Genomic DNA, 72,089 nt, shown 5'->3' on the forward strand with positions numbered 1-72,089 from the left:
CACGGAAAAGGGAGGCCGGCTGCTTAAGCGGTCGTAACGGGAGCATTGAATGGACATTTACGGGGACACCGTAAAAAAAAACGTAGGAGCGCGGCCATACGAAGGGATATATCTAAATACCCGTTTAAATTGCGGCGAAGTTTCCGCGGCGCGGCGGCGGAACTGCTCTGTACGCGGCGAAGATGAATGCGGTCCGCGTGCAAGCGGAGACACGGAGAAAAATAAGTAAAAGTGTCCGTGCGTGTCCCAGGGAACTAGCGAAGAACTGTTTCTTTCGGCGAGCATCCGGCGTTGCGGCATATACAGTGTTGCCGTCTCACCGACATCCCCCTTCCCCTCTTTCACTCTGTCCGCCTTTGTATCCAGCTTGCGTGAAGACGTAAATAAAACTGCGCACGCAATTTATTCGTCGAACCTCGATCTTCCTTCCTCTCCCTCTTTCCCTCTCTCTCTCTCTCTCTCTCTCTGTCTATCGTTCTCTCGCTCTCTTTCTCTCTATTCCACCGCTCTCTTTACACGATACACAACCCGTGAGAATGCGCGGGTATATACGCCGGCTGCTTTCCCCCGGAAACACGTGCGGTTTTCTTTCTGCTCGGCGTCGCCCTTTACACGGCACTGAATACGAATCTCGCGGCGAGTTGACGTTCTTTTGTTAGTTCGATATGGAATTTCAGTTTGTCGAGCGCGCCCCGCCGTAGTATTGAAACGCTATCCGGTATCTCTACGCCCGCTGCCGCCCGCCCACCTTCACCGCACCGCCACGGAAATAGTAAGACGGTTTGCGACTCTCTCCCATTGTACTTGTAAATTGCCTCGCCAACGGTGCACCCCCTCTTCTAACCCCTGCACCCCTTTGGGGGGTATCGATGTTCCTCGACCGAATTGCGGATACGGTGCTGAGGATAAATAAACGCGACGGCTGTTTCGCTATAATTTCTGGAAGTCCGAGGTGCTTAGCGTAAACGCTACCCTAATTCCGAGGGGTTGTTTTACACAGCCCTCGATTTTAGCTAGCTATTAAATTTTTCTTGTTGTTTCCTTGTTGCGAGGATTATTTAGGGTACTTTGTTGCTTCGAGGTACTTTGTTATTTCATGGTTTTGTTGTATAGGGAGGATTTTAGGGTTAGGGTGGTGACATAGCCCCTTTTAATAAATAATAACTTTTTAATAACGAGGATATTTAAAATATTTATTATTCAAAACAAATAACAAGTAGAAAGCACTGGTGCGTCATTTTTTATTTTAGAATTGTTGATAAAAATTTTACAGCGAGAAACTATTACATAATATTATTAATTGAAGTATTTGTGATAATATAAAAATGGTATGAGGCTTGAATGAACCTAAGGTCGTCGATTTTATATAAAAATAAACACAAGTGATTCTTAAGGTTAGGTAGACGTAGTGTCAAGAATAATACTAGATTGAGATTATTAACTAAATAATTAATTACTCAGCTGCTGCTTATGTTAATCACAGCAGACAATTTTTATTTAATGTAAAAATCTATAATCTAGTCATCAGTATTTAATAATCGCTAAATTATTTCAGCCAGGTGGCACCAGTGAGCAAGATAGGTCCATCTACCGGCGTTCACCATAAACTCCCCCTATCTCTTCTCAAACAACAACATAAAATCCTTACAAATTCTTCCGAATGTCTAACGCACTAATTTCAACTTTGACAAATCACTCTGCCCTGTCAATAATCTCACAAAGCAGTGACTAAATAATTCCCTCGAAGTCTGTCGCGTCTTCTCGCGTCTGTCTCACATTTGGTCCCCATGAATTTCTCATTGGCATCAATGTACTTCTACGAAAGCGATTCTTCCGGCAGCGAAGCGATCACGTGGTAATCGACTGGCGAATTGAAAGTCTCGATTATTTAGGATTTATCCATGTAATTCCTGCGCGGAGTTCACCGAAGCGATCTGAAGAATTGATTCGACGGTACGGCGTGACAGATGTATCGCTGACAAGGTGAAAGGGCATTGGTCGGTTTAAACAGCCCGGGCCCCCTGATTATCGTACCGGGGAAACCGTGCGCGCGCGTTGTTTGCATTTATCATGCGACCGATCGATATTTTAGCGGACGATCGCGACGTGCGAATGTATTCCTGTTTGTGTATATGTGTGTGTATGGTCGACCGACGTTTCCTGATAGACATCCAGGCGCGATGGACTCCGATATAGAGCACACGTTAATCCTAAATACTTCATCGGCGTTACGTGTCTGACACAGACGAGACAATTGTTCGAGTAATGCATTTTCCAGGTGCCGCGGGCAAAACTTGTCGATGGATTCCAATATTAACGACTTATCTGGCCGTGTCAGGACCGTGGTCGAGATCCGCTGCGATCGGTTAAACAGAGGAGTCAAGAATAGCGGCAATCGATCATAGGTCGGCCGAGATCGTTCGTGTTTTTCTGATTTAGCACTCGGCGCACTGTAGCTCGATTTCGAGAACTCGGTGACAAGTTGTTATGCGTTTTGATTTGTTGGAAATATTGCCGTGAAGCTTTTATTGAAAGCGATGAGAAAGTAGTGGCTTTTAGATGAGGGTAGTTAAGAGTTTTTTACACTTATTGTAGAATAAATTTTTAATAATATTTATTGTTGATTTCAAAGTAAAAGGGAGGTTGTTTAAATGGGGTTGTATGAAATATTTTTAAATTTAAATATGTGCATTTTGTATTTATATTTATTACGAGGTGGATATTAAATATTCAATATTGAATCTTCAATATTAAATATTGGACTATGGATGTTTTTTTGTATTTGTTTAATGTGTATTTTTTAAGTATATTATTAATTTCAGGTTATTGTTTTATGACAAGGAGATTTTGAATGATGAATATTGAATATTGGATATTGATTCTTCGATATTGAATACTGAATCTTCAATATTGAATATTATATATTGAATGTTGAGTCTCCAATATTGAATATTGAGTCTTGAGTCTTCAATATTGAATTTTAAATATTGAATCATAAATCTTCAGTATTAAATACTGAATCTTGAATTTTCAATATTAAATATTGAATCTTGAGTCCTCAATATTTACTATTGTATAATGATTCTCGAGTTTTTAATATCGAATATTGAATATTATATATTGAATCTTGAGTCTCCAACATTGAATATTGAGTCTCGAATATTAAATATTGTATATTCACTCTTGACTCTTTACACTGTTGACATAACCTTTACTCTTGACTCAATTGACTCTTGAGTCTCTTGACTCTTCTTCGTTAAATGTCACCGAATTCTTCGAACCACAATGCTTCCCGCGAATGAATCTAGGCATTGAAATCCCGTTACCAGGAATCAGCTATCATTCCAAGAACGCGCGCTCGTTCCTCGCTCCCTGCTCCTTAGAAGCATCGGAAACACCATCTGTTACGACCGCGGCATAATGAAGTGTCGAACCGCAACTGCTCCAAATTGCTTCAACACTCCTCCCGCGCGGGGGATATTATACTGTTTCGCAACGGAAAAAGGATAAATCGGCGAGGACGACGTCTACCGTCGCTGTCACGCGAACTCTAAACAAAGTCACCGTACAGAAGGAAGATCTTTAGGGCAACAGCTGCGTGTCTCTGGACCACTCCGGACACGAAACCCCTCTGTCCGACTTTCAACAGGCCGAAATTATGCTCCCAAAAGGACCACGGGAGATTACACACTGTCCTTCGACTCTTTTCAGGAGCCCCAAGTCGTTGGCCATTCAGATAAAAAAATATCTCCACAGTTTATTTTACAAATATTATATAAAAATTATATAGGGTGTCTTGAGATTGTTAATGATTTAGCAGATACTTTATTTAAAAGGAGAAAAATGGTACAGGATAAATAGTACACTTTTAGCAATTTTTACTATTTTATTAGAGACTCTCGTTTTATGTACAACAACAATAAATATCTTATTAATTAAATAATAATAAATCTTTCTATTTCTTTATTTATTTTATCCTCCAACAAAACAATGGTGATAAATACAAAGTTAATTACCCCTGCGATCGATTCAAAGCCACAGTAATTGGTCACCGCCGCACAGTAATCGGCTCCGGCGTCCATCCAACACGGCTGCCAGTTCTTTTTTCAGCCGGTCTCGAATTACGGTAATCCTTTCGTATTATTTTGCCGGCGGGAATCTGGAAGCGGCGCTGGATCCAATCCGTGGGCGTTGTTTACCTAATGATTATTTCAGAGTCGGAAGGGTACGGCTTACGGGTGGCGGAGAGAGGGAGGGAGAGAGAGAGAGAGAGAGGGAGTCCGGCTCGCGCGGAACTTCGTTACATTGAATTAGACAGCGACGCTCAGATTCGCGATTAGTGCAGATGGCAGTGGTAACTGTACAGCGGCGAAACTTTCGGAACTCGGAATCTCTGTTTCGGCGAGTGTTATTCGGAATTCTAGACAGAACACGGCCGCGATGGCTGGCTGCTGCTCGGAGCTTCCGCTTCCGACCGGCTTAGAACGAATTCCGATTTTTCGACGCGTCAGTTCGCGTCAGTGCCGAAAGTTCCGCGACGAATTTCGAGCAGCAAACTGTGCGCCAAAAGCAAGAGAGAGAGAGAGAGAAGCAACCCTGTCGACGGAGGAGCTTTCGCGGCAACACGATTGATCTACGCGCGCCTGTAATTGACGAGATAATCAACGATACGGTTTTCGTCGGTTGTTTACGGCATCGTCTAACTTCTCCGATTACGATCGCGCCCCCGCCAGTTATTTAAGCGCGGCCACGGACTGACTTGCGATGCCAATCGATCCGCCACGTACGCTTGCAGAGCGTTCGAAATACCTGAGGCTCGAATTACGTAAATGTCCTGATCGCTTGGACTTGGTTGAGTTCATTAAATAGTGATTCCATTTAGTTTGGGTTCATTTATATATTTTTGTATTGAGTATTGGATATTGAGTCTTCGATATTGCATACTGAATATTGAATCTTGAGTCTTCAATATTGAATATTAAGCCCCGTGTCTTCTATATTGAATATTGAGTCCTGAGTCTACAATACTGAATACTGAATATTGAATCTTGAGTCTTTAATATGGAATATTGAATATTAAATCTTGAGTCTACAATATTGAATATTAAGCCCTAAGTCTTCAATATTGAAAACTGAATATTGAACCTTGAGTCTTCAATATTGAATATTAAGGCCTGAGTCTTAAGTCTGCAATATTGAATATTGAGTTCTGAGTCTACAATATTGAATATTGGATATTAAATCTTGAGTCTTCAATATCGAATATTGAATAATGAATAAAATATGGAATATATAGAATACAGAATATGAAACATAGATTAACACGAAGAGCTGCTTACTCTCTAAGTATATTATTAATTTCGATTTTATAATTTCAAAGCAATCATATTTATCAATTCTTTAAAGAAGCATTTAAAGGAAAATCTCCACATATCGAATATTCTTTAATAATTAACATGTTTATCATACAGTACACCAACGGAGTAAATTCAATCCTTTTCGCTCGATCTTTTATTTAATTTGCCAGTATATATGTCCAGCATATAAATAATTAATTCTCACGGTTCCAGTGAAATTCTAATTGCATTATAATTCTTAATTCCACTCGTATTCCATTATTCACCTTGCTATAAATCCTTAACAATGTCCTGCATATATCTGGATACAAAATTACATTAATTGTTCTTATCGCGTTTCAGCAATGCTTAAAGAATAATTAGATTATTTAATCACGAAACCAATTTCAAAATCTGCGCTTGAAACTCTGTATCTTAAAGTTTATATTATTGTTACTATATTTAGGATTCCTAGGTTTCAAATAATTTTTATTTAAAGTGAGATACAGATAGAGAAAGAGAGAGAGAAATAGAGAAAAATTTAAATTCCAAAAATTGAATTTTGTCCACGAATCGCGGCGTCTCAGACCGTGGTGATTCGCTGTCTATTAATCGTTCGCGAAACGATTATTTGTATCCCGGCCGCTGTCGGATCGCGGATGAAAGCCGAAGTTCGAATAGCGACGGAACTTTTGTGAAAATTGTGGAAAGCTTTTAACGCAAATACGCGGGAAATAAGAGAGCGGGACCGCGTTTCAAAGGGGAGGGCTTTCAGACGCTTACTTAGAATGATAAGTTAAAAAACTGAGCTACTGTTCGGGCAACGGGGTTGAATAGAAATCTGGCCGGGGGGAGGGGGGATCGGGCGCCGGGGGGGCTCCGCGAACAATTAAAGTCTGCGCCGGACTTTAAATCCAATCTATTATCCGCGGCCGCTGGCCTGCAAAAATTCGCCGCGATATCGACGCGATTTAATCGCCCCGGTGATCGTAGACGTTATACCAGCTGCTCGACGTCTGGTCTATGGAACATTGTACCAATTGCGTTTCATTGTTCCACACCGTTTCTCTCGTCTACGTCAATTTTGATTTTTCAACGATTTTAATGTCTTCACGTTGAGAGAGGAGGAAAGTCGTATTTGTAGCACTGTATTGAAAACATCTGTTCTATCTTAGTTGTGGAATTCTTATAGGTTAGAAATAGTATATCGATTTTGTCGTAGTTGTTGCATTTGTTTAATATTTTTAATTAGAATTAATTTATTTTATATTATTGGTTTGGAAAGAAAAGAATGGCGGACATTGAATATTCAACATTGAGTACTGAACATTCAACAATCAACATTGAATACTGCACATTCACCATTCAACATTCAATATTCAATATTCAACAATCAATAATGAACATTCAATATTGAATACAAAACATTCAACATTCAATACAGAACATTCAACATTCAATATTCAACATTCAACATTCAGCATTCACTACTAGCCAATTAATATTTAATTTAGAATACTGGAGATTGAATATTCCACATTGGACATTCAACATTCAACATTGAATGCAGAATATTTAATATTGAATATTGGATAATGGATATTGAATATTCCACATTGCATAATGCTTTTGGGACATTCAACATTCAACATTGAATGCAGAATATTTAACATTGAATATTGGATACTAGATATTGAATATTCCACATTGAATAATGCTTTTGGGACATTCAACATTCAAACATTGAATACTGGATATTGAATATAAAACTTGGAACATTCAATATTCAACATTGAATACTGGATATTGAATATAAAACTTGGAACATTCAATATTCAACATTGAATTCTGGATATTGAATATAAAACTTGGAACATTCAACATTGAATACGAAACATTTAATATTGAATATTGTCTATTATATATCGGATATTGAATATTGAGCATTCCGCATACAACATTGAATACTGTGTCTTCGTATATTGAACATTCAACATACAACATTGAATATTGTGTCTTCGAATGCTGAACATTCGACATTGAATATTGAACACTCCACATTCCACATTCAACATTGAATATTGAACATTCCACATTCCACATTCCACATTCCACATTCCACATTCAACATTGAATATTGAACATTCCACATTCCACATTCAACATTGAATATTGAACATTCCACATTGAATATTGAACATTCCACATTGAATATTGAACATTCCACATTCCACATTGAATACTAAATATTGAATATTGCGCATTCAATATTGAATACTAAATATTGAATAACGAACATTCCACAGTGAATATGAAATATCGAATAAAGAAGCACAAATAAAATTCGCCGACGAAAAATATCAATTTGCAGTCACCTCGCAAACAACCCCCATCAAACTCAGAAACAGCAGCCTCGAGAAATCCCGTTTCGACTGCCACACGGTTAGCACCTGCGAGATCTAAATAGAGTGGCGCGAATAGTTGTACAACGAACGCTTCGGCAAATATCATCGCTGCACGGTGATAGAGAAAGGCTAGAGTAAGAGGGTTGGGGTGGTGTCTCTCGTAATCGGGAACGCATCGGCACAGTTCCGTTAGCCGATTATCGGTGCGGATGGTTCTCGATGCGGCCATTGATTAACCGCGATCCCGAACGGTTGTCGTCCGGTGTCGGAAGTTCGGTCGCAGCGCCGTTGTGTCTGAGTCGCCCGGTTGTAACGCCGGTGATCGCGCGGCTCCTTAATTGGATCGGAGCCCCCCCCCCCCCCCCCCCCACCGGAGTTTACACCAGAGAAATGCGTTATTATCGTCGCCGTGGTGTAAGCTGGAAATGTCGGCGCATGGCGGTTGTTATCTGGATACAAGCAACAAGCCACACGTTTGAGCCCCCGAGTAATCACACTAACATGAGATGCGGAGTCCGCCGCTAACTAAACTCTAAAGTCTGCCGCAAGTTGGCCGGATGTGGTGTCAGCCAGGGGGGGGGGGGCGCAGAAGGAATTCCCGGCGTAAGCACTGTGTATCCCGGGTCCCGGTGTATACCTGTCAATTGCAAGTGTGTGGGTGGCTCACGGAATACCTTTGGATCCCCGGGAGGTTAACCGCGACGCTAAGATAGCATTCAACGCAAACTCGGCAGCTCTTATTTTAATTACCCCGGTCCTTCTGTGTTAGAACGGGCCGCGTCGCCGACGAGAACGGGAGAAGGTGGCGCCCTCTAGGTCCGCGAGAGAGACGGTGGCGCCATCTAGACACCGCGAGAGAGACGCTGGCGCCATCTAGGTTCCGCGAAGGACTGCGTTGAAAGCGCGAGGGAATGAGAGACACTCCCGTCCTCCCCTAATATGTTTTCTTCGCGGATTAATGCAGTTACTCCCTGCCCTTCGTTCCCGGCACCGTTTTCCTTGTTACAGGAAATCAAAGTTGCCACCGTGGAGACGATTCTTGTTATCTAGATTCCGCCGGGAGAACGTGACTATCTTAGGCTGCGCGGCGCGCTCTCTGACGACACCTTGTTCAACAACTGCGGCTCGTTCAATCTCGAGTGTCCCGGCATCAAACTTCCGGATTTCTTCGCGGACGAGTCCGCTGGGAGCTCGAGTGCAGTTACCTTGCGCTGCTTGGCGCGGTGCGAGTCCTGGCTCTGCTTGTACGAATTAAACAACATTGGACATTGTGTATTGAACGTTCAACATTCAATATCGAATACTGAATATTGAAAATTCAATATTCAAGATTCAGCATTGAATATTGAGTATTTAATATTCAAGATTCAACATTGAATATTGACTATTCAATATTGAGTATTCAATATTCAAGAGTCGACATTGAATATTGACAATTCAATATGCTAGAGTCAACATTAAGTATTGACTATTCAAAATTGAGTATTCAACATTCAATATCGAGAATTTAATATTCAAGTTTCAACATTAAATATTGGGTGCTAAATATTTAAAATTTGAAATTGCATATTGCGCATTTGATATTCAAGATTCTACACTCAATATTGAACATTCCACATTGAACATTGAATATTGAATATGAGTTCTACTGATTCAAATATCCTTATGTTAAATATATGAATTTTTACCAAATTGAGCATTCATTTATGTCTAATTATATATTATTGATTGACGCACTCGACATTCAAAATGTTGCAATTAATTAAGTAATTTAATTGGACTAGTTTCGTAGGATTATATTACGTATACCATAATCTGCCAAAGGAATTAGAATGCCCCGCTAGATGAACACACACATTGTTAAACGATTACGGAACAACTTTCTACCTCCGCTCCCTCTATTTGCAATTAACCTCGTGCTCCGGATTTTTTAGTATGCATAACAGCGCCGGTAGAACGAGATCGCTGGGTGTAATTACGTTCTTAATACCTTCTGCTTACTCCCCTATTCACTTATCTTGCGCTTTAAACAACGTCTCTGCTATGTACCCTGGCAGCAATAAAATAGCACCAATTTTATATTGTTAAAGATTTTTGTTTTATATTGTCATAGATTTTTGTTTTATTTTATCATAGATTCTTGTTTCATATTATCGTAGATTTTTGTTTTCAATTACTGAGATTGTTTTAGTAGAAATATTTTTTAGCAGCCTGTATTGTTTTTTGAGCTTTTAGGTTAGAATTAGTTTCATGTTAGTTCTGTTTTAGATTTGGTTTAAGTTGGAGTTAAGTCTGAGTTAATTTTTAGTTCTATAGACATTTTTTTAGTATTTCTTTTAGTTCTGTCAGTTTTTAGGTTAGAAGAAGTGTTAGGTCAATTCTGTCAGTTTTTAGGTTACAAATATTGTTAGGTTAGTTCTGTCTTAGATCTGCTTTAAGTATAGGTTAGATCTAACTTAATTCTGACATCATTAAACTCTCCTCGGCATTTCTGTTATTTTTTCCAGTTTTTAGGTTAGTCACAGCTTAAGTCTAAATTAGCTCTGCATTAATCTTTACCTCAATAATCCAAGGTAATTAATCGGTAATACCGTGTTCCAAAATTGGTCCTTTGAACCATTCTCCAGAGTCCCTTCAATTTCGTAGAATTTTATAAGCTGTCAAATCAGAATAGTCAAAGTACCAAAAGGGAGCAATAAAAGCTTAAAAAATATCAGTAAAACGGATCGAAACGATCAGGAAAGTCCTCGGGAACGGCAAAGTAAAACTGGCATCGTTTAAGCTCTCTTACCCCCTTCTCTCAGCCTCTCCCTCTCTCTCTCTCTCTCTCTCTCTCTCTCTCTCTCTCTCTCTGGTCGCATTTCGCGAATTCGCGAGCGCCGTAAACTCATAAAGGTCTGCGGTCTAGCAATGACGTTTAATACCTCAGATACTGGCGCCAGAGTTTCCCCGGCACAATGCAAAACTTCGCAGCGGCGCGGCCGGTTTCTCTTGGCTCCGGGGATTCGTAGGTGAAAAAGTCCTTGGCCTGAATGCCGTCCGAACTAGGCCAGAAAATTTCAAGATTCCTATTCACCGTTGAGAGAGAGAGAGAGAGAGAGAGAGAGAGAGAGAGAGAGAGAGAGCAAATTGGCGCATGACTACCTGCTTACGCAGCACGTAGTCCGTATTCCATTGACCCCCACTCCGCCTCCCCCCCCCCCCCCCCCCCCCCCGGGTAACGAACCATCGGACTTCGTCCGGCGATCCTGCGACCTGAAAGTAACGACGGCGACCAGCACCGGTGTTGACGGAAACCGGCGCTTCAGGGTACGTCGACGCGATCGTTGCAGCGTTGCCGTTTCGATAACCGAACCGGTCGCCCCTAAAATTCACACGGGAAGGCAAATTTATTGGAGACTCGACATCGTTGGACTTTTCGCAGGAAAAACTATTGGGAAATTATGTTATAGCTTTATATTTGGGGTTGTAGTTTTATTTTTTTTAATTTTCTTTTAAAAAAGCTTTGAATACGATATCCAAAAATTGAAGTATATGTCCAAGACTAGCATAGGATATCCAAGAGACTTGAACATGATAGCCACGAATTGAATATGATATCCACAGATTGAATATGATATCCAAATATTGAATATGATATTCAAAGATCGGATATGATATCCAAAACTCAGATACTATATCCAAAAATTGAATGGCATCACCAAAAATAAAACATCAACTGCAAAATCGACTCCGATTCTCAAGAAACTTAATGCCCGCGATAATTGTCCGAAACGTCGACCCATCCAAACCGCGGCTAGATTTCCGTGGGTAAATGTTCCCCGGTAGCTGTTGCATTTCAACTTTCTGTCATTTTGCGAAACAATTCCGAAAGCCGGGGACGCGTCCATCGAACGTGTTAACGGGGAAGTTATGAAGCCATACGTTACGAGGCTGTCCCGGCGTTGTCAATTTCGATCCCGTGGCCCTGCGCCGCCACCGCCGCCAGAGACCATCCATTAAGTTCGGTCACGGGAACTTTGTCTAAGATTAATTTATCAGGTAACAGGCCGAACTAAGGAATCCCTGGTTACCAATGAATCGATAATCACCGGAAGATTTATGGACACCGTCTTTCTGTTCCCGGACGGCGACCACCCTTCCACCCTTCGTCCCTCCCTTCATCCCTCCCTTCATCCCTCCCCCTTTGTGCATACATTTCCATTAACGCGTTTAATGACTCGGCGAACGTTAATGTCCCTTTGTGCGTCCAGCGCGCGATCGAGACAATGAATACGGGACGAGGCACTGTGACAAGTGGCGCAACCGATGGAAACCCCTTTCTCTCTCTCACTCTCTCCCTCTCTCCTTCCCTCTCTCCCTCCCACTCTCTCTCTCTCTCTCTCTCTCTCTCTCTTTGAGTCGCGATAATTGCGGTCAAGCTTTTCCAAGGGACACGGAGCTCGCGATTTCCCTGGCGATGCTTCGCCCGCAGAATCAATAGAGCCAATTTGTCTTTTCGACGGGCGTCTATCCAATTAGAGGCCAACCGTCGTTATGGAATCTCATCTGGCCCCAACGTGGGGAGTGGGGGACAAGAGAGGACACACCGCGGTGAACAGCGCCACGGGCACACACAGCGGGTGCCTGTTTGCACCATTTTCCCTGGACAAAAGCCGATTTTCTCGAACTTCACCGTAATTTCATTTATACGGCCATCACCAGCTCAAATAATGACACAACGGGACCATGAAATTGCTCCGAGTACTTCTCAAGTGTTTCCAGCTTCTTCGAACCCTACCGCGGCGTTCCCAATGTTTGCTAATATTTTTTTCGCACGGTTTTTTTAGAGCTTGCAAACTTTGTAATTGGTTTTAAATGGTTTCTGTGCTTTCGGGCGGGTTTAAATTATTTTTTAATATTTTTCAAAACGTTGCAATTGTTTTTTCACATTTTTGAAAGTTTGTAATACTTTCTAATATTTTTAAAAAGTTTCTAACATCTTGTAATATTCAAAAATAATTTTATTATACTTTATAATACTTCCTAAGGGTTGTAATATTTTTTAGAAAATTTTCTAACACTTTTTAATATTTTTAAAGATTTTTTAAAGCTTTATAGAATTTTGTAACAATTTCCAACAACGTATAATATTTCTAAACAATTGTATCATATATTCTAATACTTCGTAATGATTTTAAAAAATGATCCCCACCGCCTAATATTTAAAAAAAATTTTTAACACTTAGCTATATTATCCAAAAATTTGCAAAACTGCCTAACAATTTCTAACACTTTCCATTAATGTAAAATATTTTCAAAAATTTATATACCATTTTCTAAAGCTTCTAATAATTATTAAAAATAAAACTAATATCGCCGACGCTATTCCAACAATATTTTCCTGAACAGCAATCATCTCCCCAGCGTTAAAATACCACGTCGGTAGCAACACTGTATGCGCGCCAGACTAAAAAAAACAATTTCTACCGGCGCGCGATAGCGCGTAGGATATACCGCGAGGGCCCGTACGTTCATCGTTTATGCATTCCGCAACGACGTGCAAATTTGTTTCAGGAGGATCGTCCAAGTTCCTTTTTGTATACCTGTCCCCCCTGTTCGCCGGCCAAGCGACACGCGCCCGTTAAAAGCTACTCAATATTTGACGGCCTGCGAAAGTGACTTAGCTCTTCCCCCCACCCCTCTCGTCTTCCACCTCCACGACGGCTGGATCGATGGAGGGGGGACGGGGGAGGGAGTTGACTATCGGTCGAGCCGAAAAAGAGTTTGCATACGCGATTAATTGTTTTCCGGCCTCGTCCAGCGCTATGATTTTATCTCGTAAACTCCGCCGCGTCGTCGTCGAGAGAGAGTAGAAGAGCGCATCAACGGGCGAAAACTGACCGACTACATAGTGGCCCCGCGTACCTCTGTAATTACACCTCTCAGAACGTTCTTTCTCATCGTCGATTCCTCCATTCCACCGTTCGATGCTCTCTATACCACCGTGGATAACGCTGCGTGTCGACTTGAGCGTTTCAAATATCTCGCGAAATGTAGCAGAAAAAAACGTGTCACCTTTGGTGACCTTGGTATTGTCAATTATAATGTTAATATTATTTTAAAACGTCACGTAGTAATATTCAATGCTAAGGGTTTTAATATTTAATTTTAACTTCGATTGTTTCTGTTGTAATTTGTTTATTTAAATATATTAATTAAAACTAGTTGAAATGGTAGATCTTGTGTTTTTAAACAACTTTGTCCTTTGCGAAAATGTTCTACGAGGTTCCGTTAATGAGTTATTAACGAAGAACGTGGACCAATGGACAGCGAGCACAGCGGACGCCCCGCCCACGCAGCCATTGTCGCGCCGCCTACTTAGCTGCTGCTCGCTCTCGGATAAGAAATTTTCTGTGCAAATCTTCTACGAGGATTATACATACATATGTCTCTATTTTCATCATTTCTTTATTATTCTATTTTTTATTATTATTTATATTATGTAATAGTGGATTCCTCAGGACATTTGCAATAGCTTTCACCTTACCAAAAATCTTCTGCGAGGCATCGTTACTAAGTTATTCGCTAAAAACATTGACCAATGAGAGACGCGCTCGACTAGCCCTTATCGGGTGAGTCAACGGAGCCTGGCCCCTCACCGCTAGTAGGCTCTGTCGTCACGCGTCAGCCGAGCGCGTCTCTGATTGGTCATCCTGTTTCGCTAATATCTCACAAACGAAGCATCGTAGAAAAATATCGTGAAGGAAAAAGTTGCTCAAAATCGTTCAAAGAATCGTTCTGTCTAACTCAGAACACGTCTAGAAGAATTTTCATTACGACAGGTTAAGAAATCAAAGAGGAAAAAAATTGCTACCGAGAATATCCTACGACTCCTTTGATCCGCCGACATAGGTAGCTATCAACCTCTCAACGGGCCTCCGCGTCACTGTTAACAAGCTCAGATAAAATCAAGGCCTGAAAGAGGCGGCATCATCCCGGCTCTTTCATCCGCGAGGATGTTTGCACTCCCGTGCTTTACCGCGCCGCGTGGATACCGAGAAATCCATTAGCGTCCGACGGTTATGCGATCACACGAGATCTTGAAGTGGGGGGCGCATCGCCTACATAGGACATCGCCGGAAAACTTTCGATACATCGTCGGCTCGCGTCACGTCGACCAGTTAGCCTCTTCGCTCTGCCCGTGTACACCGGCCGAGTTCCGCTGGTCGAGGAGCGGAACTCTCGACGCTTCGACACGTGACATAAAACCAATCGAGACCCGGCTCGAAGTGGACACCGTCCTCGAGGCTATCTCGAGTGGACACGCAGCGTAAGCCGTCCCTCGGTTGGACGACACTCGCCGCGGCTGCCGGATCGACGCCCGGCCAGCACTGTTCTTCGCGATCTTCTCTGCGGACTCGTTCGGGATGTTCGACTCGGTGAGTTCTCGGCGAAATGAACGGGCAAAGGAGTCACAGGGAAATTTCGATGCCGGAATTCGTTTACCTTTGCCGGTGGACGGTCATGCTCTCGCCGATTCCGCTGCAGATTTGGCAACGTCGCGCGGTCCTCGACGCTGCCAGAGACACCGGGGCGGAGCTAACGATTGGTGAACTAATTCGTTTACCATCTGGGAACGCTAATAACCTCTTAAATAACATGCACAATTTTTAAAAAAATATTTCGTTTGATAAAACACAGTCTACATAATTTTTATTAGAACTGTTGAGGTTATGTCAAGGTGATTTAACAGAAATAATAATTTTACTGTAATGCGAACATTCTAATTTTAATAAGAAAAGTAATCAACCTTATACAACTAAATAGTAAAAATTATTTTTATATAAAAATTGTAAAGACTGTGTTTTATGAAATGAAAATTTTTTAAAAAAATCGTACATGCTGTTTAAGAGGTTATTAGAGTTCCCAGATGGTAAAAGAATTATTTCAAAAGTAACATTAATAACAATCAACCTTATTAATTATAACCAGGCTCTAAAAATTATTATTAATGTTTAGGTATAGCTGGAGTGTGTTTCTCTAAAGTGGAATTTTCATTGAAACAATTTCCGTCTGGACGGGTCGCGGTTTAAGAGATTTATTCGAAGGAAGCACGCTGATTGGTCCACTCTTAGATCTCGTTTACGGTTATGCGAACGCATTCGACCGTCGGCCGGAACTGCTTTGTTGGCACTGGCGTATCAGGGCTGTAACGAGCCGTCTGTATTGACGTTCTATTCTCCCGTTCCCTCTGACCGTGAATCTCCTGTTTTCAACAACCACTATTACCATATACCTTTGTGCTACCCCCGCAGCCCCCCTCCCTCTAGGCTTTACATGCGCATCGAGAAAGTTTTCCTGATTCCTGGCGGCAAGTTTATGGATAACAGAGTTAGCTCCGACATCGGCGCCCGGGTTTTGGACACGTGAGCCCCGAGAAACGGTTTCTCCCTCGTAGAAAGCCCCACCTTCCCCCTCCCTCGCGAATTTAAGCCTCATTTAGCCGAATATCCAACACGCCGGCTTTCGTTACAGCTGCGCCACTGCCACGGCTCGATCCAAGAAATATTCCTGCCAAATTGATTTATTCGAATTGGACGACGGCCACGCGCCCATAGCCGCGTCGAATTGTCCCGGCGTTTACCGTTCACGAGATTCCCAAGTTGCTCGACGTGGATTCAACCCTTTGCTAATTTTGGGTGCGACGGTTTCCGTTTGGCTGCGAAATTCGTGCACGTTTTCAAATTTCTGTTTCTACGTCTTTGCGTATCTTTAAAAGCGCGATTTTTAATTTGTCTGGTTTCCTAACCTGTATTTGTTTTATGTGGGCATTTAGCGACATTGGTGCTCGATATTCCTGTGTGGTACTGGTGAAAGTATAGTAGTATTGTTGATAGTAAAGCAGTCTTGCCGATAATAAAAACAGAGTTGCCAGTAGTCAAGCTATGTTGCCGATACTAAATGCAGTGCTACCAATTGTCGAGCAATGTCCCAAATAGCGATGCAGTGTTGCCAATATTAAAAGTAGCGTTGCTAATAGTCAAGCAGTGTTGCCGATAGTAAAGCAGTGCTACCAATAGCAAAGCAATGTTGTGGATACTAAAGCAACTTTACTAATAGCTAGGCACTGCTGCCAACTACTAAGCACTATGGTCAATAGCAAAGCAATGTTGCTGATAGCAAAGTAGTGTTACCAACAGCAAAGCCGTGTTACCAATAACAAAACAGTGTAGCTAATAGTGACGTAGTGTTGCTAATACCAAACCATTGCTACCAATAGCCAAATAATGTTGCCCATATTGAAGCACTATTGCCAATTATTAAGCACTGTTGCCAATAGCAAAGCAGAATTGCTGATAGCAAAGCAAAATTGCTGATAGCAAAGCAGCGTTGTCTATACTAAAATTAGTGTTTCCAACAGCCAAGCAATGTTATCGATAGAAAAGAAGTGTTGCCAATAGCTGTGTACTGTTACTAATAGTGAATCATTACTGCTGATAGTAAAATCATTGTTGCCAATGACCAAGCAGTGTTACCAATAACCAAAAGCAGTCTTACCAATGACCAAGCAGTATTGCCAATAACCAAGCAGGGTTACCAATAACCAAAAGCACTCTTGTCAATGACCACGCAGTATTGCCAACAACCAAGCAGGGTTACCAATAGTTAAAAACAGTGGTGCCAACGACCAAACAATATTGCCAATAGCCGAGCAGGGTTACCAATAGCTAAACAGCCTTGCCAATAGCTAAACAGCGTTACCAATAGCTAAACACCGTTACCAATAGCTAAACAGTGTTGCCATCTACCAAACAGTATTGCCAATAACCAAGCAGGGTTACCAATAGCTAAACAGCGCTGCCACTAGCTAAACAGCGTTACCAATAGCTAAACAGTGTTGCCAATAGCAATACAATATTACCAACCAACCAACCACTAATTTTAGAAAATATTTTTCTTTCCATCTTCTTTCACTGATAAAAAAATTTATTTATTAAATAAATTCACGCGTCTATTTTCCACTGTGTACCCACATCATTTTTTAATATATCTTAGGTTAGTTCGAGATACTACCCCGAATATTCTCTCCGAGTTGGTGAGGACGATGGCCGACCAATGGGCCGAGGTCAATCGGCCAGGAACCACGCGCGCCACGTCAGACATCCGGCGGAAGGAGTGCCGAAAAATCGCTCGCATTCCGATCGATTCGACGATTCCCGGATTCCGTAGGGTCCGGGCACTCTGAGTCCTCCAGGAATCCAGCAGACCGTGCACCGAGGACCGTTGTTCGGCTCGAGAGAGACGAACCAGGGTCCCACGGACGCATTACCATGCGACTCGTAGAGCCGCAACGATCCCCGCAGAACGCTATCCGTCTTCCCTCCGCGGAATCAGATTTATTGTGTTCTCTCGCGCTCGCTCTCGATCGCCGCGCGTATGGATGCAAATTTGCTTCATTAGGGTATCGGGGATCGACGCGGGCCGAATACGATCTCCGCGGACCCGCGCCACCGAAACGCGCTAATTAACTCTCCGTTGGCTGTCGCCTGCTCACGAACGTCGACCAATCGGCTTCGCGTTTTAATGTAAGAACTTATTTTTAGGTTAGGCGCAACGTGACGAGGTGCTCGGTGGACTTGGTCAGCCGTGGGGAATTTTTTTATAGGTTATGTAGCGTCAGGGATGGGAGCGAGAAATATGAAATCGTTTTGATTTCGTTTCTCGAGTTAAAAAAATATTTAAGGTTGTAAAAATTAATTTTTATATTGTGTAGAGGATTAAGATTGTTTGGAACAAATTTTAGAAAATTATTATTCCATTGAAAAATTTGAAAATTGTTCTTTTTATTCTTTTTAATTTCTTGAATTGTGTCAGAGAATTAAAATTGCCTGACATAATTTTTAAAAATTGATTCCCTTTTCAAAAATTATGCTTTCTCTTGTTTTTTATTATTTTTCTAGGGGAACAGAGTGTATAATGTATTAAATATACAATATCATAAATCAACTTTGTACGAATATGATATATATCTTAAAAAATTATTAAATAAATTATCCTTCCTTACTACAAATAATATTACATATATTATATGTTATTATTATTGTCCGTCATTACTACCCCCATCGCGCATCATTATCATGCGTCGACCAGACCTCACTGTAGCGATTTCTGTGGCTGATCAATTCAGAGAGAGGGTGCCACGTTGATAATCATTCTCCCGGGATCTCGTTCGCAATTCCCGAGATCATGCGAACACGCCGGTACCCGGCTTTTCCTTTCCGCATCGCTCGCGTGTGTGTTTTTTCCCCGTATTGAAGCAAAAGGGTAATTCAAACGAATGAAAAGTTTTACAAGCGGCACGCGGCGTCCGGCATCTCCGCCTTCTGTTTGCGCTAGAATCTTTCAATAATGGCGATGCGCTGGTGATTCCACTCCGGCGGATGAAAAAAAGCGGCCCAGACACAGAGATCGGCCGCAACACGTTTTTTCATCCCCTCTCTCTCTCTCTCTCTCTCTCTCTCTCTCTCTCTCTCTCTCTCCCTCCGACTGCGGCCGCCGGCACGCAGGCGGTTTCATTTCCGCGTCAGCGAAGCATCCGATGCTTCAATGGTAATGCTCCTTGCCAAAAGGCTGACGCCCGCTCCGCTCGCTCACTCGCTCGCAACAGTCCGCTCTTATCTCAATGGGAATGCCTTCAACGATTATTACCTTTGCAAATTTAAACATCCCGTTGCAATTTCCACCGATGCGAAACCACCCCTTCGGACAGACATCGGAAAGAGGGTCGAGATTTTTGGATTTTTCGTAATTACTGGGAAAGTATTTTTGGTGATGAGGTACCCCAGTTTAATGTAGATGGTTTTAGCTTTAATTTAAGCTAAGTTGCATTAGAAAAGTACTACTGGTATCAAAATTGCAATTAAATATATCTATCCCTATTATGACGAGCCATCTTTCGCCATGCCCTAGATCGAGATATTTGGATTTTTAAAAATGACTACGAAATTATTTTTGATGATGACGTACATTATTATAAAGTAGACGTTCTCAGCTTTATTTGGAGCTAAGTTGCATTAAAAAAGTACCACTGGTATAGAAATGAAAATTGAATTGAGCTACCCCTATTATCACGAGGCATTTTTCTCGCACCATAGGTTGAGATATCTGGATTTTTGAAAATGACGTCGAAACTATTTTCGAAGCTAAGTTACCCCATTTTAAAATCCACATTTCGTCCTTTAACTTAAGCTATTCGACATTGAAAAAACACCTTAGAATTTATACTCATCCTCCCCATTTCTCCAAGCCATCTCTACTTTAATTCCTCATCCCCCATACAATTCCACAAATACTTTATTAACCAAGACTCTCGCCATCAAAATCACTTCACCGATCTCGCAAAGCATGTACCATGAACCTCGTTCAGAAATAATTGAAACTAATTAAAGAACTGTGTCGCGTAACGCGAGGCGTACGCGACCGTAGGACGGTGTTTCCGTGTCATCCATCGGGTCTCGGAACAGCGGGCGTTGAAAGTTACAGGAGTATCGATCAAAATCAGGAACATCGGCCAGCATCCGCGGCTCCCCACCCCTCTACCCCACACCACCCCCGAGCATCCTAGCCGTAATGAATTGATGTCGAATTGATGGCAGCGAAGTATACAGGACTGGCAGCGCTTGTTACACAGGTCGGGTCCGACGTCTAACTGGAATTATGCAATCAAATGACACAATGGTTCAACTATTATGTATCAGCCGTGGCGGTACCAACTTCCCCCGCAATGAATGCAACTGTGACAATACCAGACCTCGTCGTCTCTTCTCTCCTGTCTAGCGCACCAGCGCGCGCGAGCGCGCGTCCCGGCACGTACGGTATCGTCCAATTCTCATGGATAATAATTGTCAGTCACCCCCCCCCCCTCCCCACCGGAGGGCAAACGCGGCCGTGTAACGGCCGCCTATTAAAAATCAATTTTACCGGTGACGGCTTGTTCGATGCCAGATGCGAAACGAGGATTAATTCAATCGACAATAATCACGGATGGATTTGATTATGACTTATCGGCGCGCGGTCGCGGCACCGCGACGCCTAGCGCCGCGAAGAGGACCGCGGAAAAATCGCGCTGACCCATTCTCTCTATAAGAATTTTGCTATAATTTTTCAACCACTATAACACGAATTTTATTTTTTTTTTTAATTTTTTAAAATTTGTCTTATTTTTAACAATAGCATGGAGTTTTTATTAATCAATATTCTTGGGAAGTCTTCAAGTGACAGGGTATTTGTTATAATTTTTTTGTAGAAAGTGGTGCGAGATATTTTAATGATAATTTTTTTAATAATAGTTCATTGGGTAGCAGTTGTTGTTCTAATATTTTTTGGAGTTGGGATACGAGGGGTTGTTTAAAAAAATTATTTTTGGGGAGCAGGTTTCTTTGGATTGAATTAAATTGGAAGTGGAAGATAGGAATCTATTTTATCGACGTCGTTTGTTTCTGACAATGTCCGCTAGATGCTCTAGTGAATATAATAAGTAGTGCAAGCATAAGGACTCATGTGTCAGTGGCGCCTCTAGCGGCAATTCTTGGAAGTAAACTTTTAGCTACCCTTTTAATGCAATAATTCCACTACATTAATTCTAATTTTTATTTTCCAAACTTCAGACGATACTTCAGCAACAATTATTATAAAGAATACTTCACTGATTCAGTATAAATATTAATTTAAGTTTCAAGATTTAGCAGAGGGCGTTGCTGTCGAAAAATATTTCCAAAAATCAACCTTCTAAAATCCTAAAAAAAATTCTGATCTTCAAACGATTTAAATAACCAAATGAAAAATTCAAGCTTGCCACCCGGTACAGCGGCGGCAAGATAAAAACATTTCCAGATGAAACGGGGCGCGAGTGCCCGGCATTCCGAATTCACGAAAACATTTCGCGAAATAATCTGCCGGTTATTTGGAAAATCCGTTCGGCCGCGGTTCGATTGAATCGAACGTCCCCGGTTTTAATATCCTCGCCCGCGGCGGCCGATTTCAGTTGTAAACGCCCCCCCCCCCCCCCTCGGAGTAATTAAAATTTCTCGCGTACGAATAATCATTTTTAATGCCGCCGGAAAATTTTCGCCGAACCACCGCCCGACGGTCGTCGAGCTATGAATTTCGATGGGCCGGCTAGCCGCGAAAAAAAAGACCGGCGTCACCGCGCTCTGCGAAACCGTTTTACAATTTTCCCGCGGGGTCGTTTCACGCGAGGTTGGACCTTTTCGTTGCGTACCCTTTCAGAGTTTTCGGTGATTTCGATGCGGCGACGGCTTTGCCGCTTTTCGAGCGCGTTTTCGAGCTGCTTGTCGAAATTAACAATTTTTTTTTACAGTAGAACCGCATCGAAAATTTTGGAAAAATTTGAGGGCATAGCCTAGAATATCCTCTTTCAGAGCATATTTTTTAAAATAACATTATCTTGAAATTGTCGCAATTAAAATTGTTCAAAGTGGACGCTGCATTGTTACACGGCACCGCGTGCTACGCCAAATTTGCATATTTTTAATTTCATTAATTTTTAACTTTTTCGATTTAAAAAAATACTTTCTGAAAGAGGAAAGTCGGTAGTATAACCTCAAATTTTCTCAAAATTTTCGATGATGTTCTAGTATGGTAAAAAAAATTCCGTTTTTGACTATAGGAACGAAACTTCTCTTCGAGGCAACTACAGTGTTCGCGCGGCCGGAAAATCTGTAACGTTGCCCGGTAAAAAGCGTCCGATTCGTCGTGTAACGGCCCCGTCGGCAACGCCGCCGTCTTCTCCCCCGTGTATTTTCGTATTAAAATGCAGATCGGCGGGTTTGCCTTCGGCCGCGCTCGCGACGCCGCCGCATTTTTCCGTTCCGAAATTTCCTCGAAAATGGTTTGGTAATTCGAGCGAAGACCAAAGTACGGCCACTTCCAAATTTTCCCATTACAATGCAGATCAATGGGGGGGGGGGGGGAGGCCGACGCTCGGCCCTCGCTCCGGTCATCCCTGCAAAACCGATTTTTACAGAACCGACGGAATTTCAATGGTCATCCCCCCTCCTCACCCCTGCAACCAGTTTCCTGGCGGCCGCCCGGTAATTTTCTTCGATTTATCACGAGAAAAATCGTCGCCCATTGGCGCAAACAGTCGGTCGATCTAGCGGACCGTAGAGGGCCTCCCCTCCCCCCAATGGGGTAACGAGAAAATCGTGTTCCTTTGTAACCGTATAATTCCGCCGGAAAATTGCCGGACACCGGGCGACGCGGCCCAGTCCGATTTCCAAACGACGGGAATATACAATTTTTTCGCTCAGCAGGATAACGCCTCGTGTTGCTTTTATTGTTTATAGATTGAATCAAATGTTCCGTAACCGCGTGCGCGCTTGGAAAAATCCTGCGGAACGATTTTCAAATTCCTTCCCCCCCTCCCTCTTTTTGTCCGAAACGCTTTTCAATCCGAATTTTTTTAATGGCATTCCGAGTGGAATAACAGTTTCACGGTTATTTTCGTTTCACCGATTCACCGGGATCGAAGTACTGTTCGCGTCCTTAAAGTATGCGTTGACAGTGCCCTTGTCGCTTCTAGGGACACGTGACGTGTTTCGAGGACGAAATGTTCCGATTTTTCTGAGGCGAAATAATATTGTAGGGAGGCAGAATCGGAACAGAATGCGCTTTGTTCGAGGTTGGTGGCGCTAGTGGTTCAAAAGTTATGAGGAAAAGGAGATTGTTAGATCTGGGTTAGGTCTGAGTTAGGTCTGAGTTAGGTCTGGGTTAGGTCTGAGTTAGGTCTGGGTTAGGTCTAGGTCCTCCGATTTCACAGAATCGAAGATATATTGCACAACAATTTTCCCTGAATAAAATACACTTTGTTTCATCCAAAAAGCAAACATATTTCAAAAGTTATGAGGGATTATTGTATCGTACTTATATATTATTAATGTCGTATTAATATAATTATATATTATATATTATCGTATCTATTTTTTTAGGCAAGCAAACCTCGGCCTAATAATTTCCCAAATTCCAGCATCCGCTAGAATACTCTATTTCATGCAGTCTGTCGAATAAGGTCTTGTCAATAGAGTCTGCTGGATAGAGTGTTCTAGAGCAATAATCGTCTTTTAGAGCAATGATCGTCTTCTAGAGCAATGATCGACTTCTAGAGCAATAATCGACTTCTAGAGCAATAATCGACCTCTGGAACAATGTTCGTTTTCTAGAGAAATAATCGACTTCTAGAGCAATAATCGTCTCCTAGAGCATTAATCGACTTCTAGAGCAATAATCGAATTTTGCGAACAAATTGTTCGCAGAATTTACACACGCATGCAAAGAATATCGATAATCGCGAGCTCGCTCTGGCCGCGGCGTCACCTCGAAAACGTATCGATCCTCGCGGCGGGCTCCGCGAAATTCGCGGTTCCGTGTCGAACAGATATATCATCGGCTGCTGAAAAAGGTCGGAATTTAGTGTAGCCGCCGTGTCTTCGTAATTAATCGGGGACAGAGACGCATCGTCGAGTCCGGCTAATCGAACCTCTGTTTGGATCCCGGCTCACGGACCGGCCGACGCAAGAACTATGGAGTCTCCTTCGATTATTCCGAGCCCTCGATAAGATTCCATGGTGTAACGAGGCTGGGGGATGGAGTGGAAGTGGGACACCAAAGATGCATCGTCGTTGGCCACGACGCGGGGATAAGAAGCGAAAGCTGCGAGAACAGGGACGTATTAGAGATGCAGTGGATGTCTCTAGTCGCCTACCGCGCGCACGAACTCACATACAGACACACAGAGACGCATACATGAGTAGCGAACAGGGGCACGCGACACGCGCGCAAACACACGAGTTTGGTTGCTCTCATTTCCATAACGGGATAGGTACATATTACCTTACGTACCTTCATTTCCGTGCGCTCCCTTCTGCGACCGTCCTCCCTTAGTCTCCCACCATCTCTCCTCCTCGTCCTGTCCTTTTCCGCGACTTCATTCGCCCCGAAGTTTCATCCCTCTTCTTCTCTATTCTTCCCGTGACCCTCTCGCCCGCTCTATCGTTACTCCCTGAGATCTCAGAATGCCTCATTCCCCGCTGTTCACGGCTCAGTTCTCTCCGGTTGTCGCCTTTAGCGGAGCCTGGAGTTTGCAGGCGAATACCATGACCTACGCCATGGGACGATGAGCCACCATGTATCTGCATTGTTCGTTGGTATCTGGGAAGCTTGTTGTATGGAAGCTATAGCGTTTATATAGTGCTATAGTAATCTTGAGGAGGAGTGGAAGAGTAAAGAGAATCGTGGAAACTAGAGTGAAACTGGAGTTTTTCTTTCTACGCATGCGCTAAAAGGGGTGATGTTTTTTATTTTGACGAATGATGGATATATTATAGAGCAGAGAATCATTGATAATATGCGCTTTGTCCGAGGTCCGTAACTATAATGATTCCAAAGTTATGAGAGAAAGAAAATTGTTAGGTCTAAGTAAGGTCTGGGTTAGGTCTAAGTTAGGTCTATTTCAATTTCTCCGCTAGAAACACGGTGACAGACCGAATAATTATCATAACCTGACATAACCTGACAGACCGAACCAAAATTCCCATAAAATTAAGGTTGACTTAAACTTCCACTAAAAAATTAAATTAATTTTTAACAATAATTTCTTTGCTACAATTATTTTTTTAACGGCTCCAGCAAGTGAAAGGCTATTACGCTGGATTTGTCTGAGGTCTGTAACTATAATGGTTCAAAAGTTATGAGAGAAAGAAAATTGTTAGGTCTACGTTAGGTCTGGGTTAGGTCTAAGTTAGGTCTAAGTTAGGTCTATTTCAATTTCCCCGCTAGAAACGCTTTTACAGACTGAACCAAAATTCCCATTAAATTAAGGTAGACTTAAACTTCCACTAAAAAATTAAATTAATTTTCAACAATGATCCCTTTGTTACAACTATTTTTTTAACGGCTCCAGCAAGCGAAAGGCTGTCGCGCTGGGTTTGTTCAGGTATCGCAGAATAATCGGAGGGAAAATGGAATCGTGGGCGCGAGGTTAATGGAACGGGAGCATGGCGGAAAAAATAGGGGGCAGGGGAGAGGAAGCGGAAAAGAAAATAAACGAATTTATTAGGACGCGAGAGAAAAAAAATATTGAACGAAAGGGCCGAGGGATGGGACGGTGTTCAAATCTGCGATAGGGCGCGTCATGCAGGGAACGCGCGCCCGCTGTCGAATTGTCATTTCGCCAAACGGATAAATTGCGAGCCGGATATCTCATCGAATGGACAAATTGCTGAATATGTTGCGTCGGCAATAAGCGACAGGCGCTGGCGTTCTCCCTTCTCTCCCTCTCACCCTATTAAACGCGCTAAATGGATTTATTAAACTTTTGTGTCCTTTGGGCGCGCGTTGGGCACGAGCCCGAAATTTGCGACGTGCTCAAAGCGACACTGGCTGCTGATCACGAATTCGACGGACAGAAAAAAATATGTTCAACCACGCGGACACGGACGCGCGCACGCGCGCGCGAGCTGACCGCAGGGAATTTGTTGCAAAAACCGGCCGGTCGATCCGGTTTTCCGAATGTTTATCTGTTTCTGCGACTCTCGCTGTCCGGGCCACGGACGCGTTTCCGTGACGTATCAACTCTTTGCTGACGAGGCTGCGCCTCGATGTCGAAAACGAGACACGTTTCGTCGGCTATAGTATTTTTTCGGGGATTTTATATTTATGGCGATTTATTGCGACGTAATGTCTGGAATTTTAATATTTTTGTTTGGTCGATGGACGCGTGTGTGGGTGGTTAATATTATTTTGGGACGTGTTAGAGGGTCTTTGGACTTCATTTTTTAGGATGTAGAAAAGTGGAGTTCAGACTTTAGGACTTTGGTCTTGTAGATGGTAATCCGGGGAGTTTAGTTTTCTGGACTTCAGTTTTAGGATTTCAGTGTGTAAGAGGTGAGTCTTTGGATACACAGAGTATTATTACTTCAATTTTTAGGACGTAACGTCTTTGGATATTAGCCTTTAGGGCATAAAGTCTCCAGACATCAGCCTTTAGGGCATACAGTCTTCAGACATCAGTCTTTGGGACACAAAGCCCTCAGACATCAGTCTTTGGGACACAAATTCTTTAGATATCAGCCTTTAGGACCCAAAACCTGCAGACATCAACTTTTAGGACACAAATCATCTAGACATTAAGCTTTAGGACACAAATCTTCCAGACATCAGTCTTCAAGTCACCAAGTCTTCAATATCAATCCTACAACATGACACCTTCAAGCATCCCTTCTTAGACACACCATAGGTCTCCCAAACCTCAAACTTTGTCTCCTAATGCTCCAAATCAGCCCTCTCCTCAACATATCTCTAGACACCATCCTCTCACCTAAAAACCTCTAAAACTCCACCCTTCAGCCTCCAACCCATCCCCCAATAATCCTGCCATCCCGGAACTTCGTACCCATACCATCTCCTCTACTTTTTCGACTACTTCTCCCACTCCACCACTACAGCTAATCCCCCAGAACACAGCCCATCCTCTAAAACTCTAAACTCCTCTCGTTCACCACTACAACACCACCATCGTCCAACGAGAGTACCGAGAAGCTACCTAGTACTTCAACGTAATTAAAAGAACACACCGCGATCAATACCTCGAAGGAGCACCAAGGCAGGTCAGTAACGTTAACCCTTTTGCCCTCGAAGCCATTTCAACTGGAAATCTAAAATAATTTTTCTGGCCTCAACAATTTTTTAAATCCAATTTTTCGCTAATCTGTAACAATAATTTTGGAAAGTGCTAACAACAATTTTAACAGCGCCGTTGAGACGCTGTTGGAGCTTAACGGGTTAACGACAGGTCGTTCGTCCATCGTTGCGGATCATCGGAATTCCATCCCGCGGCGACTCAAAAGGTATCGATGTTTGCCGTCAGGTAGTTCCGCCGTGTGTACACGTGTAAATCCGACGGGGGGCAACCCCCATAGGCGAGCGACGCCGATCTGATATTTGCCGAGGGGTGTGTGTGGGAAGGGAGGGCGGTGGCGCGGCGCGCTGGCGGGCCAGGTGTTTAACCCTGGACACCTCTTGATTGGCAAACATGCATATTTTATACCGGGGCTCTCTCTCTCTCTCTCCCCCTCTCCCTACCCGGAATCGGATAACGTGTTGTTCGTATCAATTATTCTCCAAAACTCGACGCTTCCGCCTAATGGGAACGGAGTTTTAATTGAAACGTAATCCCAATTAAAATGAGCTCCCGCGATACTGCGCGCGAACCGCTCGGTATAATCGTGTTAGCGAAATGAAATGCCCGCTCGGGCACAAGATATCGGGAGGGGTGGAGCGCCGTGGAAATATAGGGGGTGCATCCGATTTTTTTACGGCGGGGATCGATTGAACTCGCGTTCGCTATATATCCTGCGATTCGAACGGCGATATTTAAAATAATTAAATTTAAAATAATTTTATTTGAACAGTATTTTTATTTAGAGATTTATTTTTTTTCGTAATTGGGACAGTGATATTTAAAATAATAGTATTTTTATTTGGAGATTTACTGATATCGTTTAATAAATGGAGAATAATAATCTAGGTATTGTTAAAAGCTGCACGATTTATGCGATACCTTTTTAATTATTATCTTAATTACCGTCCTCCTGTTAGTGGTTATTTTGTGCTAAAAAAATTGTTGCTGTTCTTGTTTTACACAAATTTTTGCAGCACCATGTTTTACAGTTTATTAAATATATTATTGTTACAGTAAATATTATTTTACTGCAGCCAATAATTCAGTGAATTTTTGAAGATTTTGATTGGATTTTATTTTTACTTATTTTATATTTATTTATATTTATTTCTACTCGTTTCTTTATTTTAAATTTATTTTTAGTCATTCATATTCGTGTCTTTATTTTAAATTTATATCTGTTTATCTACACTCACCTCGTTGCTTTATTTCCATTTATTTATACCAGACAGAAATGAATATATTTCATGCTGTATGGGGGTGAGATTTAGTGACAGTGGTTGCTCTCTCAATATATTTATTCAGTTTATTTATTCATAACGACTTATAGCTCTATATTCTTCAAATATACAGTCTTATATCTGGCATGACTCGCACCGACAGGTATTTACAACACGACTCTCACAGAACGCCCACGTAACAACTTTTCGCCACATCCACACCCATTTTTTTGTAAATATAACGTTTCTTTATAAACGACTTCTCTCTCTCTCTCTCTCTCTCTCTCTCTCTCTCTCTCTTTCTCGTAGGATTCATGAAACGTCCGCGACGATCGTCGACGACGCGACGGTCTAATATATCCTTCGAAACTGGAACAGAATTCATGAAGGAAAGAAACGATTTCATAAATCGAATTGTGAGCAAAATCGTTCCACGCGTTGGTAAATCGTTTAATAATTCAAAGCTGTGTTTCGCGTGACCGCGGTCGTGTCTCAAACAACGTCGACGACGATCCAGCAGGCACGTTTAATTCGATTAGTTGCCAATGAAGCGCGATCTCGAGTGATTCTCGTCCCAGTTCCGGCGAGGGATCGACCGCCGCGACGACGCGCACTCAACGCCGTCTCAATTATGCTAATTCCCCCTTCGATTATCTCCGTAGAAAAAAGAACGCGCCTAACTTCTTCCGTTCCGTCGAGAAATCGGTACCGGGAGTCACGGGAGAACGAAAACGACTCCGACGAAGGACTCCGTTCACGAAAACCCTTCGGATCACTTCGTCGAAAAAATCAAACGCTACTATCTCGATCTCTTATCAACTACCTACGCCTAGATAGTTTCGCCTTTTGCTTAGCTTAACGTGCCAATGCCTCGTTAGAGCACCTTTACGAATACTTTCTATTCCTCACAGGCTTCGGCTCCGTCCAGGAGTACACCGGGTGTTCGAAAATCGAAATAGTTTGCATAAATAGGTTCCTTGTTTCATTTACAACTTTTTCCTTTGCGAAAATCTTCTACGAGGCTCCGATCACGAGTTATTAAAGAAAAACGCGGGCCAATTAGAGTGACCCTGACGCCACGCTCTCCGGCGCGCGGCCAATGCCGCGGCGCGCTCGCTGACGCGCCGCCTACTCAATTTCTTTCGCCGATAACTCGATAACGAAGGCTCGTAGACAAATTTTGAAAAGGGAAAAGTTGTTCGGAATGAACTATAGAATTTTTCTGTCGCCTTGAAATATTTTTTCGACACCCGGTGCATTTTAGTTTCTTCGCTCGAATAACAGGGTGCTAACAGATTCATCGTTTTACAATTCAGTGCCGGAGCAAACTGATTCCCGCCCCTTGCTGCGAACCGATTCGCGTCTCTGGCGTTCACTGTCTTTTGTAATACTCTTCCACCGAGACACCCGTTACACGGTTCGTCGCAACAGCTTAGTAATCACAATTGTCGGAGAATGAAGGATTTGATATGCTCAGATTTTGGAGACAATATTATTATCTCGACGATTTATGAATTCGAGTGTTGATATCGATACTTTGTCGATTTTTATGGAAAATAAAAATCGTTTTTATTTATTATTAAAATCGGCAACAAATTAGAAGTATTTATACTTCTTCGAAAATTTTAATAGAATTATGAAAATAAAATTATGAAAAATCCAAGAAATTAGAAAAATGCATTACGGTGTACAATGAATTTATACTTTTGGTTCATAGAAAATTGACGCTGTTTTTAACAATATTTTCGACGCGATTGATGGACGTACGATAGCTCACTATGGGGAAACTAGAATGAATTTGCTCCGCCAGTTGCTGTTTTATAAAATTCTACAGCGCTAGCGAATTTATTGCAGAAGCTTCGTGTGCTGTGCGATCTATATCTGTTAATCCATGGGAACTGCGCTCTTATGTGGTCGCCATGCAGCGGAGTCAGCAGATTTGAGCAAATGATTAACCCTTTGCACTCGAGACTATCTCTACCCCAAAATCAAAACATTTGTGACAGCCTATAATACATTGAATTGACATAATTATTTTAAATAAATAAAATAATAATATGGAAATAAAAATAATGTGAAATAATTGTTTTGGGAGTAAGGCAGCAATTTTTATTTTACCTCGGTGTGCAAAGGGTTAATTTGATCCGCGACAAACAGCACACAGTTTTGGAGCGTTCGACGGTGTCTAGAGGCACATCAACGTTCTGTACGTTGCTCAAAAGATGGCACAGAGATAGTACATACCATGGTAAACGCGTTTTTCTTATTTAGAGAAATTCGGCCCCCTTTCAGTCCCTGGTTTTCAGGAAACTGGGAACTGGAGACTGGACGAATTTAAAAAACAAAGCCTTTTGACTCCCAATCACCCCTAGCCCCTTCCTAGCCTCTTATTTTTCACTTTCAATGCTTTTGATTATTATTATCTTTTATAATAATCTTGACAAAAATTATGCCATCCTTTCAGCAACGGTAAATTTTGTCTTCTGGCACGCCTCGTATTCGGAACAGTGCGCGTACAAAATCGTTCGCGAATTGACGAGTCTGCCTCGGGTACTATTGGACGTAAATGGTTGCCAGCTACGCAAGCCGATCAAATTAAACAGCGGACTTCATCGGGGTTCGAATTCTCGCGGAATATCGGAAGCTGTGTGGCAACAAACCGAGGTGCTTGTCTCGCGGGTCCTGCGCGTGCTCGGAGCCGTCGATGCTCGTCACGGAAATAATTGCCGGCCGTATCGGTGCGCCGGTATTTAAGGTCGAGTCGCGAATAACTTCCGACGCGGCTAGCCGGTGTCTATTGTTCTTAACCGTCCAGTATAAGTCACCGGAATAAACGAGGTTTTGCTGGACAGAGTTCGAAGTAAAATAAAGCGAAAAGATAGAAGAGCTAAAAATAGAGAAATAAAAATTAGAACCAAAAATGACAGAAAGATGGAAGTTATTTATGACTCGACTTGTGTGTGTATGGCGTATCAGAAAGCAATCTGTTCTACAGGGTGCTCCATAGAGGAAGTACACCCTGCATGATCTATCATATTGTAATATTAATATTATATTATTTATATATAATATCTGTATATAACATTTATATATAATAATTATATACAATATTATTTATACATAATACTCGTATATAATATTACGTGTATATAACATTTATATATAATATTTATATACAATATTATTTGTATATAACGTTTATATATAATGCTTATATACAATATTATTTATACATAATACACTCGTGTACGATATCATCTATACGCAACACTTATATATATATAATATTATTTATACATAATATTCGCGTACAATATTATCTATACATAATATTCATATATAACATTGAACCCGTGATTGTTTATGCAAAATAAAAAGCGCGTGCATCAACCGCGAGAACATCGTACAGATTTATCGTTTCCCCCTCCGCTAACTTTAACAACTGGCAAATTATATAACAATATATTCTCTATATAAATCCGTCTACTGTCTCGACTAAATTCCCTCGTCGATTCTAAATGCACAAACATTTTCCATTTGCATAAAAATCAAGCACAACCAGCTCGACGATTTTTAATGATTTTTATGAGCCACGCGCAGGACCACCGTCGACGGAATTCATAAATTCGCGGGACGAACTTACGTTAATGGCGGTGCTCGGCCGCGCTCGCAGCGCCGCGCGACCAACAGCGGCGTCCAGCCGGGACTTTTGCCGTCTCTTATTAGAAACATCTAAAAATACTACGTTCTCTTTGGTTTTTCTCTCGTGTGATATAAAAAGATCTCGAGCTTGAAGTTCCTTCTGCTTAATTATACAGTCGACGACTCTCTATATAGTTATATACAATTCGATTGTTTTATCATCGCTGCTGCTAATCTCGTGTCCGACGTTGCCGTAAGCGGCGCAGAGATGGCGCTGCGTTCGCGCGAACGGCGCTGCCATCCAAGATGGCGTCGCGCGGCCGAACCCCGCGCGAACCGGCAAATGAAACGCTAACGCGGCTCCCGTTTCGCTGTAACAATGTCTACAATTTTATACAATCTCTCGCGGTTAGAATATTGTATGTTTACGGAGGAAATTTCACGTTACTACCATCCCGTGATTTACGGTCGCATGCGGGACCGATGAAGCGGGCCCTCTCGGGGCGAATGGAAGGCATTTTTTAACGTCCCCTCTTTCTCTCTCATTTTCACTCTCTCTCTCTCTCTCTCTCTCTCTCATTTTCACTCTCTCTCTCTCTCTCTCTCTCTCTCTCTCTTATTCTCTCTCTCGCAGTTCGATTCAGGCAAACAATTTTTCTCGACACCCGGCCAGCCCTATCTCTCCATCTCGCCGCGGTTCGAGCTCCCGTGCTCGTTTCCCGGCCCACTTATCGCACCGTACTGAATAATCGAGACGTGATAACGAGGTTTCTTTTGTTTTTTGCGAGATTGGAGGGAGATCGAAGGCATCGCATTAGAAATTGCAAGTGTGTACGTTCCGCATGGATCTTTTTGGTGCTGTTCAGCAAGCGTTTGTTTCTCTCTTTCTCTCTCCTCCCCCCTTCGTCTCTCTCACACACTTTCTCATTCTCTCTCTCTCTCTCTCTCTCTCTCTCCTGCAATCAATAAATCCGTCGTCATACCAAAAGAGACGAAGAGCAAACGAGAGCGGTTCTCGTGAAGCCGTATTCAAGCAGAGCTCGTAAAAAACGTTCGTTTAATTAGTCAACGTTCATAGACTATAAACATTCGGAGAAAACGTAGTTAATGATTATCGCTAAAGAGGAGAGGGGGCAAGTTATGCGACAGTACGTGAAAATACAACGTTCGATCGGTTGAGCGATATTTCGGTCTATACCTCTCGCGACGATATACAGCCTCGTGCCGCTTTCCTTCACCGCCTTGTGGGTCCACCCACCATGTACGGCCCCCACCACATGTAGCCTCCACCGAAACGCGGCCCCCACCGTCGGGAGGAGGGGACAATCGACGGCCTGCACGTGTGAGCGAGGCGGGCATTGCCACCATTCGGTACGGTTCGTTCGCAACACTGTAACGCTGTGGTATCGCGTAGAGTCCTGGTAGCCACTTAGGCCCACTGTCTCGTCGATCACTGAACCACCGGTCACCCTGATCAGCAACCGAGCAGACCCCGACGTGTTCACCGGATCTCGCACTATGACCTCTTCAATTGTCCCACGTCGGGGCTCTTCTGCGGGTAGAGGCCCAGCTTCAGGGTGAGCTCGTTCGGCTTCCTGGGTGCGTTCCTCACCGGGAAGGGGCTGAACTGGGTCTTCGGGCTGGTCAGGGTGTTGTAGTTGTTCTCGACGCCCTTGGCCGGGTGGCCGATGTTGCCCAGGCTCAGCGAGGACTTCTGGTAGCTGCTCGCCACGCCTCTGTCGGGCAGCTCGGCGTACTTGGTGACGGCAACCTTGCCAGGGAACTCCGGATGGGAGACGGGTCTCTTGGTCTCGTCGGCCATACCTGGGGACAGTTTAGAAGCGTAGTGGTTCGCCGAGGTTTGAAAGCGTTGCTCGATGAAATGGCGGTTGGGCGACAGAGGCTGGTAGTCCATGTGTTTCGCCGGCAGGTATGAGCCCAGGTCGGACGCTGCCTCTATGGAAGGCAGCAGATGTCTGTCGTAGTCCAAGCTCTTGAGGGAGTACTCCTTCGGAGACAGGGGGTCGTACTTCCGGTGCAGGTCAGAGGAATCGGCCGGGTACTCCAGGAAAGAGGACCCTATCAGGCACCTGTCCTCCTTGGACGCGTACTTGGTGGGCGTCAACGGCTCGGTGTTCCCGTTGCTGAAGTATGGCGACTTGCTAGCGGTCAGAGCAAGATCAGAAGGTAATGACATGTAGTCCCCGCCGATGTCCCTGGATGGCTCTTCGTCGTACCTCACCCGGAATTCCAAGGCTTCCTTCGTCAGTAGTGGACTCTTCAGGTGCTTGTCGTAGGCGTTGATGGACAGGTCTGGTTTGTTGTTGATGTATTCGAAAGCCGTGTCTAGGATAGGCTGGTCGTAGGGAGGGGAGGCAAATGGGTTGGAGGTCGCGTGTTTAGGGGATAACTTGGGTTTGAAGTCGAACGTCTTGTATGGGTCGTAGGAGCTTTCCAGGGGCGACGTGTCGTACTGGACTGGTTTCGTTGTGTACCTGATTGGTGGGACGTCGCTGAAGGGAGAAGTGTTCGGGATGTAGGGGATGGAGGAAAGCTCCTGTTGGGGGAGCTCTAGGATCGGGTGAGGTAGCACCTGGGCTGAAGAAATCTGGTCCAGCTTCTCCAGCTCTCTGTATATGTCGATGTCGCTTTTCGGTGACGAATCGTCGTCTCTGTACTTCGACACGCTGTAGGGTAGCACCTTCTCGGTGTACTGGGAGAACTTCTCCACCGGAAGCGATGGCTCCTGGGCGGTCGTCAGGTCACTTCTGATGTCTATGGAGTCGTTGGAGGACTTGTAGGAGAAGACGTTGGTGGACGCGCTGGACAGGTCCAGGCCGTCGATGTCACTGACGTTCTGACTCGACCCCTTGTCCAGGTTGACTATGCTCGCCGGAGACCGGTCCTCGTAGTTCAGTAGCAACTTGGACAGCTCCTCGTTGATCTTCCTGTCTATCAGCTCCTCCCTGGTGTCCGAGTACTGATGCGCGATCACCTCGTCCACGTCAAAGTGGTCTATCTGCTCGTTATCGTCGATCAGCGACAGCCTGGACAGCTCCTCGTTGATCTTCGCGTCGAATTCGGACACACTAGTGGCTGTCATGTTGTCGAAGTCCTTGAAGTTGATCCTCGCCAGCTCCTCGTTGATCTCGTGCTCGTTGAGCCCCATTTTCTCCAGGATCGGGCTGAAGATCTTCGAGATCTCCTCGTTAATGGGACTGATGCTGATCTCCTTGGAGATCTCCTCCAGGTCCGGCAGCCTCTTCTTCGCCTGGCAGGCGAGGATCTTCTGGAGGATGACGGAGTTCTCCTGGATGATCTTCAGTGCCCTGTCGCTGTTCCTACGGCCGTTGTCTCCTCTCTTGCGAGGCTTCACTTTCGTCCATACACCCAACTTCGACTCTCTGCCATCGTCGGCGACACCGTTGTTCTGATTACGGCATACCGTGTTCAATATGCTATCGGTGTTCTCGTCGATGCTCATCTTCGGGTGGACGATGTAGGACTTCCTGCCGTCCCCAGTCACGCTGATGTCAGGTATCTCCAAGCGTCGTTTGGAGAAGGTGCTAGCCGAGTCTGTGAAGGTGTCCTGCCTCCTAGCCTCCAGGTTCTTTAAGTCCTCCCACATGTAGCTCTTCTTTGCCAGGATCCCAGAGTCCGACGAGCCCTCGCTCGCCTTCGCCTCCAAGTGCTTGATGTCCTCCAAGATGTCGCTGGATCTCTTCTTCACCATGGAGGCGTTGAACTCGTCCGTGGACAACGAGGACTTCATGTCCACAAACCTCCTGCTGTCCAGGCTGCTGGAACTCCGCTCGAGTACCTTAGACTTGTCTCGCTGCTTAGAATTGTAGCTCAAGTAGTGCATGTCCAGTTTCTCCAATGGCAGCGACGGCACCACGTCCTTCTCAGATAGGGGATCATCTCCACCATCGTCACGGTCAATGTCTTTCATACAGTAGGCGCTGGACTGATACAAGTGGACATCGTTGTCCCCATTTCTCCTGTCACTGGAGGCCTCTTTGTAGTCTCTTCCAAAGTCTTCTTTCTTTGATATCCTAGAGTCCATATCCTGAATGCCAGGCTTCAAGGTCGAGTCGAACTTGGACTGGTAGCCCAGGTACTTGTTCGACTCCTTCGAGCTGCTGGACTTCTGCTCCGGCGACGTCTCCGTGCTGTCCAGGCTGGATCTCCGCCTGGAGACGCTGTAAGGTGACGGCGGGGTCTTTTGGTTCGGATTGGAGATGGGGTAGAACGGCGAGGTAGCCGCGCTGAGGTCCATAGGAGAGCCTGACATGTCGTCCGGCCCGTGTCTGTTGTAGTTCGAGGTATACTTGATCGAGTTGGCACTTATTGGCGATTGCAGGTCCGAACTGAACGACCTCTCGGAAGACTTCATCTTGCCGGGGCTGCAGGACTCGCTGGAGCTGCTGATCACCAGCTTCGGGCTTGTCTCCGACTTGATGCGCAGCGAGTCCGTGCTGATCGGCGTCAGCGAGCTGGACTTGTCGAAGCTTTTCTTCCCGTCCGTCTTGTCGCTGTCCTTGGTCACGTCGGAGTCCACCGAGCGGAAGACCAGGGTCTTCGAGTCCGAGCTCACGGAGGAAGACACCGACTTGTCCATCAGATAATCACGCGAGTCGGACCTCACCGGAGTCCTCGGGCTGATAGGCATGCTGGAGGGCTTCGAGTCCGGCCCCATGGTCTCGCCAGACCCGAACGACTTGTTGCTCTCCGGTGTCTGGGGACTTTTCTTCAGCTCCGGATAGGTCTTCGGCTGGCTCGGCTGGATCCTGTCCATGAGGTACGTCTTCTCCAACACTTGAGAGTCAGAGGACTCTGTCGTGAGGGTTATAATACTGTTTGCGCCGTGCACGGACGTCAGCTGACCCAGCTTCTGGTCCACGGTTACTGGTGAGATTGGCAGGTGTCCTACATAGGTCTTGCAGTACAGGTTCCTTTCTATGGTGACTGTACTTGGTGTCTCAGACACTGGAGTTTTACTTGCCGGCTCGTACTTCTTCATATCTAGGGACAGTCGGCTAGAGAAGTTGAAGGTAGACCTGTACCGCTCCCCGTTCTCACATTTGACCTCCAGGACTGGCTTCCCTGGGATCTTGTCGAATTTCAGGTCCAATGGCGTCGTTCTCTCTATGATCTGGTCGTACTTAGTCTCCAGTGACACTTTTTCATACTTCTTCTCGAACGATTCGACTCCATCGTACTTTCCGTCCACTGAATTAGTCTTGTACTTCGGATCCAGCGAACTGACCTTATATAAGGCCAATTGAGAAGCTTCGTCTGTTATTTTATCGTACTTGGAGTCCAATGATTTACTTGATAAGCTGTCATATTTTCTGTTCGAGGTGTCGTCTTTTGTGGTGTCTAGCAATCTAGTCCCCGTCACAGTGTCGAATCCCGTGTCCAACGGCGAGGCTCTGCTCATGATCGCGTCGACTTTAGCGTTCAACGTGGTCTGAGCGTATCTTGTGTCCAATTGCTTGACGATGTCGTCTCGCTTCGACTCTCCGTCGTATCTCCTGTCTAAGAAACTGTCAAACGTCTTGTCTAGATCCGTCTGGGTCAGGCAAGGTCTCTCTACGATTCTGTCGTACTTTTTTACATCTACAGTCTCGTCAGCGACGTGATCGTGCAACCTTGTTGTCTCTCCCGTTTCCCTGTACTTTGTCTCTAACGAGGAAGCCTTGTCCGCGATATCATCGTACTTTCTATCTAACAAAATAGATTTCTCTGTCATTTCATCGTACTTTCGGTCTAATAGACTAGGTGTATCTGCGAGTTTATCATACCTTTTGTCTGTCGTGGCAGTCGCCCCCGTCACTGTACCGTATTTACCGTCTTCGCTCTGCTTCGCGGTCACTGTGACTTTCTCGTATGACGTCGCGTCGTCGAATAGCTGATCGTACTTAGCTCGCAGTGACTTAGAAAAGGTGCTCGAGTCCTGAGGCTGAACGCTCGTGGACGTTGCCACTTGGGTTGGGTCCTTCGAGTCTTTCGGATCCTTCAGGTCCTTTAGCTCTTTCAGGTCTTTGGGATCCTTCAGACCCTTTAGCTCTTTCAGATCTTTGGGATCTTTCAGGTCCTTTAGTTCTTTCCGGTCTTTAGGGTCCTTCAGGTCCTTTAGCTCTTTCAGATCCTTTGGATCCCTCAGATTTGCCAGGTCCTTTAGATCTTTTAGGTCTGTTAGCTCTTTTAGCTCTTTTAGCTCTGTTAGCTCCTTCAGATCCTTTGGATCCCTCAGATCCTTCAGGTCTTTTAGCTCCTTCAGCTCTGTTACCTCTTTTAGCTCCTTCAGATCCATTGGATCCCTCTGAATCTTTAGGTCTTTCATCTTCTTCAGGTCTTCTAGCTCTTTTAGGTCTTTTATCTCCTTCAGGTCTTTCAGGTCCTTTAGCCCCTTGAGCTCTGTTAGCTCCTTCAGATCCTCTGGACCCTTTAGCTCTTTTATCTCCTTTAACTCTTTTATCTCCTTCAGCTCTTTGATCTCCTTTAGCTCCTTGAGAGCCTCCAGACCATCCGCAAAGCCCTCAGCCTCCTTCGCAGCACCTTTCAGCTTACGGCTCTCGTGCACCAGCACCTCCTCCTCCTTCACGCTGACGGCGGTGCCAGGCACCCCTAAATAAAACTCGTCCAAGACCAATGACTTTCCGACGCTGCCGCCCACTCCTAGACCAGCACTGGACTGATCCCTCTGCAGAGATGACTCCGCCGTCGACGAATCGTCCGGAGAGTGTTTGCTCCGGCCACTGAACGATTGAGGAACCATCGAATTATTGTCATCCTCTGCGGACAGCCGTCGGATCTGATCTGTGATCTTGGCGATCGACATGTCGCCTAAATTGTCTTCGCCAGCGTCTTGTTTGTCGTCGGTAGAGGTTAGGTCGCTCTTCTCTTCGGGCGACGAACGATCCAGCGACTTCTCCGGCATCGGGGAACCACCCCCGCGCGATCCTCGCTCTTCGTCCGTCGCCATTACGTAGGACTCGGACGCCGACGTCAGATCTTCGCTGTCGACGTCGCTCATACGATCCGGCTCGTCGCATAATTCCGTCGACGTACTGTCGCTGTCGCTGTCCACGTTGCCGCGCTTCGGGGAGGTTAAGTCCGCCTCCGGTGGCTGCGACGTTGCCGCTTCTACCGCACCTGGAGGTAGAGATGATGGAATCAGGCAACGGCTAAGAAATTTTGAGGTTAAGATGCCCAGTCGTTGATTAGGCTACGGGGTTTATGAAATTATGACAGATGTAAGCGTAATTCAAAGCAGGGTACAGACCAGGGGAACTAATAATTATTAGTTGTTCTAGTTTGTTAAAAATTGCTAAGAGGAAAAAACTTTCTATTCAGCATCTATTCTTTATCAGTTATTGCAAATCAATTTTGTTTCATAGAATGATCATCCACTGTCTAATAACAAAGCATGTTAAATTACTGATAAGGTAGAGAATGAGGTTATGTTTCAAGGTTGTTCTAACAGTTCTATTCTAAATCATTTTTTTTAAGAAATTAGGGGTTGTTTAATTAAATGGTCTAGATGGAATTGTTATAAATAGACTGCAGATTTATATGGAAAATATAGATTATTTAATAAAAGCTAACTATTGAGAGATATTTTTTGCTACAGTAGTTTTAATTAAAATAATATATGTATAGACACATTGAATCTCTTTTATAAATATTTTACTGTTTTAAATTATAGTCAAAGATGCTTGAAAATCGACAGTCTAGTTATAATTAATAACTAACTAAGAACAACGAATTTATTTCATGTATTGATGCCTAGAATCGCTACATTTCATTTCGGCGTTCAGATGAGTTAGTAAGAATCAATTATACTGTCCGTTTCCACAATTCGACATCAGGTGGCAGCATTTACCGGATACAGTAGTTTGGATAATATGGCGCGAAAGAAGCGCGCTACCTGCTTCGAGAATTTTACACAGATGGCAACACCAGCAGGCACCGTCACGTGTCTCCACCAGTGGCAAATGCTCGAAGCTCCCGCCATATATTCTCGCTAACATATCCAAGCTACTGAATCAATCAAATCAGACCGTCAGCTTCTACCTAGTTTATAAAATTGCACAATAAGCAGGGCTCTTAAACAATTAGTCGATAATTATCTCTGATCCATGCCGAGTATTTTGGCATTAAAGATACTCCGATTTCAGCGCGCGTTCGGTCGTAGTTTATATTAATTTACCTTTCGTTTATCCAAAATTAAACTATACTCTGACTAAAATAATTACTGTATTATATTCGGAAAATTCTGTGCTAGCAATTCAACCATGAATAGACTACGAATCTTATGGGAAATATATTGGATATAGTTTGTTAATCTTATTATATAATTTTAAATGTAAAATTTTAATTTAAAATTTTAGAATTAATTTTAAAATAGTGCAACGTTACTGTCAATAATTTTAATACATTTACAACTCCTGTATTTTGTTTAAACATCGTCGCTAATACTTTATAAAATTCGCAGTTTATTCATCGCTAATTAAAATTGTTCTTTTCGTGGAGTAACTGTTCTAAATTGTTATTTATAAGACTGGTTACAACGATCGACGAGATCGTTTATACGTCAACCCACGAACCTGACGTGCCAGCAGCAGTTTTCTGCTTCGCTTTCTTCGTGTCCTTCCAATGCAACGTGACGCCCTGCCTGTCCCTCCGATTCTGGCTGAGCGGTGTAGGTCGTGTCTTCGCCTGCACAGTACCCGAAGGCAGGCTCAGGGGTCGATTCTTCGCGCTCACGAGCGCATTTTTGCCCACTAAAAGATGATTCATGGCCTGAGAAGTAGGAGGTGGTACCATGGTCTGCCTTGCACATGCAGCTGCGTCAAGAAAAAAATTTATGCATTTTTGCCTCCGGTTCTATTCACAAGCGTATGTAATAATACATTCACCAGCTAGTGGCCTCAACGCTGTCATAATTAAAAAAACGGCAATGGAATAAAATCGAACGGCCTTGCTCTTTTTAGGCAAATATAGCAAATAAAATTGTTTATTGGCTTGTTAATAAAAATGGACGATTGGGTGGTGATTTGTTTGTTGTTTAAAATAAAGGGTTAAACTGGAGATAATTATATATTTGCTATAGTGGGTTAAATTGGAGATAATTATATATTTGCTATAGTGGGTTAAATTGGAGATAATTATATATTTGCTATAGTGGATTGAACTGAGAATTATTTTTTGCTATAGTGATCTAGATTGGAGATTACTATTTGCTGTAGTGAGGTAAACTGGAGATTACTGTTTGCTATAGTGTAGTAAACTGGAGATTTCTGTTTGCTATAGTGTGGTAAACTGGAGATTACTGTTTATTATAGTAGTCTAAACTGTAGATTATTGTTCACCATAGTGATCTAAATTGCAGATTATAGTTTACTATAGTGGTATAAACTATAGATTATTTTTTACTATAGTGGTCTACACATGAGATTATTACTTACTATAGTCTGCTAAACTGAAAATTATTCTTTACCACAGTGAACTAAACTGCAGACCATTATTTAACCTAATAATCCAAGTTCCTCATTACTATGATCAATTACTATACTTCTCCAAGTAATCCATTATTATTAACAAGCCGATTAACAATTCCCAAAACTTTAACAAACCCCCCAGCAGATTTTTAACAAACGCTTTAGCCATGAAAGAAATTAGCAGCCCTTGAAGCGACTCAAACAATGACGGCGACATTAATTATTACCGGATAGTATAATGTGCGCCTGTCGTTGGCGTTCCCTCAGCTTGGCGTACTGCTGCTTCAACGTGCTAATGTCCAAAGCGAGACGTTCCCGGTCGCTGCTTGGCGCCATCGCCTGCAGTGCGCCGATTGTTTGCGGTATACGATCTACAAGCATGTCTTGCGTGTCACCGGCACGGAACAGAGAACGATATCGTCAGAATACCATTGTCGCCACGACCACGTTACTCTAAACCTCCGTTGTGGTCCTACGATCTTTTTTTCTTTCTTTCTCTTTACCTTTCTTCAGACGCTGCGCCATGCTGAACATCGCCGCGGCCACGGCAAGCCTCTCGTCCTCCTCCGTGTCGCTGTCGTCGTCGTCGCTCAGCTTCCTTGCCCACGGCGTGATATTGTATCGGTGCTTCTCCCGTAGACCGGTCACACCTTGCAGGGGTCCCATGCTGACTATGTTCTGCCCACGGACGAGGAAACGTTAAAATGGTGCCGGGGAAGATTAATAGAAAAATTGCAAAAAATGCAAAAATTGATAAAAAGTTAGGAAAATCATTTCTGAATATATGTGTATTTTATTATTATTAAATTGGTCAATTGTCTTTATTTTATTAAAGAGCGGTTACTTAATGGTCCACCCGGTATATCAGAAATAATTTTTTTCAAAAATTAAATTAACAGAGTTGGTTTTATGTATTTGCGAAATTTGTGTTGGATCAAATGAGATAAACTACGTTTTGGGTAATCGTGTATTTGTTAATGATTTATGCGAACCTTGATGAGATTGTTCGTGTCAGTGAACTCCAGCATCTCTCTGGTTAGGACCCCCATGATGCTGTAGAACTCGTCGGCGGATGTGACGGTCATGATCCGGCTGAAACGAGGACAGTGTTATTATTAATGTTACTATTATTTTTGGTTAAAGTTATTAGTAATTTTAGTCTAAGAATATTACTATTATTTTTAGTCAAATTTATTATCAATTTTAGTCTATTAATATTACTATTATTTTTAGTCAAAGTTATTAGTAATTTTAATCCAAAAATATTACTATCACTTCTAGTCAAAGTTATTAGTAATTTTAATCCAAAAATATTACTATCACTTCTAGTCAAAGTTATTAGTAATTTTAATCCAAAAATATTACTATAACTTCTAGTCAAAGTTATTAGTAATTTTAGCCCCAAAATATTATTATTTCTAGTCAAATTTATTAGCAGTTTTAGCCTAAAAATATTATCATTATTTCTAGGAAAAATAAACTGAAATTGAATAGACAAAATGGCGTGACTATTTTTGGGGTAGTTGGTGAATGGATTGCTCCATTATTCAACCTACTCTGATAGTCCTTCCCAGATGGTAAGAGCAGTTCGAAGTAGAATCTCGTCGCCTTCGAGGAATATCAAGTCCCAGACTCGGAGTACTGCTTCTTGGGGTAGACAGTGGCAAAAGAGAGTGAGGAACCATTGCATCGTGAACACATTCGTCAGGGGTGGCTCGTAGCTGCTGCCTAAAAAAGGACTGCGATTAATAATCGAGTCATTTTTATTGGTATGGAAGCATTTGGGCCTGGGAATGTTGTACTTCGGACTTTTATAGTGAGACCCTTTACACTGCACTAAAACGGATTATTATTGTATATATATTATACTCGCAAAAATATTTTTTATAATTTTTTCTTTATTTTTATGTTGCAATAGCTTCGAGACTTTGATCAGAGTTATTTTTATGAGATTGTTGAAATATTTGTAGTTGCTCTACTGACTCAAGTCTCTGGATTAAGCCTAGGTTTAGTTTGGGCCCGTGGCTCCCTCTAGAGTTCCCAGATGGCGCACTGCGATAGTTTAAGTCTGGGCCCCATCTGCCCCAATTTTATGTTACCCCAAGATTAGACCTAGATTTCTATATTTATAAATTGACATAGCTTCAAGCTACCTTCAAGATATTTATTAAAAAAATAGACTTAGCTCTACACACCCAAAGCTAAGTTAGGTCTAAGTTAGGTTATGTCAAGCTACCTTCTAGATATTTATTAAAAAATTATTCTTAACTCTACAGACCCAAGTCCAATTTAGATCTAGGTTAGATGTCTACGTCTAAGTTAGGTCTAGGCCCCTGCTAACTCAGTTTTGCCTTAAACCCAGATCAGTTGTAGCTCAATACAGTAACGACCCTCTTCTATATCTATAATCCCAAAAGTCCTCAAAAGAACCATAAAAAGACAAAAATTGCCTTAAATAACATAACCTCAACAACAGTCCTCAAAATTCATACTGAGTCCCTAAAGCAACCCAGTACCATACCTTCTTCCCTTCACAAAGCCTCATTGAGTGCATCAAAGCAAGGACTCATCAAAATCAATCAGCAACTCATCAAAAACAATCAGAAATTTCAGCAAAGAGTCCCAGATCCACGGCACTGAAGACCCCAGCACCATAAAAGTCCCAAGCATTGCCCGACCCAAAGATAAAACAAATATGTAGGAACTTGCTCGAGAATGAATAACCTGTCGCCTTGTCTTTCGCGTCGTTCTGCAACGCCTCGAGGTGTTTCGAGAGCTTTGGCAGCCTTGTCCGCAGCAGATCGCGGAACACCGCCATGTCGACGGAAAGGCCGCGCAGATTGTCCGCGAAGTAGCCCTCGGGCAGGACACCTTCTATCAAGTAGATCATCACCTTCACCGCGGCGGACTCGGCGCGATCCATAACCTGCAGAACGAGGGCGGCGAGCACGTTCAGGCCTTGGCAATAGCCGACGGACTTGTTCCATCGCGCGAACCCGAGCAGAACGCGGCGCAGCACCGCTTGATTGTCCCGGCCGGCCGCGCCGCAAAATAGGCTGCAGCCTGTACGGTGGAGATCCTGTAACCCATACCATGCTTGGTTATGTTACTTAAAGAGACAGTAAGATGCTCGAATTATTTCTTAATACTTTTTATTTTTATCAAAAGGAACGCGTTGCATATAATCTCCAGAATTAAGAGAGGCATTAAATTAATAAATATTGTAGAAACATGAAATTTTTTAGTGGTGGAATTTTTAAAAATTTATTTTGAGCTATTGTGGTATAAATGGTGGAATTAATATTTTATAGTGGCTTCTCTAGGTTCTGTTATAATATGTCATATAATCTCTAGAATTAATAGAGGAATTAAGTTAATTAATGTTGTAGAAATATGAAATTTTTTAGTGGTGGAATTTTTGAAAATTTATTTTGAGTTAATGTGGTATAAATAATGGAATTAATATTTTATAATGTCTCCTATAGCTTCTGTTATGTTCAGTAATGATTCTTATATCAATTTAGAAGACTTTGGAAGGTTATGCACGAGATAGCAGTACAAGAGGTGGCCATCTAGCGGCGAAGAGTGGAACTAGCCTCTATAACGCGTTTCTCGAGAACAGACTATAGAGATACTATTGGAAATGGGTGTTTAAATACATTTAAACTAAAGCATAGTTTTAAATAAAAGAAACTTTATTTTACGGTGCGTGAGGAAGCTCTTTTCTATGCAGATGCATTTCCACGACTGACCGTGGCCTTTCCGGAACCCCCCAAAAAAAACTCGGGTCCCCTCGTAATTCGAAACTGTTATGCTTGTGCCTCACAAGGCCAAGCACTTATACGAGGTGTATATTTTCCTATCTTAATTTCTATCGCTTCTAAGAACATTGATTTGTTTTTGTCCATGCACAAATATCGTATTGTGGGTAATACGTAATATTCCAATAGATACTATCTCTAAAATCGCCACGGAGCATCTAAAGCATTTCTGTGATGGAATATGAATTTTTTTAGCCAGGTAGGACAACACAAATTTACTCTAAATGGACTTGGTATTATTCTAAAGCTATTAGACTGCAATAAAAATTATATTTTTAACTACTATGGTATAAATAATGTAATTAATATTTTATAATGTCTTCTATAGCTTCTGCTATTGTCAGTAATAATTTTAGTACTAATTTAGAACACTTTTGAAGGTTATACACCAGGTGGCAGTGCGAAAGGTAGCCATCACATTCTCTGAAACAATTTCTATAATTATAAACATTTATTTCTCTAACTTTCTTTCAACACAGAAGCTTCAGACTCCGCATTCTCGCTTGGAATCTACTATGACCATACTGTACAATATAAAAATTCCCTTCAACCAAGTGGAAACAATTACATGTCCGAGCGTCTCATGGGTTTTGTCGGAATTTCAGTAGACCACGTAGAGAACTGTTCTATGGTCACCATGGCGACCAGACGCCACCAGACCGAGATAATTGGAAGGCTCATCGGCGACATTTAATTGCTCGGCGTCGAAGTGATTAATGATCGAAATTTAATTGCTTGTAATTATATACGCCGGAGGGCCAGCGACCACGCTTCCAGACACGATACCACCGCCGCCGGGGGTCGTCGAGCGCCGTTGCGTCATCCGGCGGAGATTATTTTTTTCGCCCGGTTATGCAACGGTGACGATAATGTATCCGAATGATTTTCCATCGGCAATTATCTTAATGTTCATCGCTATCGTTTCATTCTTTTTTTAGAATGAAAATTTCAGATATATTTTAATTATTTTATTTTATTTTTATACCGTTGACTGTAGATATTTTTTAATTATTTACTGCTAGTGTTTTATTGTATTTTTAAACCGTACATTGTAGGTATTTATTAATTATATATTGTTATCATTTTATTCTATTTTTACACCGTGAATTTGACATATATATTTTATTATTTATCGCTGTCATTTTATCCCATTTTTACTGCATTAATTTTAGATATTTTTTTAATTATCTATTTTTATCGTTTTATTCTATTTTTAGACGATGAGTTTTACAAATATATTTTATTATATATCGTTGTTATTTTATTCCATTTTTAAACCCTTATTTTGAGATATATATAAAATTCACGGTTTAAAATAGATCATTAAAATATATCAGAAAGTAAGGGTTTAATATAAAATTATATAAAAAATATATAAAATTCACTGTCTAAAATAGAAGTAAATTATAATAATAGATAATTAAAATATATTTCATTATTTATTGTTGTCATTTTATTCCATTTTTAGACCGTGAATTTTAGATACCTTTCATCATTTATCATTATTACTTTCTATTATTATTACACCGTTAATTTGAGCTGCACTTTAGTCTTGACACAAATTCACATCAACGCAAAATTATTTTTTAATGCTTGCCTCTCGAAGCCGATTAAAAGGTGACATAAGAGGCTCTTAATCCCCCGTTGGATCGTTAAAGAAATAATTGATCGGCCGTCGCCATTTATTTGTCATTTATCGCCGAGGATGACAGCCGCGGTTTGTTCTAAGAATTTTTCGACCCTAATGCATATATAGAAATTTCTCCGTCGCGACTAGCCGTGGCAATATTTCACGCGCGTGAACCAAGTATTCCGTCCTCTGAAACGTCGCGGTGGATACGACGCGAATTAAATGAAGTCGATAGTTACGCAACGAGTTTATGCAGCTGTATCCGACCGTGGAAGAAGGTTCAGACCGAGGCGACATATTTAAACTATGCAAATCGCTCGGAATGATGCTTTCCATTCAGATTTCCAGTTATTTGGCTTCTTGGAAGTGCCTCGCGGAAAATAGAAGGTCCGTTTCGAGGCAATTTGGGTGGCAAGTGGTCTTTTTGTTAAAAATTATGGTTAAGTAGATTTTGGCTGAAATATCAGCCATTGTATTTATTTTTTTAAATGGAGAATTTTTATGATTTTTCATTTCTTTTATTACGTGTATTTTTGGTAATTTAATTAAACGTTATTAAATAATATATAAAGCAGTTGGAAATTATAGTTAAGCAATAATTATAGTAAATTTTGGCTAAAATATCAGCCATAGAATTTCTTTTTTTAAATGGAGAATTTTTATGATTTTTTATTTCTTATGTATCTTCTTGGTCATTAAATGGTAATTGTTAAATAATATATAAAGCAGAGATAGTGAAAAGAAGGGTTGAAGATTTTCAATTGTTCTTACTTTAACGATCTGTATCCCGAGCTCCTCATCGTCAGGATTGCTCCACTCGTTGAAGCAGACCTTTTCAGCCTGCTTCCAATCGACGCCGCGCTGCTCCAGATGACGTTCCGCCAGTGTCAGCCATAACTGCGACAAAATATTTTCGAGGGTGAGGCAAACCAGAGGGTAGACCGATCGAAACAACCTGTCCGCGCGACTCTAGGCGCTAGAGAGCTCCGTAGGCTCACCTTCTTCCGAAACTCCGGTGGTATGCCGCCCTGCAGCCTCGCGACCATCTTCATCGCGTCCAGCCATTGTATGAAACCACTTTCACCCGGCTGCGGCGTCAGGCTGAATCTCATCTTCGTGTCTTCGACTGGAATTTCGAGAAATTAGCGTTACCACACTATACTAAAACTCGAGAAAAAATAAGCGAAAATAAATAATTGTTATTACCAAGCTGGGAATACTTATTCCATATTCAATAACAATATTAATAATAATATTTATTGCAAATTCAATATTAATAATAATAATAATATTTATTGCATATTCAATATTAATAATAATATTTATTGCAAATTCAACATTAATAATAATAATATTTATTGCAAATTCAATATTAATAATGATAGTAATATTCATTACAAATTCAATAATAATAACAGTAACATTTATTACTTACAATAATAGTTATTGCAAAACGCAAGCTCCTTCAACAATTCTCAAAAATAAAATCTTACGAGTCAATTAAAAGTTAAATTAAAAATCTTGGAAATCAACAAAATAAACTAAATAATAAAATATATCTCTATCTCTCAATATTTATAGTAACACAAAAGTTAATATAATGTTATTATAACATCCTCCGAGTATCTTTAGAATTTTCAAACAATTAACAATCGTAAATAATGCGATGGGAAATAAAACTGGTCTGGTCATGCGACCTATTGATTATGATGATTCGGCTAAGCGTAAATATGATGGCAAACAGGCGAATTGGCGGACGCCAATGGCCGGCAGCCGTAAAACAAACATGGCACCGAGTCTGTGATCGAAAACGTCCAGGGTTTTATTGTGGCGAGCTTTAACGTCCTAAGGAAATCGTCGGGCAAACAGCGAAGACGCGAGAGCGTATAAACAAAATCGTTCGTGGAGCGCGGCGACTCGTTAATGCGTTTATATCGGCAAACTGTCTCGTCGCTGCCGACGCGGAAACTTAATTAGCCGGTTCCGGATCGTCGACGGAAACGGTTACAGGGTTCTGTGTTGACGAAAGTACGGAATGCGCTTCGCCAACTATTTATTTTCCATCAATTAGCGTACTAATTAGGTGCCTCGAAATTGGCGTTAAAAGTTCAACGAAAAGCTTCCTTGGACGATTTCAAGAAACTTTCTCCTTTACGAAATTTTTTTGCGAGGCTTCGTTCACGAGATATTCGCGAAAGAACGTGGACCAATGGGGAGAAAGAGTAGGCGGCGCCTCGCAGCGTGTCCAGTGCCCAAACTCGTCCATTGGCCCTTGTTTTTCTTCGATAACTCCTTAACGGAGCCTCGGAGACGATTTTCGCAAAGGAAAAAGTTGTTGCAAATCATCCAAGGAAGCCATCAACAACTCCACAAGACCAATCTGTAGATTTAATCCTTTAATAATGTAATGGCTGCCACGGCACGACTATCACGTCAAATGAAACGGTATTAAACCTTCGACTCCAAGGTCTGTTTTAATTTCAAAGAACCGTATCGTTCCATGGTTAAACATTAGCTCGTCGATTAGAGGTTTCCGTAGTGTTGATAAGTACCGGCTCATTAAAATGATAATGCTCGTCCGGCAGACGTGCGAATAGATGAGTTACACGCGGGCACAATTATCATGCGATATCCGTAGAAGCAGTATTCAACAGCAATTCGGCCTGTACGCTTCGAGTTCATTATCCACGTACTATTCCGCGTCGGCGAGCTGGATTGCACGCTCGCCCCTCATAAATTTTACAACTCCGCCGGAATAACATAAACGCGGGGGAGCTATCTATCTCGGCAAATCAGAAATACAATTGATGCGCAGCACCCTTTCGTTATACACCGCCGTAACGTTCGATATTTAATAACTCTCTACACAATAAATTACATTGTCGCGAACATAGAGGGCGGTGAAATATTTGTCTGCACTATTTGCGATCGCCGATAATGTTTCTACCATAACAGCAGACTAGAAATTATTCTATTTCTTAAATAGATATTGTTAATAGTTATTATTAACATTGCATTTTTATTATTACTAATACTAAAGGTTAAGAGGTTCTCGAAGTCATTCAAAGTAACTTTTTCCTTTACACAAATTTTCTACGAGGCACCATTCACGAGATATTAACGAAAAACGAAAGGTGCCACGCCTCTATGGTACTCGCTCCGCCCTTTTTCTCGATTGGTCGGCGTTTTTCGTTAATAACTCGTAAACGGAGCCACGGACTACATTTTCGCTAAGGAAAAAGTTTTTTTAAATCACGCGAAGAATCTCTCAGTGCCAATTGTGAACTTTTGTGACACCATGTATATTACATAATAAACATAACCTTATTAAAAATTATTTAAATGTATTTTCAGTCTAGTTCTGTTTATTTCGATGAACGATGCACCCAAATATCTCTCAAATGGCCGAAGCAGTGCTTATAATAATAAACCAAGATATAATAATAATAATAAAATTGGAAGAGTAATGGAAAATCATGCGTGCAGTGGTTCTTGCACAAAAGCAAAGTGGATTTTGATCGAATTTGCAGGGGAAGAAGGCTGCTTTCGCCGTCAGCTTTTCGTCGTCCTAAACTCATGCATATGGATCGGGTCATGGAAGACAAACATTTTAGTAATAGATTTACTTACAATACTTCACATTAACATGCATTAATTCAAGAACATGCAAAGTTCGCGGAACGCTGACTCCGGGCCCGCTCAAACAAATCGGAATTTATTCCGATCGTTCTCGGCCGCCCCCTCCCATAATTCTATTTCTTTTATTGGCCGCGGGCAAATTGGAAAAAGGACAGCGAATCGGAGCCATTCGAGGACGGTAAATCATTCTATAAATATGTAGATTACTTTCCGCGTTAACAATGACTGCGGATTTTCATGCGGAAGAATAATTGTCCACCCCTTTTTCAATCATTTTAATGGGCTATTAATTAAAGGTCGACTTTTAGAAATTGTTATCGTATATTTAACGTGATAAATAAAAAAATATTGATAGACAAGAAGGTCTTTTTTTAGAAAAATAGTTTTAGTGTATTGAATCCAGAATTTGTTATAAATAAATTGAAATCCATCTAGTAACTACAAGACTGCAAATTTCATACATTTGCAATTACAATTTAAATAATCTGGGACACATATTGATGTACATATATTAATAATATTAATAATTACTGATGGTTATTAATAATTACTAATAATTGTTATAAATTATACATCGTTGATATTAGTGATATTAATAATATTAATATTTTATTACCAATGTATTGAAATTGTTCGACATAGAAATATCTCCATTTGTTTTCCACGTTTTGCAATTATGGCAAAAAAGCCGCACAAAGACCCGCAGTCCTCTAATGACAATATAACGAAAGAAAGAGACTTCTACGGTTTCGCGTGGCGAACTTAAGGTCTCGCGCGGCCCCCGTAATCCCCATAGACCGTCTCCCACGCGGGCCAATCATCTTTCCGATATCGCGGCGAGGCATTCTCGAAATAGTTCGATCGGCCGCGTTGATCGCGACACGCCCATCGATTCTAATTGACTATCAGACAGTCGAAGACCTTCGTTTTCCAGGAAATCCTGTTACGGGTTCTCTCGGACCGCGAGCTCGTCGGGCGAACTGAAAAATCTACAGCAATCAAACGATCGCATCCCGCGGAAGCATTCCACAGCGAAGACGTGACGAATTCCCGTGCGAACTGACACTGTGATGCACGTGCAATGCAGTGTTGCCAAACGAAAATTTCCAATATCCTCAAAACACAATGTTTTTCATGTGTACGTATTGGATAATATATGTATTTATTTTTAGATATATATTCGTTGATGTTAAATTGTTATATGAATTGAGTAATAATCATATTTGTAGAATAATAGTGTTCTAAGTGGACGAGGGGATTCCTTGGGTGATTTCAAGAAACTTTTTCCTTTGCAGAAATGTTCTACGAGGCTCCATTATCGAGATATAAGCAAAATACTTACGCTCCGCACACGCAGTGGTCGCGAGGCGGGGCGTCGGTCGCCCTCGCTCTCTAATTGGCGCGCGTTTTTGCTTAATAACTCGAGAACCAGGCGTCTGAGACGATTTTCGCAAAGGAAAAAGTTGCTGCAAATTGCCCGAGAATCGCCTCGTCGACTTAAAATAATTTTTCAGAATTTTTCAAAAATCCGTAAAAAATATAAAAATTCGCGGATCGATGGAAAAATTAGCAGATCGTTGGCAACAATGGCGAGAAGTGGTCTGATATGATTCACCTTCCAGTTCTTCGTACTTCGTGGCAGAGCTGGCAGCGTACGCGGCTCCTGACGCGAAGTTCTTGAGGGAGTTGAAAAATCCGCTCATTCTCCAATTAGGAACGCCACTCTTTCTTCTTCATCGTCACTTTCACCTCTCCCGCCTCTTGTTGCAGCACTGCGCACAGCCGCGTTTCAACCGTTTTCGTGATTCATCGTCCGTCGTCTGTGCGCTCAGTTTCTGGTAACCGCTAGCGGCGCGTGCCGTTGCTTCGTACGCGCGAGACGCATTCTCGTCGCGTGTCTGAAAACCGTCGAGGCGACGCGCTTTCGTCAGTGCCGTTTGCCATCCGGATCGCTGCCGTCGGGTGCTATCGTCGCAACCGGCGCGGTTTCCGCGGCGATACCCCGTGGACGGCTCGAAACGCGTGATCGATGCAGATGCGCCACAAAACTTTCTTATCTATATAGCGTTATCGTTCTCTATAGCAGCGATTAGCAGAAATCAATAATGGAAATTCTGGACTCTGGGCTAATATTAGTATCGCTACGCGTTTTCGACGAAAATATCTTTGTTAACGAAGTGGTGGAATATATCGTAAACTGTGTCAATTTAAAGATTGGTATAGGCTTTTATGAGAAATATTATTGTTAACAAAGTGGTAATAAAAATTATTATTTATCACTATATTATTATAAAGATTGCTATAACCTTTCGTGAGAAATATTATTGTTAACAGAGTGGTGGTAAATAATTTTTAATTATCACTATATTATTATAAAGATTGCTATAGACTTTCGTTAATAATATTGTCAAGGTTATGTTAATAAAAATTCTGAACATATCCCACCATCCCCTATTTGAACCTCATTCAAACAAAATCCCAATTTGTCATTTTAAAAGTGTAAAACAACGTTTAAATTACTAACAATTGTCAAGAATTGAATTAACAATCTAAAAATTAATTTTAAAAAATTAATTAGCCTTCTCCTGAATTTATTATTATAAAAATGCTACAGCTTCTTTTATAGAGAGCTGAACAGTAAAGCACGTCTATTATTAGAGGCCGGTAAATAAAGTGTTAAATATTTTCGCAAGTTTCACAATGTCCGAAGGAAAGGATTAAAAAAGGTCGTAAACAGCCTTGTCACCGCAGCGTCGCAGGATATCTAGACTATAACGAAAAAGGTGAATTTACACGACGGTGAGATACCGTTTCCGTGGAAATGGATACACCCTCGTGACGTCTAGGTTGTTGACAACAAATGAACCATCTCCCCGCCTGTCCTTTTCTTTTCTCCCTTAACTGACCTCTGCGCAGAGGTACCACCTGTTAAGAGGCACGTAACAGGGACTCCTGTCTAACATATGCAATCGATTTCCACCCTCCACCCCCCCTAAGAAATCCATGCTCCCGACGGCGATACAAGTTGATCTCGGCGGTGTGACGCATGGGGTGTTACGTTACCCCAATTCTAGGCGCATGAGGAACGATAGAACTCATGGCGAAATTGTTCAGAGAAATTTGTTGGTCTGAGTCATTGTTGAGATGGAGATAATTACTTTTTTTGTTGAAGAAGGATTTTCTTTTATTGAAGATGGGTTTTTTTATTGAAGATGATTTCTTTTTATTAAAGAAGGGTTTCCTTTACTGGAGATGGGTTTCTTATTGTAGATACAAAGTAGCAGGAGACGAGAGATGGGGTTGACACTGATGATAGGGAATTGAAGATAGTGTGTAGTTCAAGTGAGCATAACTTAGTTTTTCTTTGGCATAGTTGTTAAAGAATGTTACAAAGTTTACATGGAAAAGCACGACGTTGTGAAAAATAGCACAGAGTTCCAAAGAAAATCACAAAGTTACCAGGAAAACTCACAAAGTTCACAAGAAAAGGCTCAAAGTAGCCAGGAAAATTCACATAGTTGTGGAAAATGACAAAAAGTTGCCAAGAAAACCACAAAGTTTCTAGGAAAAGTCACAAAGTGTCAGGAAAATTCAAAGCATTCAAAAATATACAAAATTGCCAAGAGATACAAAAAGTCACAAAATTGCACCAGGTTTCAGATAAAAATACAAAGATAAAAAGGACACAAAATTGAAAGGACTCAAATTTCTACTCGAATGAACCCTAATCGACTTCAAATTGCAACTGCAACAAAATCTTCACCCAAAGACACAAAGTAGCAAAATATTAAATCCTCGACAATAATCCAACAAAACGAACAATAATTCTGCTGCAACGAATATTCGAGACCTAGAGAAGCATCCACAGAAATGAATCTCCGACACGTTGAGCACCACGTCGGTAACATATATCTGTGACACTAATTTTCCAGTAGCTCTGAGAATCCATTTCTATTTCGATTTAATAAACAAAGACATGAACAAATATATAAATGAATATATGAAATAAATATATTAGATTTTCTAGCAGCTCTGAGAATCCATTTTTACTGTGATATAATAGACAGAGAAATAGAGAAATATACAAAGAAAAATATTGAATAAATATATTAACTAAATATATTAAATAAGTAAATTAAATATCGCTAGGATTTATAAAATACAAAAGAGACTTGAACCGACTACAAATTCTGCTAAATTCCACCACTACAATAATTATTGAATAAATACTGAACAAATCAAATTCAAACTAAAATTGATAAACAAAAAGGCTCGAAAATGATATTCCAACAAGAGACAACTATTTCACTCAGAACGTATCAACCCCTTTCACCCACTCCCTCCCTCGCCTCGACGAATCCAAACTCACTCTCCAAGATCAAAGTGCAACCACTACGAACCCTACACTCACCCCACCATCCCAGACCCCCTACAAACCCCATAGAAACGATGCCAATGTATCTACCAACCAGAAGAAAGAAGACCGTCAGATCAAGGATAATTCATTCGCCAGTAGACTACCCCGAAGACCAATCTACCCCTCGGACCATTCCACCCCTAAATCAAACGGGAACCGCACAGTAGCAAGAGCAGCCAAAGAAACATTTCACGATCTCCGCAGCAGCATCGCGGACGGCAACGTTGCTGCACAGGACGAGGCACAGTCATAGAAACTCACCGCCAGGGGTATAAACTCACATCATAGAGATCGTCGCACCACCGTCACGAACAAACACCAGATATCCGTCGATGCGTGGCGTGTGCACGGCTGAGGATTAACATCGTGCGTTTGATCAAATCCAATTCGGTCAAGGCATTGATTCGCCGCGAAGCGTGGCGGCTACGGCGAGCAGGCGAGGGGTATGCCCCCGGAGCAGCCCGGCTGAGAGACGTGTCGAGAAATCAGGTGGAAATCAGCGAACACACACTCGTTCACGAAACGTTCCATATTATTCCCTTGTATTATTCAGGTTTCGTGGGGGTGGGGGAAGGTACGGTAGGAGTTTAAACGGGTTGAAGACGACGTTCAACGCTCGCGATCGCGGTCAAGGAGACGTTAGGTTCCAGAGCCTCGGTCCGCCTTACCATAATCGTCGTCGCCGTCTTCGGGTCGTCGTTTCGCCGCCGTGGTCGCGTTGCTTGACGACGCCGTGTCCCCGAGAACACCGCACACGCCCGGCTGCTACGCATCTGCCGTCATCGCTCCCGTCCGGCCACGGTGCTCCCGAGGACTCACCAAGCGGAGCGGTTCCGTGCGCACCCTCTGCGACAACCGTCGCGTACTACTCTTCCCGCACGCATCGCTTCTCCGCATGCAGGCCAGAACCGCTTGCCAGCGGATCGAACACAGCAGGCACGCGTCGACGGCGACCGGTGGAGAGAGAGAGAAAGAGAGAGAGAGAGGGATAGAAAGAAAGAGAGAGAGACGGGGGTGGGGGAGCACGAGAGAGCTTCAGGGCCCGGGATCAGGTCGAAGGGCGAGCAGCAGCGAGGGCCCTTTCCCGTCACGGGAAACCCTCGTCGATCAGCTGGGCTGCGGGCGATGCGCGTGCGTCCGACCGAGCGGCGACCGTGCGGCCACCGTGTGCCGTTTAAAGCGCGGCCGGGGAGCTGTTCCCGATGCAGGGGTTGCTGTCGAGAGGAACCCTGCAATAGGCACTGAAGCCGCTGCGAGGCAGCTACGCCGAGACACCAGGCCAGGCAACGCTGAGACGCATGCGCCGACACCCACGCCACCCCTACCGGGTGGAATTTGTAGCCGTGGGGCGCGCGAGCGTGTGCCCCCCGCGGACGCTGTCGACGACGGGATGATTCTTCAATCTGCACGGGGCGAGCTGTGATACGCTGGTGGAAATGGGGATTATTTTTTTTTAGGGTGATTGAGGATGAATTTTTGTATTGCGCGAGGATGGTTTTTGGGAATTGGTGTGCGGTTCAATGGACAGGGTGGTTTTCAAGGGGTGGTGCTATCGTTGGGATCTGGATGCACCGGGTAGGGATTCGGTGGTTGATCGACTGCGGTGTATGGAAGAAGTTCTCACGGGCACCCGGATCGATAGGTGTACACGGTACGACGGTCGAAAAGGGTTTTGTACTGTGCCGACGAGGGGGATGTGTTGCTGAGGTTGGTGAGCAGGATTTTTGGAGACTGAATTGGATGGGGGTTGCGGTATGAGTGTGTGGAAAATTTGTATGATTTTACTTTTGCCACGTGTTACTGTTTACGTTTCGAGGGGGTGGTTTGGAGACTTTGGGTATGTTGGTGGATGTGCTGATGGGGGTAGATGTCTGTGGATAGAGTTGGAAGACTGTAGGCGGAAGGAAAAGTTTGTAGGGGATGTCAAAAGTCCGTAGTCAGAGTGAAAAGTCCGTCGGTGAAGTCGTAAGTCTGTAAATACAGTCAAAAGCCCTTAGGTAAGGTTAAAAGTCCATAGTCGGAGAGAAAAGTCCATAGTCGGGGAGAAAAGTCCATAGTCAGAGTCAAAAATCCATAGATGAAGCCATAAGGCCATAGATAAGGTCAAAAGTCCATAGAAAAGTCCCTAAGTCAATAGATAAAACCAAAAGACCACAGATAAAGCCATCAGCCCATAGATAAAGTCAAAAGTCCATAGTCAGAGTTAAAAATCCATAGATAAAGCCATAAGGCCATAGATAAGGTCAAAAGTCCATAGTTAAGCATAAAACTCCATAATCATTGTAAAAAAATCTATAGAGAAATACATGAGTCCATAGTAAAAGTAATGAATCCATAGATAAGGTTAAAAGTCCATGGATCAAGCCATGAGCCCATAGATAAGGTCAAAAGTCCATAGTCAAAGTCCGCAAAAGTTGAAAGTTCGTGGACGCAGTCAGAAGTCCATAAAAAATATCTAAAGTGCATACTCAAACTGAAAAATCCATAGTTACAGTCAAAAATCCATAGACAAAGCCATGAGTCCATGGATAAGGTCAAAAGTCCATATTCAAACTGAAAATACCATAATCAAAGACAAAAACATCTTTTTCAACATTTTTGAGTACCGAGTAGCTGCTACAAAACCCAAATACCGTTCTACAAACATTTAAACATTTTTCTACATTGCACCATTGTTGTATCTCCTTGTTACAACATTTATCCTGACTCCTCACGACCTAACCTCACTTCCTACCATCGTTTATCCCATGGCCAAGACTCCCATCAGTCTTTAAAAAATAACAAACCATCTACAGACTCCAGATCGATCTTCGCTTTCATCTAACGGGTGTGTAAAATTAGTCAACCTTGAAGAGAATACTATTTGCATAACTGACAACAATGTTTTACTAACAAATAAATAGATAAATATTTTAAACACCACCGAGTGATTCTATCAAATACCTAACAATATTTTTAACGAAATTGAATATGTTAAAAAAATATTAATATACCCCTTTTGCACATACTATACTAAAATTCCAGTTTCCAAACCTCTGATATCTTACCAACCCTCCCATATTTTTTCAACGCACTTTACTATTTTCTAAACGTACTATACTATACTATATATTAAACGCACTATACTATTGTATATCTCCCCTTCGTCCCCAAAATTTCGGGGATGGTTTCAATCGGTCCAGGCGATGTGTCCTCCCTTTCCGAGGGTCGCGGTACGAGAAGGGGGGTTGGGTTTTGCGGTTAGGTTCGATCGCGTCGCCGTCGCGTAGCGAACGTCGATTTTCATCCGCGGACACAACAAAGCCAGGCAGTAGCAGGCCGGATCGATGAACTTATCGACTCTCGGCCGTCCCTTTATGGGTCAGTCGGAAGTGTCGTCAGAATCGGCAACTACGGCGCGCAGACTAAGGCCATCAGATTGGACGCGTGGTACACGCGCCCTTCGCGCTCTGCACGCGAAAGAACGGGATTCCTCCGGTGAAAGTGAATTTCGTTCCTTTCGAACGATCCTCTGCGACGCTGTGCCTTCGAACTTTTTTTTATTTAAAGGTCACCTTCAAACTTCACCTGAATTTATTGTATTATACGAATTGAGAATCTTTTGATATTAATATTGTACATTTACTGCTGTGTATTTTGTTATTTTTATTGTATATTATATTATTGATAATTTAAGTTCATTATTGTATACTTTATTATTAATATTGTATATTCGTTATTACATATTTTATTATTAATATTGTATATTTGTTGGTGTATATTTTATATTCGTTATTATATTATTTTATTATTGATATTGTATATTCACTATTGTATATTTTATTCTTGACACTGTCTATACATTATGGTATATTTTATTCCTAATGCTGTCTATACATTGTGGTATATTTTATTCCTGATACTGTCTATACATTACGGTATATTTTATTATCGATAACGTATATTTCTCACTGCACACATTATTATCAACATTAATCATTCATTTTAAATTCCATAAATAATTGAGCACACCGTTATAGGTTATAAAAGTATTCTAACGTTCCGTATTATTCGAAAGAGGCCGTGATGAAAAATTCGGTGCCGCGGGTCAGAGTTGATCCGATATCGGATTAACTGCGTCGCTATCGGATGATTAACCTTTCGAGGGTCAACCCGAATGGAATCGATACGCTCGGCCAAACACGTAGAGAGGCACCCTGCGATCGAAACGCATCCCACCCTAATTACGCTTCGGGAAGATAAAATGGAACGTTAAATTCAGCAACAGAAATTTCACCCCCTCTCTTTCTCCCTCTCTCTATGAGTACATCAATAGTTCACCGAAGCGTTGAAAATATTAAGTAACTGTTTCCGAGCCATTACCCCCGCGGACGTTCACGTCCGACGAAAAACACGGGTTCTTACGAAATGACCGTATTCCTGCTGAATAATATCAGCGCCGACGATTACACCGTTTATCATAAAGCCCCGCCGGTATACATAATATCAGAACTTCTCTGCTCCGTTATATCCGCGTTAAATGCAATGGTTACGAGCCGCGAATATTTCCTCTCGCCCACCACCACCATCATCCTTCCTCCTCCTCGTTCATTATTTTCTTCCTGTTCGACCAGGAGCTGCCCCCATTAGCCGAGCACTATTTTAATCGAGCAAACCACTCGTCGAATAAATTTCTCGAATAAAATTCTATCCGCGTGAAACACTTCAAATAAATCGTTCGATGGAAAATTTTGTTGGAAAAATATCTCAGACAGATATAATAAATTAATTGTTGTTGATGGTAACTCTTTGCACTCGAAGACATTTTTACGGGAAATAGGAAATAATTTTCTTGGCAATTTTACTGCTCTATAATTTTTTATATCTAAACTATATTCTTATAAAAATTATTTCGGATTATTTTGAATCGAAGCTTTATTGTTATAAAAATCATTCTGGCTCATTTTAAATCTATACTTTATTGTCGTAAAAATGATTTTGCAGTATTTAAAATCTTACACTTTATTGTCATAAAAATTATTTTGGATTATTTTAAATCGAAGCTTCATTGTTACAAAAATTATTTTGGAACACAATACAATAATTTCAGTGTTGCCTCGGAGTCACCATTGGAGTTCAAAGGGTTATCTAACTGCCTAATATTTTTATCAGAAGAACAGCTGTATAATTGACAAGTGGCAAGAGTGATTAAAAAAATCGACGCGTCTTTCAGCGTCGAGAGGAAATAAATGTGTCTACCTAGATACGGTGTTATCAGTGGTTATCGAATCTGGTTCGGTACGGAGAAGCAGCTGAATATTGATTAAAGGCGAGGAAAGGATACCGGCTCGTAGATAGAATTACCGTTTTCGATGTCAACAACGCCGGATCACATATTCCCGTACGTCTCTTAGACACGCCACCCTCTACCTCCACCATCACCACCGTCCGCAGAACCCGATCCAATTCGATTCAATTTCATCTAGGTGGAACTCCGTGTGTGATCGGTTATTTTCAGATTCCGCGCGCAGCTGGCGGTCAGCGGGCTCGAATTTCAATGGACGGTAATCAGACTTCGGTATTCGAGCGATCCGGTGAACCGTGCTGCTACCGATTCGACTTTCATCCACCACCGGAAACTGTTACTCTTCGTCGACGAAGTCAATTTCTCGCCACCCTAACCTCGAATTACAAAACGTTGGTTATTGTATTATGGTGTCCCGTAGGTTCTTTTGGTGCCATGGTGTTTCGGTCGATGAATTCGCTGTAGAATGTACTATCTAACTATGTATATAAAAATATACAGTCCCATTAAAAAATATTAAGGTCACCTTGAAATCTCACAAAATTATGAACATTTAAAAAAATTACGAACGGCATAGGATAGTTTTCTTGAAACGGAACAACTTTTGTCCGACACATTTCGTTGAATAAACTATAGTTCAGGCGATAAGCGAGTCGGTCGAAAAATGGAACAGCCTGTACAAGTCCAACGACGGAAGGAGGACAGCCGACGACATCCTTGAGTCCTTAATGCCAGGCATTCCGCGAGCTGTCGAAGCTGCCGTGGCACTAAATACTTTATCGAGCGATATAAAGCCGTTTCAGTGAACGACTCCCTAATTACAGAAGCTGGTAAAACCCTCTTTATGGGCCTGGCTGTACACCGATGGTCGATTATGAGAGGCGATAAGAATAATCTCGCGCGGAAGTCGTGAAAAGTTTAACGATCCGGTAAACCCGAAAGAAAAGTGGGCACACGTGAACGCAGAGGGCGAAGAAACAGTTTGCGAGGCTTCCCGTCGGCCTGTTGCCAAAAAATTAGGGTAGTTGTTTGCTTTAAAGGGGTGGTTTTCGATGCTGCGGCCACCATTGATCGCGTGCCGTCGACGTCGGAATTTTGGAGAATTGTTTCCTGCATTAATTATCGTCGTATAAACGCCACAGTTTAGTTGGAATTATAGGTTAGGTCTGAATTAGGCGTGGACTAAATCTGGATTAGGTTCTTGTTAAGTCTGGATTAGGTTATGCTAGGTTATATTATGTTAATTACTGACGTCTATATACCACAGCTGTAAGTATAGCTTAAGCCTGGATTAAGTCTGAATTAGATTAGGATTAAGTCTCGTTTACCTTTGGATTAGGTTAAGTCTAAGTTATGTTGATTATCGTCGTATAAATGTTACAGTCTAGTTGTAATATAGATTAGACCTGCATTATATCCAAATTAGATCTAAATTAGGTCTAGGTTAAGTGTAGTCTAGCCCTAAATTAGGTCTAGGTTAGGTCTGGATTAGCAGAAAATTAAATCTGGACTAAATCATTGACATAGTCAAGGTATTATATTAATTATCATGGTACAAATGTCGCAGTCTAGTTGCAACTTTAAGGTTAAACCCGGATTAGATCTAAATTAGGTTAGAGTTAAGTTTAACTTAGGTCTAGGTTAGGTTCTGTCAAACTGTGATGATAATTACGGTCATATAAATACCACAGTCTAGTCGTAAATATATATTAAGTATTATATTACTGACTATTTACGATAGGTCAAAGTTAGGCCTATGTTAGGTCTAAGTTAGGTCTAAATTAGGCCCACGTTAGGTTCACAGTTTATCGCGAATATCTCAGAAACCAGAGACCCCAGGAAATTTTCGCAAAGGAAAAAAACCTTCGAAATAGCATCCCCTACAACATATTTCAGCGGCATGGAAATCGGAGCAGTAGCACACACGTCTCATTTCTGTCAAAGGGTTGAATATCTCGGCGGAGGGACGCCGCCCCGTCACGCAACGTCTCGGGATGCGTCGGGGGGTTCATCGCGCTAAATACCGTCCCCACCACCAAGTGCGAAGACCGAGGAAAGTTCCGCATTTCCGTTTCGCAGGCGCAACATCATTAAAACTTTATCAATGACGGTGTGGCACACCGTGCGGCGAACGCCGGACGCCGCTTCCAACCCGTCAACGCCGGGCATGCGTGGACGGGCTCAGCTACTCGCGCGGCAAAGTCTAATTATTGATCACCGGGAGAGCCGCTGGCACGTGAAACAGGCCTTTTTTCGTTTTCCGGAAGCGTCCGTGAGGACACGGGCCACGCGTGTGTGCAGTCGCCGCGACGATGTCGCCGGACCGTATCGATATCTCCCGCTGTGCCCGGCTCTTGTTGTCTGCGACGGAAACCATACCCTTTCGCCTAATCTTCGCTGTGTCTCCGACGTTTTTATACAAAGCAAATATTGTCCAAGTCATCTACGAAACGTAGGAGCAACATCCACTGCCTCCTTATAATTATTTCTTGCACTTAAAAATAATATTATAGTATTTTTTAATTTTATAATTAAATTTTAGGATTTTGTAATTTTTTAAGGATTTTTCAATCACTCAAGTATTTTTTAATTATTTAAACGCTGTCAATATTTCATTATTGAAGCTGCCAGATTTTTCAGAAATTTATAAAATTTATATTTCGACGCTAAATATATGAACGATGAATTTTTGTTGTCGATAGTAATTATTGGCGAACGAAAAATATTTCTGATTAATTTTAAACTTTTACGTGTATGCTAAACATTGAAATTTCAATATTTATTCATTTTAGCTGATTTTAAAAATATACATTTTAAAAATTATGCAGCTTGTATAATAAATAAATATTTTGATATTTAAATTTTACAAATAAATATTCTTTCTTATACTCTATCAGACTCGGTGTATTAATTGAATGAATTATTAAGGTCTATAAAAATATATTTGAGAAGATGTCTTCGTTGTAGAAAATGGGAAATAATATTTGAGAGTGAAACCGTGACACGTGACACTCCCCCTATCCACGGCGAAGTTTCCGAAGGGTCGGCAAAGTTTCGACGAATTTCTGCGAGGTATCCATGGTACCAGGGATCTATCCTCGGAAGATGTTGAAGGATCATCGTGTTCCCAGCGAAGTCCTCGGAAGTCCCTCGAGGACAACCGAGATCTTCCTTCGGAGTCCTTATGAATTTTCCTCGAAGAAAACTGATCTCTTCGTTCCACGACCATTCCGCGACCTTTGGAACTTTATCGGAACTCGTTTCAACGTATTCCAGAGGAATCAATTAAAGAAGTCGTAATACCTAGCATTAAATAAATTTCTAATTTACGCATTGCAATTTTTAGATTGTTTAAAAATAATGCAGGGTGTTGAATAATTTAATAAATTAGTTTCAGTCATGCTTGTTCATTATAGGCATCAGTTATTGATAGACTGTGCGTTTTTATAAAAAATAAAAATTGTCAGTATCGACTGTAATAAATAGGCAGAAGGTAAAATAATTTTGTTTCATTTAGTAATTTTAATAGATTAAAAATAACACATTTTAATAACACAAGAGTTTCCTCAGATCATTCAAAGCAACTTTTTCCTTTACACACATTTTCTCCGAAGCCTCGTTTACGAGTTATTCACGAAAAACACTGACCAATTATAGACAGAGGGCGCAACAAGTACGATAGGGGCGTGGCACGTTTCGTTTTTCGTCAGTAACTTCTTAACGATGCCTCATAGAAAATTTTTGCAAAGGAAAAAGTTGCTCCAAATGACCTAAAGATATAATATTCGTCATGACATTGAAAAAATATATTATAATATTTTATAACATATACATTATTAAAATTCATTGTAAAATATTGTATTTCTCTAAAATTATTTCTATAATATCAAGACCCATAATAAAGTAAAAAATCAGTCTTTTCGACTGATTCGATGATTTTATCGTTAACAAACGTCCACAGTGTTCTATAAAAGCCATCGACGCGGTTGTTTCAACGACGAAGGTGCCGGCATAAAGATCGCGTCTTGCCGGAGCGATGTTTTTATTCGGGGTAAAACGAAACACGAAGTCCCATTGAGGAGCGGAACACGGGCGACAAGCCGCGTTCTCTCCCCCCCCCCCCCCCTTGGTGTTATGAGAGAGCCTATTGTTTATTCAGAGCAACTGGCCCTGTGGTTAAAACATCGCTGTTTCTTGCACGCTACTTCCTGCTGTCCTAATCATAGCGGTTTGCATAAATGTAAAGTGCAAATTGCGGCGGCGTCGCGCTGCTCGCTACCGGGAGGCGGAAAAAAAACCGCGGCGTTAACTACGGCGAAACTACGCAGGCTTCCTGAACACACGAATTAGAAAACTCGAGTTCCTATAATAAACTAAAATGTTCCTGGTTCAGGATGGAACAATTGTTTTCTTAATAGAATACTTTATTGGGTTTTTGGGGCGGATTTTATGTTGAGAGTAATTTTTGGAAAGTGTTCAGGTGGTGTTAATGCACTCAGGAATTAATTTTTATTCAATTAGTAATTTTACTTAGAACTTAATTTTACTCAAGAATTAATTCCACTCAGTACAAAATTTTACCCAAATTTGAATTCTACTCAGTGATTCATTCTACTCAGTACTTAATTTTACTCAGTACTTAATTTTACTCAATATTTAATTTTACTCGGTATTTAATTTTACTCAGTGATTCATTCTACTCAGGAATTAATATTACTCACTACTTAATTTTACTCAGTACTTAATATTACTCAATATTTAATTCTACTCAGGAATTAATTTTACTCAAGAAGTAATATTACTCAGTACTTAATTTTACTCAGTATTTAATTTTACTCACTTATTAATTCTACTCAATATTTAATTTTACTCAATAATTAAGTCTACCGAATCTAGCAACTATACACATTGTTCCAAAACCATATGATCCTAAAATTAGTAACAACAATTTTTAAAATTGTTACTGACATATTGTAAATATTTAAATAAATATTAATTCCACCAGCAAATTAATTTACAGCTGTTCAAAAGCACGAATATAAATAGCATGGACACGACAGTGTATTGAGTACGTGGCAAGTTCTACTCACTATGTTTCCGGCTGTGGGCTTGTAGGTACGCGGTAACAATGTCATATTGTTTTTCTCGCTTGATGCTCAGATAATCCTTTCGCCGCAGCTGGCGTATCAGCAGACCACCAGTGTGATTGATATGGTCGCTTAAATTCCGTATGAGCGTCTGCAGCTCGCTTTTGCCTGTGAAACGAAAACCGATCCTCGTTCGATTAACCGACAATCAGCCACGCTTTATCAATTATTACACAAGAAATAATGCAACAATGACTGTAATACCATAATTCGACACGACAGAGAAAATGTTAAAGACATCGCAAACAATGGAAGAACAGAGTTCTATAAACTATGTAAAATTATGAAAATGTTTTCGTAGTATTTAGTAATTTAAATAAATGTATTCTTCGCGCCGGTAATTTTGCAATTAGCCAACAATTCGCGCGATAAGAATGCTTCTCCGGCCGACTCCCGTCGCGACGACAATGGGATTCGAGCGAAGTCACGTTCGCGCCAATGAAAACAGGGGAAGAGAGGGCGGTTTTCTTGATAGTTTGCGACTTTCAGAGGACGGCGCGCCGCCCTTGTTTTTTTCCCTATGCATGTTCAACGAAGCACCGTCGCCTATAGAAATAAAAAGGAGTGGCTCCGGGAAAGCGGAAGAAAGGGAGAAGAAGTATAGCGTGCTCTCCAAGTCGAAGAACCTTCTTCTCGCCTTAAAGTCGACGAGAGAGGAGCGCTCGTCTGTCTGGGCAACGCGCGACACCTCTTGTCTCGTCAGCATCTGCCGAAGTATCGTCGCCTAATTCGAACCGACTTTCGAATCTCGCAGTGCGTTGCTATTCGATCGATAGCGTAGCTGAGATTCTGCTGTGGAGAGCACTCTAGCGAGCAATTTATACCGGGACCTTGCAGATATTTTTTGAGCAAAAGATTGACAAGTGTCAAAGTTCTTAAGAGAGATCTCTAGAGTCGATTAATGCTCTAGAGACGATTATTGCTTTAAAAGTCGATCATTGCTCTAGAATTCGATTATTGCTCTAGAATTCGATATTTGCTCTAGAAGTCGATTATTGCTCTAGAAATCGATTATTGCTCTAGAAGTCGATTATTGCTCTAGAACACTTTATCCAGCAGACTCTATTGACAAGACCTTATTCGACAGACTCTGTTGGACAGACTGCATAAAATAGAGTATTCTGGCGGATGCTAGAATTTGGGCAATTATTAGACCGAAGTTTGCTCACCTGGTCTCGAATAAAAAAATACAAATGATCTGGAGAACTCTAGGCCTCTGAAAGAGCAGACTTTCCCCTTTAAAATGAGCTATTGAACAGACGACATCTGCCAGATTATATCGGGCATCATCTGTTAAGTAGCCTATGGAAACAGACTCTAAATATCCAGACTCTATATACAGACTCTAAATAGGCTGGCTCTATATGCAACTCTAAATATCCAGACTCTATATACAGACTCTAAATAGACTGGTTTTATATACAGACCCTATATCCAGACTCTATATACAGACTCTAAATAGACTGGCTCCAAATAGGTTCTATAATCAGGCTCTAAATAGACAAACAGTAAATAAGCAAATTCCCTAAGCAAAATGTAAGTACCCAGACCTTAAATAACCAAACTCTACAAACAGGCTAACTACACCAACTCTAAACAATCAGACTCTATTAACAGGCTCTAGAAAACCTAGCTCGCCCCTCATTGGCCACAGTTTTTGCCTAATAACTCCTAAACGATGCTACGTATCGCATTTTCGCAAATGAAAGAGTTGCTTCAAACGATCCAAGGAATCTCATATTCCCAGATCGATCGAACGACTTTTGCAACACCCTGTACAAAAAGCCTGTCGCTCTAGGAACGCGCAATCTGTTCCCGGAAAAGACGACGTCGCGTACCCGCATTCGCGTCGCGCATCCACGCTCGTTCGAACATCGGCCGACGATTTCCATAAATATTGCAGTCGCATCGTCGCGAGCGGTTCGCCGTCGTTTAATGGATCATTGTTGCGCGTGGGAAAACGATAATAGAGAGAATTCGCGGACGCTCCTCTCGTCTACGCGCGTCCGTCCCTCGTGACGACAATCGCATTGCCCGTTTATATTATGAAATTCTACGCGGCGGTAAAATAATCGCTTCGGCGAGAAGCTGTTCGACAATGAGAAGCTTCCACAATAAACGTCCCCGATGTAAACCCATTTATCAGGTACGCCCACGCTGCAAGCCCGGCGTTTCCCCTTCCCACCTCCCCCTATATAGACGTTTCTATCTCTCGTATTATCGAGTTACTCTTACTTTTCCATAGCAGACGCGCCTTTTGCAGCTGCTGGTGCCTGGGACGCGCCTTCAGGGACGACGACGCTGTCGAGTCGCTCTCCGATCGGCCCCGGTCGCCGTCCGGCAGACCGTAGATCTCCAGCAACAGCTGATCCACGAGGGACGAGACCGATCGCTGCTGTTCATCCTTCTTCAACGCGGCCGTGCACGGCGACGGATACGTCTGTAACACCGAGGCGATACCCGCCCCCGTTCTCGTTATATTCCTTCGGATACACGGTTCGCGGAGAGCTCGACGGTGATCTAATCGCGAATAACATCCGATCGATCCACTTTCCGTAATTCCAATTCCATTCCGCGCCGAGCTTACCCCGGGACCGCGTTGCATTTTCTTCGAGTTTACGTCAGACGCCCGGGTAATCTCTCTCTCTCTCTCTCTCTCTCTCTCTCTCTCTCGCGAGTTGCGAGTGTCTTTGATCGAACTTCCATTTTCTCTGTTTCAATGCTTGTTACGTCTATTTTTATTTGAATATTTCATGGAATGTTGTTCGGGCGTTTAGTGCTTTATTTAGGTATTGTTTATAGAATTTTCTATGGTGCTTAATGGAACTGTTGGTGATTTTAATTAATCTGGACTTTCTGGATCCAAGTGGACTTGAATATGAATTTAAGAATATAGTATACACGATGATTAGCAAGAGGGTAATATAGTATAGTGTAGTAAAGTATGGTATAGTATAGTTTAACGAAGCGTATCATAAGATAAGGATAGCATAGCATAGCATTGCATACTATAGCATAGCGTAGTATGATATAGCATCTCATAGTATAGCATAATATAGTATAGCATAGTATAATATAGCATACCTTGGCATAGTATTGCAAATTATAGCATAGCATAGTATGATATACTATGCTATACATAGACATAGTATAGCATACTATAAAATATAGCATAGTATAGCATACTATAGAATATAGCATAGTATAATATAGAATACCATAGCATAGCACAGTATAGCATAGTATAGCAAAGCATATTATAGCATAGCACAGTATAATGTATTACAGTATAGTATACCATATTATAGCGCAACAAAATATAATATAGCAGAGCTCACCACACTATAATACAATACAATATATTCTTTTTAAGTACCACACTAAAAAGTTTTCGAAATTAAAATCACGTGATTTACACGTCGACTATCCTGACGCATTCTGAAAAATGATCATCGAGCAGACAAGGGAATTCAACCTTTGCCACCCGGCAGGTTACGAATTCAATTATTCCGAGATTGAACTTTATTGAGGATTATTAATAGCCAAAGCCGGCTACTACAGTGTGGAGCGGGGACTGTGCTACCGGTTACTAATTTTCGATTAACCTTCGACATTAGATCGGCCTTAAATGGTTCGAGAGACCATTCAGAAAGCGAGATTAGTGGGCGTGTTATTGTAATTCCGGATCGAAATCCACGTTTCTGCAAACTTTGACTGATTTTAGATGTCTATGTATAGTATCGTACAATTGTTACAGTTCTATCGGTTGTATTAGAATGATTCGGAATAAATGTGTATTTTATAATGTTAATGATACGTATGTATAATTTTATATCTGGGATGGTAATATTATATGTTTTGACAGTGAAAACTTAATGGTATATTAATATTACGTAGGCGTGTTATATTATTGATATTATAAGTTTCTTCTTAATTTTATATTTTATATTACAGTTCAAATTATATTTTATATAGTATTTGCTGTTATATTTAATATTGTACTCTGTATCATATTTTATAGAATATTTCATACTATGTTCCACATTATATTTTATCTAGACCTCATATCGATATTTATATTTATACAATATTTAATATTGTACTTGATATTATAGTTGATATTGCATCATATACTATATTTAATATTATACTTGATATTATATTTGATAGTATATCGTATACTGTATCTAATATTCTACTTGGTACTATATTTTATCTAATATACTTGATATTATATTTATTATTATATTATATACTGTATCTAATATCATACTTAATATCATATTCCATATTATATCTAATATTATATTTCATATCATATTCTATATCAAATTTAATATAATATTCCTGATCACGTATCACATGATATTAAACATCATATTAAATGTGTCATCTGAAAATATACCTTTGGATTCCGTGCATCGGTCTCGGTACTCGCTTCGGCATTGTTCTTGCACCGATATTGCGGCACGTTCACGGTGTCGCCGACCGATCTTGATCTCTTCAAGCACTGCTTGGGCGGTTTCGCCGGCATAATGCTCGCCCTTCTAATCGGCCTCTTCTTGTTCAGCTCCATGAAGTCCGGGCCCGGCCATGCCTTGTGTATCAGGTTGCATTTTCTGCGGCCGTACATAGACGGGAACTGATATCCGTCCGCGCAATAGAGCAGCCTCCTCGTCTGCCTGGTGACGTAGACGTCGCCGAACACGCGCTCGTTCTCCACCGACACGCATTTCACCCGGTAACTGATCTCCGCGTACTGCTTCAACGGCGTCACGTTCCAGCTCATCCTCGCTATCAGCTGTTTTTCCGACTACTTTCTCCCTCGTTCACGAATTCACCGTTTCAATCCAGCGGGAAATAGTGGACACCGTTTTGATATGCTCGCCGGTCGTTCGCATGATTTTTCGACGGTGCACCACGTGTCGCGAGAGTCGTCGATTTATGGTTGAACGACGAGGTTTGATTGTTCGACAACTTCGGTTAGGTTTTATAGTTCGTTATGCACTGGGTGACGAAATTGAAAGTTATATAAGGAACAGATATTTTTTAGTTATTTATTTGTTTATTATTAAAATATTTTCATCACCGATTTAGTTCGCATTGAACCATGTTGTAGGGATTGATATTCTGAACAACTTTCTCCTTTACGCAAACTTGCGATCTTCTATGGTTGCCGAGATATTATAGGAAAACTGAGTGGAGCAACCTGGACCTAACAGTTTAGGTTCGGTCTGAGTTAGGTCCGTGTGGATAGTTTTTAGAAAATATCTCGGAAAGTAGAAGAGAACGACAGTTTTCGCAGAGGAAAAAGTTGTTCAAAATATGGAACTGTATAACATATTTAAATTTGATAAAAATTGATAAACGATTATCTTATTTTTATATATAATATTATCGCAAATTAAATGACTCATTTTTTTAATTTGGTCAATCGCAATGACAGTTTCACTTCAATATAATTATTATTACAAGTCCCATGAAAATTTAATAAAAACTTCTATGTTAACAATAAACTGTTACTACTCTATATTGTTTAATAACTTCGATTCTGTTGCTAAATAATGTTAAGGAATTTCGTAGATTACTCTATTGCGGTGCAGAAATTATTTCAACCAGTTCCGCGAAAACTTTTCGCAGTTCACCGCCGTTCGAAATTAGCATAATCGAACGATCAGCCGCCGCGGCCTGTCGCCAAAGCCAACAGATAAATCGCCGGACAATGCCTCCCTGACATTTATACGCGTAACTGGCGATAAAGAACGACCTTCTCCGCAGTTCCTCTCTTATCTGACGTTTATCATCTTTTGATACGGGATGCGCGCGTAATTGTTCCTGTAAACCGGTTTCCTTACTGTTCCTGTAGCACTTCGTAATACGCTGCAATTAACAATTACTGTGTTCCACACGTTCTCGAAATATTTTTCGAGGACTAGTTATGCTACAAGTTTACTAACTTTACCAAATTACTAAATTTATTAATTATGAAATTATTCTGGTAATTGAATTTTTTCATATGATGTTGGATCTGAATATTCTGAATATTCCTAATTAACTTAACACTCTGTTGACCTAATTTTAGTCTAGTCCTCTAAATCACTCATTCGGTCACTAATTAATTATAATTAATAAATTCAGCTGTCCTCGCATCAAAAAAATATTTCTCGAACCCTTCCTCATTTAAACAAATATTATGGCAAGTGAATTTTTTCGTACCTTACTAAAAATACTATTCTCTTATCCACCCCTCATAATTAATAAATACAGAAGATTATTAATAGAATATTTGAAACTAAAT

At 41.8% G+C, this 72,089-nt stretch overlaps 1 protein-coding gene across 5 annotated transcripts; it reads right to left on the minus strand.

Annotated features, from left to right (window-relative positions):
• Positions 1-28,770: 28,770 nt before the first annotated feature.
• Positions 28,771-56,545, minus strand: LOC144476857 (uncharacterized). 5 transcript variants are annotated; one of them, XM_078194158.1, is made up of 12 exons: positions 56,029-56,545; positions 52,559-52,841; positions 48,303-48,430; positions 48,076-48,201; positions 44,559-44,932; positions 43,410-43,577; positions 42,846-42,945; positions 42,357-42,531; positions 42,081-42,236; positions 40,960-41,199; positions 38,152-39,505; positions 28,771-38,070 (listed from the first exon to the last, which is right to left on the minus strand). In XM_078194158.1, the coding sequence occupies exons 2-12, from the start codon at positions 52,644-52,646 to the stop codon at positions 33,861-33,863; spliced, it is 7,119 nt and encodes a 2,372-aa protein (XP_078050284.1). In that variant the 5' UTR covers positions 52,647-52,841; positions 56,029-56,545; the 3' UTR covers positions 28,771-33,860. The 5 variants fall into 5 exon arrangements, with proteins under 5 accessions (XP_078050284.1, XP_078050283.1, XP_078050282.1 ...); XM_078194157.1 differs by having other exon boundaries at positions 28,771-39,505; positions 43,410-43,581; positions 44,578-44,932; XM_078194156.1 differs by having other exon boundaries at positions 28,771-39,505; positions 42,081-42,224.
• Between the last annotated feature and the right edge of the window lie 15,544 nt (positions 56,546-72,089).

Source organism: Augochlora pura, chromosome 11 (assembly GCF_028453695.1).
Source record: "Augochlora pura isolate Apur16 chromosome 11, APUR_v2.2.1, whole genome shotgun sequence".
In the NCBI taxonomy this organism is placed as follows: domain Eukaryota; kingdom Metazoa; phylum Arthropoda; class Insecta; order Hymenoptera; family Halictidae; genus Augochlora; species Augochlora pura.

What these genes read in the sequence shown, in the direction of transcription:
- LOC144476857 (XM_078194155.1), bottom strand. Translation starts at nt 52,646, where the DNA reads ATGAGCGGATTTTTCAACTCCCTCAAGAACTTCGCGTCAGGAGCCGCG. An exon ending in GAAGTACGAAGAACTGGAAG is followed by an intron (nt 48,431 to 52,558) that starts GTGAATCATATC and finishes TCGAAATTCCAG; the next exon opens with TCGAAGACACGAAGATGAGA. An exon ending in ACACGAACAATCTCATCAAG is followed by an intron (nt 42,532 to 42,845) that starts GTTCGCATAAAT and finishes GTCCGTGGGCAG; the next exon opens with AACATAGTCAGCATGGGACC.